The sequence below is a fragment of the Oenanthe melanoleuca genome, chromosome 6 (genome assembly GCF_029582105.1).
Source record: "Oenanthe melanoleuca isolate GR-GAL-2019-014 chromosome 6, OMel1.0, whole genome shotgun sequence".
Taxonomy (NCBI): Eukaryota; Metazoa; Chordata; class Aves; order Passeriformes; family Muscicapidae; genus Oenanthe; species Oenanthe melanoleuca.
The window spans coordinates 2,901,012-2,966,003 of NC_079340.1; the positions used below are offsets into that span (position 1 = coordinate 2,901,012).

Consider the following 64,992-nt stretch of genomic DNA (forward strand, 5'->3'; position numbering starts at 1 on the left):
GGCTGCAGCCCCAGCCCCACCAGCACCCAGCCCGGCCCAGGAGCACCCCCAGGCTCCCCTCAGCCACCCCACAGCGCCCGCAGCCCCTCACTCACCATTGCCTCATCCTTGACAATGGCCAGGGAGGCCCCGAGCTCCGAGCACCGCTCCTGAGCCTCATCCCAGGTGCTGTAATCCTTTGAGAAGTAGTAGCAGAGTCCATTGTATCCAACCCAGCGAGGGGGACAGCCCAAAATCAGCAGCGGAGTCGCAGGTAGAACTGGAGCCTGTGTTGCTGCAGGGGGAAGAGGAGAAGGTGTGAGGATTGCCCTGTGCAGGGAGCAGGGACCCCGCTCTGCCCCGAGGGGCTGGGCCCAGGCTGCTGCCCCTCCCTTACCTGACTGCACAGCCAAGGCCACCGCCAACGCCAGCACCAGCAACAGGAGCAGGATCAGCACCAAGATAACCCCAGGATGGCAGCTGAACCACTCGCCTGGAGCAGGAAAGAGCTGCTGGCTGCCAGAAGCACAGCCGGCCCTCGAAGCTGCTGCCCCAATGGCCGGGGAGCACAGGAGGAGCTCTCAGCCTGTTTGCTCCTCCCTCAGCTGGCAGCCAGAGAGCCAAGAGCCTGGCCACAGGCAGGGACACAGCTGTGGGGACAGCCAGGGACAGCGGGCTGGGGACAGGCTGCAGCAGGAGAGCTGCACAGCCTTGGGGGCAGCTGCGGCTGCCGCTTCCAGCCACTGCTGGGGCCGAGCGCAGCACGAGGCCTCTTCCAGACATCGGGAAACAGCCACACACCTGCCAGCCCTGTCCTTGCCAGTGACACTGGCCCTCCCTAGAGGCCACAGGCGTGGCCCTGCACTCACCCAGAAATCTTCTGAGGATGCTTCTGTGCCCATGGCCGGTTGCTGATGTGGCCTGGGGATCCAGGGGCTCCCTCACTCTGCCATCGCTGCTGCAGATTCCATTGTCCGCATCTTCACTCACTGCACGCTCACGAGTCGTTTCTTGCGTGCCAGGCAAGTGTGTCAGCCCGGCTGCTGGTCCCTCCTGGAGATGCAGGAGGTAATTTAGAAGCTCATCAAAGCGATTCAGAGACTGGAGAGAGTCGTCACAGCCGGAATCATACTGATTCAAAGAATCAGCCCTGTGCTCCCGATACATCGAAAGTGCTGAAAAAGCCTTTAGGAGATCGGCCTCGGGAACTGCTGAACACCCACGGGGATGGCCCACGGAAAGGGACATGATGAAAGGTCCCGGCTGGTCCCGGCTCTGCGGGACACCGAGGCTCAGGAAGGCGCTGCCAGCTCAGTCCCGCGCTGTCCCCGCTGCCCGGACGCTGCGGCAGCACCTGCGGAGACAAGCGCAGCCTGCGGGAGCTCTCCGGTGCCCGCAGCCCCGGCCCCTCGGGCTCTGCAGCCGCTGCAGCCCAGCTCCGTGCCGGGACAGGCGCTGACAACGCCTGCGAGCTGCCGCCTGCGGGGACAGGACAGCTGCGCCTCGGAGTCCGCCTGCCCGGGAGGAAGAACCAGCAGCCCCGGGCTGCTCAGCATTGTCCCCGCATTCCCTGCCCCGCTGCTCGCAGCCCGGGGACACCGAGCGCTGCCACAGCCGCTTTGGGTCCCTGCCCGGCAACGGGAAGCGGCTCCTGGCCGAGAAGGCAGCGCCAAGGAGCCTCCAGAGCCCGAAGCAGGCAGGATGCGGCGCTTTGTGCCTCCACTCGGCGCCTGCAGCGCTCTGGGCTCTGAGGCTCGTTCAAGTTCATGCCGTGCCAGCCCTGAGCCGGGCAGGGACACCTCCCGCCTGAGCAGCGGCGCCGAGCCCGGGGCGCCACGGCCGAACCTGTGGCGGGCACGGAGCAGCCACCTCCGGGCTACCGAGAGCCACCGGGATGAGCCATCGCTGCTGCGGCACCGGCTCGTCCCCAGCGATCCGCGGCAAGGAGGAGACCGCGGGCAGCCGCTCCCTGCCCAGCTCAGGCCAGGGGCACACGGGGGAAGCGGCGCAAGGAACTCGCCAGAACCGGCCCGTTCCCCTCAGCGCGGCCCCTCCGGCCGCAGCGAGCCCGGGCTGGGCACAACCGAGCGGGGTCGTACCTGTGCTGGAGCTGCTCTGAGCTTCGGGAGCCACCGCCTGACACCGCCGCTTCGGTCCAGGCCAGAGCCACGTGGCCCTTTCGCTGCCGCCGCTCTTTGAATCCGCGGTGGGGGCGGATTGGCTTTGACCCTTTTGACTATTCAGCCTGAGGGACTGGAGGCGAAGCAAAGCAATCTAAATAAAATTCCACTCTGATAAACCAAAGGTGATATTTCTTGTTGAGTTGAATGGTTCATTTTTGTTCCATACAACCAGAACAAAGTCAGCAAATCTCACGCTGTGGAGCATTCTAAATAATTGTTGCACTCCAACAAACCAAAGTCAATGAAACTTTTCGCTCTAACGAAGTTGCTTCTGGGCGTTCTCGACACGAGTGTCCGACGATCTGCTGGAGTCTGTCCGTCTTTAACCCTTAGGAGCTGTAAAATGGAGCACTTTCAATCAATTCACATCCATGGAATATCATCAATAAAGGGATTTTCCTTCCATTTAAACATGATATTAATGGAAAATGGTGGTTGCTTGCATAATGAGACACCAAAAATCATGAAAAAAATGTGTTTTCCTTCAATGGAGACCCTTCAAAACCTGTGTGAAGGGGGGGTCCTCCCCAGTTCAAACAGAATTACCGAAAAGTTTCTCTTTTTAATTTTAAATGCCTTTTCTCCCGTAACCCACCTTTCTTTCCTGTCTTTTTTTTTTTTTTTTTTTTTTTTTTGCTGCACGCTGGGGAGTTTCCTCCCAGTCCCCTCGCAGTTTCCCTCTGCCTGGCAAGCACCGGCACGGATGGGGAGAGCACTGCCAAGGAACTGCGAGCCCTGCACCTTCCCAGTGCTCCTCATCCCCCTCCCAGCGCTCCTTCTTGCTCACTGCCGCTGCTTCCACTCGCCCTCCCAGCTCCCTCATAGCATTCCCTGTGCTCCCAGTTCCCTCCCAGTGTTCCCAGGATCTCTTCCAGCGCTCCCACCGACTGCAAAACCCTGCGGGCACTGCCTGCTCCGTCTTGAAGAGGCAACATTTGAGATGTTAAGAGACAAAACCGGAATTGGGAAAAGCTTTCCCTGCAGAGAACTCCAGCAGGAAGGTGTCTTCCTTTCTTCTGACCACAGAGCGAGCTGAGTCTCCTGTGTTAACTCCAAAACGATCAAGCTCCAAGTCCCACTGCCAGAAATGTTATTGGCCCCAAAACCAGCACAAGAGTCAGACCTCACACGTCTGAGGGGAGCAGCACTGCAGATTCAATAATTAATGCTCCTGGATACTGTTTTCTCTCTAAACTATACACAATTGCAGAGGAACAAAATCCTTAATGAGGATGGGTTGTTCTTGCTGGCACAAGAAGAGAAGGAGAAATCTGACAGGAATATTCTTCATCATTCTGCCCAGGCTTTGTCAAACACTCCACCTGCTGCACTTCAGGAAATAATAACAAGTGGCTTGATAAGAAGTGACTCTGATGTCAATGAGCATGTTATTATGGATTAATCTCACACTGGAAAACAGTGTTCATAACCAACTGCTCTTTGCATCACCCAAAGAGTTCAGAGGCTGCTGCCTAGTGAGCTCCTGAGTTGTGTCTTCCTTATCAATCTTATCCGCCCCTTTTACAATTGTAAAATCGTCAATAAAATTGGGTGGACTTTGGTCCAGTGTCTCAGGATTTGCATGTCTCTTCCAAAGAAAGGAAAAAAAGAGCGTTTCTCCCAAACCACAGAGTTCAAAAATTCATGTTGCCTACATATATTTTTGGAAGAAAAAGAGGAACAGCAAAATATCAATTACTGTGCCAGTGATGCTCCAGTCTACTTCTATTATCTTCTTTCACTTCTCTAATATTCCCTAAGAATACTTAAAAAGCAAAACAAAAAAACAAAACAAAACCAAAACCAAAACAAAAACAAAAAACAAAAAAACAAAAACTTTGAGTTTAAGCCAAATGAGAAGCCATCTGGCTGCAGGCTTGTGGTACTCCACTGCTTAAATTCTGGTAACGGAGTTTCCCTAGGTCCTGAGCATAAGCTTTTAGCTTTTTTTCTCAATTGAACTGTAAGAAAAGCTGCTGGGGAGGGCCGTGCTCCTGTTATATCCATGGGATTTCATTTGTACAGCCCTCTAAGCTCACCTCGTGTCTTTTCCTCCAGCTCCTGGCTTTGGCTCCTACATTTCTTGGGGGGATGGCCCTGCACTGGTCAGAGCATGTATTGAGCATCACATAAACAGCTTCTGTCAGTGTGCATCTATCCTAAATGCACCCAAAATCTCCCAAAGTAATTCAAGTGCCTTAATTTCACTTACTCAGGCTTTTAGAGAAATCTGGTTTAATACACTACATTTGTAAACATCTGGTGGACAACGCTCCTTCACTCCCTGCCAGGCTTATTCTGTGACCCTTGGAGAAAGGATTTAAAGCAGCACAGAGCTTGTCAAGCACCAACAACTTAATCAAAACTTCCAATCCATAGCATGGGCAGAGTCTGAGTTTAAAATCTCTTTGAAAATTGAATTAAAAAGCAGTTGCATTGCCAATTGGCAATATGAGAAAGGTTTCCTTGGCAGTTGTTGAGATGACAAAGTAAGGGGAGAGGATGGAACATAGATTGGGGGAAAGAAGGGGGAAAGCTTCATTTGCACTCTGGGTTTTTAACCATCATGGTCAAATCTCAAGGACTTGTAGAAACCATTGTAATCTTCAGAAAGGAAAATCTTCCTGGATATTTTCCATTTCAGCAAGAGGCTCAAGGAAGCCCTCAGCAGCAGGAGATTGGGATAACTGCAACGCTGCTTTCTTGAGCAAAGGGAGCAGGGTGTGCTCCTCAAAGCCACCCCTTCACCCACAGCACCCAGAAGGTAGAAAAACAAGGACACAACAAAGGCTTAAGTGGGGAATGGGTTATCAGGGGTTTTAGAAGGAAAGAACAAAGTCTGGGAAACAGAACCTGGAAGGTGTGAGAGGAAGGATATAGGTAGGCAGCTGAGGCCTCTTCAAATTCAAAAAGAAAAGAGAGAAGAAGGGAGGAGGAACAAAAATGATTGGGACTAAATTCTAACTCGGCTGGGTTTACAGCTAATAGGGGGAAATTGCAAAGAGAGGAGACTTCTTTATAGCAGCAAGGTACTGGGGTATTTTCTGAGAATTTTCTATCAGCACCAGCTCTCTGTGTAGAGGTCAGGCATCCACTCCTCATGGCAAAGCCAGGCTCAGGGAATTGGGCCAGACAACCTCCCCAGGTTGATCCCAACCCTTTTTCCAAAAATTGGACTAAAATGTAATTGTGCATTAACACAGTAAAATCTTTTCTTCAGCTTATCAGTCTTTGAGATGCCTCAGATTGAGATGCAAACCCAGCTCCTTCCACTTTGCCATGCTCAGACTTTCTCCCTTTCCCCGAACCAATCTCTTGAGCAACCGGCCATAGGAGCCAGCCAAGCCAGGGACTTTTTCACAGCTTTTTTTCAGGCAGAGGGAAGGAGAAAAAATAATAGAAAGGAGGACAAAAAGGACACTGTTCTGGAAAGTGCAACCTGGCAACCTCCAGACAATAAAACAGACATCACACAGACAGCATCTTGTAAGGGGCTGACTCTCAAGCCTCTCCACAGGGCTGGTGGGGAGTAGCTCTTTTTATGCATCTCACAACAGCCTCATCCCTGATGTGGACTCTTTTCCTCCACAAAATCCATAGGTATGTGCTTGCACAGGAAATTCCTCACCAAGTGCCAAAAAAATCAGGTGGGGAAGGGGGTATTTCTGCCTTACAGACCCAGCTTAGGCGATATGGCTTAAATTTATATACACACACACATACACTCACATATTTATATGTCTGGTCCAAAACCAGACCTGTAAATATATGCTTATATAGTTCTGAGAGGAATGACAGATTTGTCTTTACAAACTAGCTTTGAGTCTGCTGGTTGATAAAACCAGCACTGAGAGAGATAAAAGAAACAATGGGAAGGATTCCACTGATTGATGGATTGAAAAATATATTTGCCTTTACAAACAAACTGTAGGTTTGCTGATAAATGAAATTTATATATTTATATTGAAAGATGAAAGAAGCAATGAGGAAAAAACATGAATTCTATAAGAATTAAAAATTAAAAGGGAGGGTTTTACATTAGAGGGGAATCTCAGGTATCAGGTGTTCTGGGAAGTCTGTACCTCTCAAGTACCTCAGCCAATGAGAAAAGAGAGAGGGAAATGCGGCTGGGAAAATAAGATAAAAATGAGGCTGTGTTCTCCAAAAATTGGAGAGATCCCAGGGGAATGCCCCATGGCCTCACCCTTTATTTGAATAAAGCAAAAAGGCCTCCTCTATCTCCTTTTTGGACATACATTTCTGGTGTTTGTGGATTAATTTTCCTTACAATTTGGGGGCTCATCCGGGATATTTCCACTGTCCAGGGCAGTTCACCCAGTTCCGGTGATCAACTCCCATTGGTGCTGGCTGGCTCCAGGCCATCGACTGGGTTCCCAACACTGTCCAGGAGACAGACGAGTGGCGGACCAGGGGGTCCATGAAGAGTCCACAGGGAAAGACCACTGAAAATCTCATTGGCGAGCAAAATGGGATCTTCGGGGAGCAAATCTTGGAGGGCACCCATGGAGGGTAGTTCAGGTAAAACAAGGCATCCATGGAGGGTTGCAAGTGTAAAATTGGGAATGGGCCCTGGCCAAAAGGATGACAATCCCAAAAATCTCTCTTTTGGAATCCCTTGGAATAATGTGGAGATGGTTTACACATTCTCCCAGAGGTAATTAAGGCCAGATGCCCAAAGGGGGCAATAAGGAAAAGTCAAGAAGGAGTCTCGACAATCCATGCTTGGGGGCACAATAAGGGGAGTCGAGAAGGGGTCTTGACAACTGTGGATGGATGGATAGTGTTTGTGTGTTGGAACAAAATTGGTTGAAAGGAAGTGTGGAGAGATATGGGTGAGGCAATGAGCCACAGGGCCGGGCACGGAGGTGCGGGACCAGGAGCACAGGCTGGGGACCTGTGAGAGCTGTGGGGCTGTCGGGGCTCAGCGCCGGGCTGACCCCTCCACCTCTGGGGAGGGCTAGTAGTGGCCACTGGCCTCTGCAATGCTCAGGATGCCCCAGCCCCATGAGGCTGCAGGATTCCTGGGCCCTGTGATGCTCGGGATGCCCAGCCACCTGTGATGCTGCCAGCTCTGCCCGCTGGGAGCACTGGCCAGGGGGGGAGAAGCTGTGTTTGGACTGTGACAGGACAGGGACCAGCTCTGGTATACGGTGTGTGATAAAGAGAGGGAGAACCAGGATGAAGGAATATCTGGGAAATGCAGATTGTACGTGAAATTTAGGATTCTTGTTTAATGATTTTGTAAATTTTGCTGGAAAATAAAAGTTACACAGGGACATCAGAGTTTGCTGAATGAGTGGGATGGGTTTGAAAAGCATAAGTTTCTGATTATTCCTAGTTGTGATAGTGGCTGCTGGGAGGGCATTTGATGGCTGGAGTTGGGAATTCGTGTTGGCGTTGTGGGGAGTAATGGGGAAGCTAACACTGTTATGAATGCTGGAGTGAAACCAGAGGTGCAGCCATTCCCAGGGGAATACGAAAAATTACGCATGGAACATCCCTACATTACTGTGAGGAGACCTGGACAACTGGTGTCTAAAAAGCAATACCCTGTGGCAGTGAATATTGCAGCATTTCTAAAACATGCAGTTTGAAACCTAGCCAGCCTGTTAAGCAGGCAGGTACCTGGGTGAAAATTCCAGCTCATCTGTTGGACCTTAAATGTTAATGTATCATTGGTCAAGAAAGTGAATGACAGAAATTGTAACCAACCACCTGTGTGAGCCTGGGAAAGATCAAGCACCCTATTTAAGTGTGGTCACAGACAATAAAGTTGCTTAAGTCTTGTTACAGTGAACCACAAGTATCATGTCTATGTCTCAGACCTGGCACCCCCTCCCACATCCACCCCCGCCACCCCCTCCGGAAGCCCAATGGATGAAACAACAAAAACTACTGTAACAACAGTAAAACTGGTGACCCCGATGTGATTCGAGTTTAGCCATAACCTGCAAAAAGAAGGGAGAGACAAAATCCATCCAGCAAGATGGGAAAGGAACTTCTAGGCACGAGCTAGGGAGAAACGCCCAGAAAAAAAGAGGCAGGTATTTATGGCTAAAAAGCCAGGGAAAGACATCCAAAAAGAGATGGGAAGAAAAATTTAGCCCAGAGCTAAGGAAAACATTGGAGGACACATCTCCAGGGAAAAACATTCAATCATCCAGGTATGGATCCAATTTTTATAAGAATTGGAGATACATTATGGAGAAAAATCACTCATGTTTGGACCACACCCTGGTGGGAGGTACCCCCAGTTTTGATCCAGCCTTGGTGGGTAGTTCCCCCAGGCACGGTCCAGCCTCAGAGGGGCGGGGTCCCGTCCCCAGGCCAGCCTTTGGAGGGTGTGTCTTTGCCACCTTGAGTCACCATGGAAACCCCTGCCAACAACTGCCCGAAGAAGGAAACTGATGATGACACACCTAGAAGGGCACTGGAATCAGGAAGTAAAAACACCAAAACTCCGAACTCAACTTCTGCTTCAAGCTTCAGCATTGATCCTGCTGCGATCTCCAAAACCAAGCCTTTGACCACACCTCCAAGCCCATCTACACCTCCAGCCGAAAACTGTAAGTTTGTAAGGGTAGAGGGAAGAGATTTTCAAGTCCCTAGTTTAATTATTACTCAGCATCCGTGGGAATAGGGAAATCTCTCCCCAGGAAATAAACACATACACACTAACCTTCCACTAAGCTATGGCGGGGAGAAACACATAGATATAAAAGAGGAATGTCTGCAACCATGTAGCATTTTCAAACAGCCCAAATCACACGAAAAGCCACCAACCCAGGTAGGGAGTGGGATCCAAACACCTATACGAGCATTAGAACCAGAAATAAGAGTGTGGGAAAAACCCCTGCAGAATGCCCACCCAGCAAAAAGCAGCAGGCAAAGAATTAGCAAAGTAAGGCTTCATAGAGACAGTAATAAACAAACCAAGCAACCTGAAAAGATATCACCAAACACATGGAAAAGCTAGGACACAGCAACAGAGAACAAACTATCTCCTCAAGAAACGTAACAACATGTTACTTGCCTCAAGACAGTGAAAATGAAACCACAAAATTTAGCAGCACCAACCAAGGCCATGTAAACAACATTTGCCTCCAGCAGAGCTCAACAGCTACTTCACCCATCTCTAATTTCACTTTGCTAAAGCCTTTATATTTTGCAAACTTTACTAAATTAGTATTTGCCTTGTTAACCTGTTTTTTTACAGTTGCAGTGAAAATGCCACCCCAATACTGAAAATACCAGTTGCAGTTTCCTAAATATGTCCTAAAGTTTGTACTTCAATGTTCGCTGGGATTTACAGATACTGAAATCAAAATTTCACTAATCAGTTCTTTTACAGTTGCTGAAAAGGTATTTTATCAGAGTTACAAATATAGCCTACACTTTTTAAAGTGTATGTTGAAGTTCACAGTAGAATGCTTGTTAACTTTATTCATATATGTTATGAATGCATGACATGCTGTTGGCTCTATGCAAGTATTGGATAAATGCTATATGTATAATGCTAAAATAGCATTTCTAAATGGATATAGTCTTGGTTAATAGTAAAAGTTAGACATAAGTTTTTTAGAGATAGTGTGCTTAAACTACCTGCTTAGTCAAATATAACAGCCCATGAACATGTGATGGGGACCCCTGCAGCTGACAAGACAATTATCAACACGCACCAACTGGACCACCACCCAAATTAAAAAGGATAAGGTGAAGAATAAAATCAAAAGCCAAGAAATACATATGCTCTAAAAAGGCGGACCCAAGAAGTGGCCATGCTAAACAGTTCCCAGAAACAGTTGACTATGCATGAAAGTCTATGAATATGTAAAAAATGGATGGATTGTAAAACGTATTTAAAGGGGTGTTCCCGAAGCAGCGGTGTGCTCTCGGCAGCATGCCAAACACCCGGCCGTTTTAACACTTTGCTTTATGTATGTCTCCTATTGTCTTTTTATTAAACCTTTTAATTCTCCCAAAACAATGAACTGCATTTTTCACACTCCAACAGCCCGAAGCAGGCAGGATGCGGCGCTTTGTGCCTCCACTCGGCGCCTGCAGCGCTCTGGGCTCTGAGGCTCGTTCAAGCTCATCCTGTGCCACCCCCTGAGCTGGGCAGGGACACCTCCCGCCTGAGCAGCGGCGCCGAGCCCGGGGCGCCACGGCCGAAAGTGTGCCGGGCATGGAGCAGCCACCTCCGGGCTACCGAGAGCCACCGGGATGAGCCATCGCTGCTGCGGCACCGGCTCGTCCCCAGCGATCCGCGGCAAGGAGGAGACCGCGGGCAGCCGCTCCCTGCCCAGCTCAGGCCAGGGGCACACGGGGGAAGCGGCGCAAGGAACTCGCCAGAACCGGCCCGTTCCCCTCAGCGCGGCCCCTCCGGCCGCAGCGAGCCCGGGCTGGGCACAACCGAGCGGGGTCGTACCTGTGCTGGAGCCGCTCCCAGCTCCGGGCCGTCGCTTACCCTGCAGCGCTGCTTTACTCGCGGAAATACGCATAGGGTGTGATGGCTGCAGTTTATATCCTGGACACAGCTGGGGAGTGGTGTTTGGCCCTTTGGACCCTTCAGCGTGGGGGCAGATATGGAGGTAATAGAGTAATAAAGTAATAGAGCAACAAATAGTCAAAGTAAATAAAGAACCCCAGCCCCTGGGAAGTTGCTTCTGGGGTTTCTCGACAGACAGGTGCAGCCAGGGCAGGGGCAGGGCAAGACACAGTGCAGCACTGGCTTTAAACATTTAAACATGAACTTCTATTTAAATGTGAACTGAAAACTTACACTCTTTCAAAGCAGTAAGGAAGGAATAGTATCAGTGTCCGGGATTTATTGAGAATTTCATCATGTTCACTACAGGTTCTATAGGTACAGAAGTGGGTAAGAAGCCACATTTTCCATGGAGAAGAAATAAAACAGGTTTCTAGACTTCCCACCTGCATGGGAAAGGTGAAAGACAGGAGAGCTGCAACCCAAAAGCTCTGAAATTGGAGAGAAAATTGATAAATTGTGCTGTGTCTTTCAAGGCATTTGGGGGGCTCTAAAATGTTCCTCCAAGTCTTACAGGGAAAGGAGAATTTGAATGTCACAGAGTAGGAGTTTAGAAGCAACTAAGAAGAAATCCACAAGCTGCCTTAGATTCTCAGACCTCTGAAAATCTCTTGCTGATAAAAATAACCAACTCCACAGAGAAAATTGGCTGGCATGACCAACACACTTTTGGAGAGAAAAATAAACCAAGCTATAATAATATGCTCTGGCCAAGGTCTAAATCCACAATGTTTATGGTCACATATATTACTGATTTCATCCTGAGTGTTAGCTTACCTTGTTGACTTTGAAACCAAAAGAAAACAACTCACAGATAAAAAAAAAAAAACACCTATTTCGAGAAGTGCCAGCCTCCTCTTAAAATGACTTTTGACCCTTACGATGAGTTAAATGGAGTGTTTTCCCTCAAGTCAAATGCAGAGAACAGCATCACAAAGGTATTGTCCTTCCATTTCAACAAATAAATAATATAAAATCGTGATTTCAGCCTAGTGAGACACCAAAATCATGAAAAGGGTGTGTTTTCCTTCGATTGAAACCCTTCAAATCATAGCTGAAGGGAGGTCTTCCCTAGTTCAAACACAATTACCAAAAAGAAGTTTTTCTCCTTCATTTTAAATCACTTTTCTTCTCGGGGCAGTGACTGGGGCCACTTCTCCCTCCTCACGGGTCACACCCGGGGCTGCTGCACGCTGCCGAGTGCTGGGGAGTTTCCTCCCAGTCCCCTCGCAGTTTCCCTCTGCCTGGCAAGCACCGGCACGGATGGGGAGAGCACTGCCAAGGAACTGCGAGCCCTGCACCTTCCCAGTGCTCCTCATCCTCCTCCCAGCGCTCCTTCTTGCTCACTGCCGCTGCTTCCACTCGCCCTCCCAGTTCCCTCATAGCATTCCCTGTGCTCCCAGTTCCCTCCCAGTGTTCCCAGGATCTCTTCCAGCGCTCCCACCGACGGCAAAATACTGCAGGGCACTGCGTGGTCTGGGCTTGAAGAGGCAACACTTGAGCTGTTCTGAGAGAAAACCCGAGTTGGGAAAAGCTTTCCCTGCAGAGAACTCCTGCAGGAAGGAGTCTCTCCCTCTTCTGACCGCAGAGGGAGCTGAGTCTCCTGTGTTAACTCCAAAACCTTGGAGCTCCAAGTCCCACTGCCAGAAATGTTATTGGCCCCACTCCCAGCACAAGACTCAGACCTCACACGTCTGAGGCTAGCAGCACTGCAGATTCAATAATTAATGCTCCTGGGTTCTGTTTTCTCTCTGAACTACACACAATCATAGAGGAACAAAACCTTCCATGAGGATGGGTTGCTCTTGCTGGCACAAGAAGAGAAGGAGGAATCTGACAGGAATATTCTTCATCATTCTGCCCAGCCTTTGTCAAACACTCCAGCTTCTGAACTTCAGGAAATAACAAGTGGCTTATAAGAAGTGACTTTTATGCCAGTGAGCATGTTATTATGGATCAATCTGACACTGGAAAACCATCTTCATCCCCTACTGCTCTTTGCATCACCTGAAGAGTTCAGGGGCTGCTGCCCAACGAGCTGCTGAGTTGTGTCTTCCTTGTCAACCTTATCAACCTCATTTGACTGTAAGAATGTATACAAAATTGAGTGAGCTTTGGCCCAACACATCAGGACTTGCTCGTCTCTTCCAAAGAAAAGAAAAAAAGAGTGTTTCTCCCAAACCACAGAGTTTAAAAGTTCGTGTTATCTACATATATTTTTTAAATTAAAAGAGGAACAGTAAAATCTCTATTAACTGTGCCAGTGGTGCTCCAGTCTACTTCTGTTCTCTTCTTCCACTTTTAGCATCTCTCAGAATGCTTAAGAGTACTGGCAGTGCCCCCACCAAGAGGGTCTCTCCAGAAGGATTTGAAGTTGGGTCCTTACAAAAATCTCCATAACACTCTCCAGAGCAAAGAGAAGCCTCAGGTCTATCCAGAACCAGCAGACACAGAACACAAACCAAGACTGTAACACAGCCTAAAAAGCCCACCCAAAATCAAGGCTGAGGCTCCCAGCCCATGGGTGTGGGTGGAGAGCACAGGTGAGGTTCATTAGGGTCATTAAAGTTCATTAGGACCCTCGGGGGCTAACTGAGCACACCTGAGCACTGTTGACTCACACAGCCCTAGAAAATCTAGGATTTTAGAGGGTTTTAAGTACCACCAGTAGAATCATGTGGGAATTCCTCATTCCCCTTCAGTCTTAGACAGAAGGATTGGTGGAACTTGTTGGTAACAATGGAAAAAGGGAGGTGACAAGGCAGGAAAAGAGTGGCAGGGGTATTTTTGGAGCTGAAGGTCATTTAGAAGAAAAGAAAGTTGAGATTTGCAGGGTTTGATGCTACAGCCCCTGTTGCTTCCATCCTGCTTCCATCCAGGCAATGCAGCTTGGGCACCCTTTGCCAAAGTCCACCTCGCTGTCACAGCTCTGGCAAGGTCCCCACGTGCCTCTCTGACCTGGGCATGGTGACCTGGTCACACTGACTGCCCCTGCTCTGCTCTGCCCGTGGGTTTCAGACCAGGCGCTGCAGCTGGAATCCACCAAGAATTTCTGGATAGAAATGGGAAATCACATTTCCCTTGGGTGATACATGACAGGCTGGTGGAGCACCCAAGGTTCCACCAGCACTGATTTTAAGGCCATGCATTTGTTCACAGAAGTCCAGAGTTCCATAAGGCACGTTTCCAAGAGCATGACAACCCCAGATGGATCTGAGAAGAACGCTTCACAAAGTTTTATAACTCCCCCTGGTTTCTTCTGCTTTATTCTTTGTCACAGATTCTCTCAGTGACAGGAGGAAGAACCAGGTTTTTTCCTGGTTTTCCACATCCTAGTCCTGGAAAACCATAGCAGCCAAGCCTAAAAAACCTGCCAAAGTTCAGTTTCACTCTGAGGCCTCCTTATCACAAGGCTTTTTTTTACAGGTTATTTCTGTTTGCCTTTCCTTTCCAGGTACTGTATTGCAGGCAGCAAACATTCTGGGACCTCACCTTCAGGGCTTAGCCTCTCCATAACCACTTCACTCTGAAATACTTTCTTTTTCCCCACCTTGGATAAAGAGCTAAAACTTTCTAGTTTTAGTTTTGACCTTTTTTTTTTTTTTTGGTTTTGCTTTTGCTTTTTTCAGCAGGACTTTCATCCATTGGTGTACTTTGCTCTCACATTGCACTGCAGAGCACAAATCTTCCAGAGGCATAAAATGGTTTGTGTTGGAAGGAACCATAAAAATCATCCAGTTCCAACCCCCCTGCCCTGGACAGGGATATCTTCCACAATCCCAGGGTGCTCCAAGCCCCATCCAGCCTGGTCTTGGACACTTCCAGGGATGGGGCAGCCACAGCTGCTCTGCTCATGACCAGAAACTGAAAGAAAATGGTCTTAAAGGACCCTTCCAACTCAAACCATTCTGTGATGCTATAAAAGTGGAATAAAAATACTAAATAGAATAATTTTCAAGCTAAATATGGGGTATTTTTCCATAAAGATCATCAGAAGAACAAGTGAAGACATCACATATGGAAAACCTATAACTGGTTTCCCCAGGCTGCTCTCAGCTGGTTCTGCTCTGATTTTCTGATCACAGCAGTGGCCCAAAAATCCAGTGGTGATGCAGTGCCCTTGAAAATGCCAAAACACCAAAGTCCTGAGGTTTTGATCCCACTGTAATATGCAGATTGCTTCCAGAATGAAGTGCCTCCCTCTTCCACTCCCCCATTTTTTTTAGCAAAAAGCCTTCCCAGGACCCCGAGCTGCATCACCACCACTTACTTTGGTGTCTTTGGAAAACAATTCAACTCAGCAACCAGAAAGTTCATGCATTAAAAAAATCAATACTGTATGGTTAGTGGGCTAAAGGATTTAAAGATGGATTTCAAGATGGATTTCCTAATCCCTTTCCTGTTTCTTTCTGGGGGTAGCAGTGCTCTCCCCACCCCTCCAGCCTGGCCCTTTAAGTAATTTGAGCCTCAGGGCTGCAAATCCCAGTCTCCAGCTAAAAGGATGGAAAAGCTTCTTTTCCCCCTTCCCCCCCTTCTGTGTCTTTTCTTTTGAAAGGACTGTCTTCTATCCCATGGTGGGAAGAGAGAGATCACCAAAAGACAGAGCAGCTTTCTGAGCATCCCCCTCCCCTGTCAGGACAAATGGGCGATTTCGCCACCCCGCAAAGCTTCTGGCAGCTCTTTTCTTCCAGCTCTCCTCCCCTCCCTCCGGCTTTTGGCAAACCTCAGCTGATTTCCAAACCCTCCGGGGCTGCTGGGGGCTGGTACAAAGGTTTAATTATTTGCCTTTTCTTGGGTAAGGCGGGGAGAGGGAGAAGGTCGGGCCCACTTTTGTTGCACGGTCCCTCTCTCCCACCCCCCTTCCTTCCCTGTCTCCCACCCGGAGCTCACCATGGAGCCAAAGGCGGTCTGGGGATGCTTTTGCCTGCTTTGCTTTTCCCTCCTGAGAGCAGCAGAAGGTAAGAGAGACTTTGGGCTGATTTAGGACTCGGCGGGGTCTGGATGCCCGGAGAGGTGGGATGCTCATCCCAGCATTTACCTTCCTGGTCTCCAAGCAGGGAACAGGGACTGGAAAACTGCAAACAGCATCTCCTGAGGCTGGGAAGTTTTAGAGATTGTGGAAATCCTTCCTGAGGGGGGTGAGGAAAACCAGAGAGCTGGAGCTTTTTAAACTGCACACAGTGCAGAGCTGTAAAAACTCTTCAGTCTGTCTCACAGAGCAAAGCTCCAGGGACTGAGCTGGATTTCCATTGATTCAGTTGTTGTTAAAAGCAGCAAAGCCATAAAACATTTCAGAAGCTCAGCAAGTGCATCAAATTTGCAAGAGAATTTCAAGTGACTTCAGAAAACAGATTTGACTGTTTTTGTCATGCAAAGGCAACCCTCCCCCTTCAATCACCATTGTATACGAGCAAGAGAAGGGACTCCAAATAAATCTAGAGAAATAAGATTAAAGCAGAGAGTTTTGATCTAAAGCTGTCTTCATTTTGCCTTAGAGCAGTGATTTATTTAGGAGTTAGAAGTTCTGATGGAAAACCCATAATATGAAGAATTCAGCTTCTTTTCTCCCCAAAAAATGTCCATTGTGCCCCAATTAATGCCCAGTGCTGAAAAGGCACTGGAGATATAATTCCTGTCTGTGGGCATGCTCAGGAAACTTTTCTTCAGGATTAAAGTGTGTTTATTTGGCATTTCTAAAAGTAAAGAAAGCATAGTCCATCATTTTTCAGGCAGGGATAGAAATATGAGCAGGGATCAGCTGCCAGCCTGGAGAACACCAAATATCCGCAAAATATCCAAACCAGAGGCACAAACAGCTCCCCACAAAACCCCTCCCATCAGCTAGACTTCCATCCCAGGAGGTGGAGTGATTCAGGACATCCCTGCAAGTCCAGGTGTTCTCTGGGTTGGAAGTTTCCAGGTATGGGAAGTGGAGGTGGTCCATGGTTCTCCAACATTTCCATCTTTCCACAGGGCATTTGCAGCTGCTTTCTTTCCAGCCCAGGACCCTGTATCAGTACCAGTACACCCTGGATGTCCAGCTGCACCACACATCCACACCATCCCCCTGGGGAGCCCGGCTGCAGGCTGAGACACTGATCCACCTGCACCGGCTCTGGAGGGACAGAGGAGGGGAGGAGCTGCTCCAGCTGCAGGTGTGTGGGGTGGGACAGCCATCACAGCCAGGAATTCCTGCTGGGAACACCCCAGGAGGTGCAACCCTCCCATTTCTAGCCCATGCCAGGAAATCCAAGTGATATTTTGGACTGTCTGACCAAATCCATTGCCTGCAGGTGAAATGCACACCAGCTTTAGAGCACTTGGTCACTGCTTTCTGCCATCTTCTGCTGTCATAGATCCATGGCCTGAAGGTCCAACACCAGCCAGAGCAGCAGAGGAGCCAGAACAGTGCTGGAGGTTCCTCTGCAGAGATTTCACTGAGCCCAGAGGCACAGGCAGAGCTCCAGCAGCCAGTGTTCATCTCCTGGAACAGTGGGAAGGTCAGCTGGATTAAAGCTCCTGGGCTTATTCATGCCCTCTGCAAAACACTCCCATCCTCATCCTAAATTTTCTCTGCTGTGAAGCCCATAGGAGCTGCTGCTCCACCTCTGGTTTCAGAGCAGAAGGGACAGGACAGAGTGGCCAATGTAGGAACCTACATGGAGACCCACCCTCCAAAAGGACTCAGCTGGAGCTGCAGAATCCCATGCTAAAACTCTTCAGTCCCAACCATGGGATATAAGCTCCTTTCTGACCTTCTCCTCTAAGGCTATGGAGCTCCAGGGTGGGAAGGAAAGGGAAATTTTGTGGGCTTGCATCCATAGACATCATGATATTGAGGGGTAAGGTCATCCTTGAGAGAATTCCTCAGGTGCCTTCAGGGTGTTGTCAGGCTCCCTTTTGTCAGGGAAGGCAGCAGAGAGCCTGCAGGGACCCCAGAGATGTTCCCTCACCCAGGCACCACCTCCTGCCCTCCCAGGTCAAAGCTTTCTATGGGAATGAAGCAGAAAACATCCTGATCTCCAACCTGAAACGAGGCATCATCAGCCTGTTCCAGCTTCAGCCCCATGCTGGCACCACAGTGGAGGTAGGTCCACATCTGCCCAAAATCCAGGGATGCACCAGGGGAGCTGGTCCAAGAGCCTAGCCAGCCCACAAGCTTCAGCAGAGGGGGGAAAAATTCAAGATAAACAACATTGGGTCTGCTGCTCCAACCGGGCTGTGAGCAAGGATGACTCTTGGAAAGGCAGAGGACTTGAAATAAAATAACAATTTTCAACAATAAGCACCCTTAGAAAATTATAGCCTTTCCTTGGACAGTAGGAACAGCAGAGAAAAAACTCCACAAGCATTCCTGCCAAGCAGGATTTGCTTTGCCAGGAACCAGCTAGAATGACCTGTGAGCAACATGAAATAACCTCAGAACCCCAAATGCAGCAGATGCTGCTGCTGGCATTAGTCTGAATTTGCAAAGATGCCCAGATGGACTTGGAGCTATCCAACCACCCCTTGATTTGCCCCACTTTCTAGATTTTAGAGTTGTTCTCTTCATTAGGTTGGCCTTTGTGTTTTTCTTCTTCCCACAGATCATTTAATACTCATGGTCACTCCTGTTTGTGTTTCAGGAAGATGCCTCTGGAAGCTGCCAGGTCACCTACACTGTGTCCAACCATTCCATCACCAAGACCAAAGATCTCCTCAGCTGCTCAAAGCCAAAGTCTGGATTCACCTCCCTAAACAAAGCAAGTCCATTGCTCTCACTGTGGGGGCTCAGCTCATGTTGAGTCCCTAAAATCTTTTTGCAGGTGGGCTTGGATTCCCGTTCCCAGCTGGCTTCAGCCTTCTGCAGCAGCTTGGGATGGGACTCTTAGACCCATCCTCAAAGTGGGATGCACCAGCATCCTCCAGGAGGATCTTGAGGTGTCCAGGATAATTCTTGTTATCACTTCTGACCTGTCAGCAGATCCTGCTTGGGAAGGTGGAGACGAGGGATGTTTCCTGGCTCTCAGACTCATTGGATTGGGGATTAGTTTGACAGGATTCCATTTTGCCTAAAGCAGCAGCCTGTGTTCAGCCCTGATATAAACAGATAAAATCCCATGGTTCTTAATGCAGTTATAACCAAAATTTAAGGGTTTTTTTTAATATAAAAATTCTACCAAATTCAATATAAAAATGGACATCACCACAGAGACCCCACAGGCCCTGGCAGGGGTGCCAACCCCACCTTGCTGTGCAAGTCCCTGTGGTTTCACCACTCTGCCTACCTGCATCAGTCACAGGTGAGAGCATCCCCTTGCTGGTCCTCACCTGGTGCTGCCTTCTCTGGGAAGAAGGCAGGATTTTATGGATTTTCCTTTCCTACATTTTGCAAGTGAAGTAGGTGACTTTGTGGACTGGAAAGTTCTTTTTCTGCTAATGTAAAGAGAGAAATCTCCTGAGGAGAGGGCAAGGGGAAAAAAAGTTGCATTTTTTTCTCCTTGCTTTTTCTTTTCCAAGATTTTTGGGGTCGAGTGGCAGCCCTCCAGCAGAAGCCAGTATGTGGTGAAAGACAACCTGCTCCAGTCAGTCCTGGTAGAGGAAAGCCATGAGGTGGCTCCAGCCCTGAGATCCCGCTCTGGCATCAAAGTCACTTCAAGGTGAGGGATGATCCCTGGCCATGGAGGGTGGAAATCACAAAACCTGCCAATGACTCTTTCTCCCTTCACAGGCAGCAGCTCCAGCTGGTGTCTCCTGCAATGCCTGGGCCAGCAGAGGTGTCTGGACAAAGCCTCAAGGATGTGCTGGCCAGCACAGAGGCATGGCCCCAGCCCCTGGGCATGGCCAGCCTGCCCTTCAGGAGGGTCTGCACCCACTGCCCCTCGGTCAGTGATGCTACCAACCCCCAAAACCCACCAGGGGCTCCCCCTCAAGCTGGACACTTGCAGGGTGTGGGGTTAAACCCCAGTGGTGCTTTTGGAGGGGCTGGTTACTGCTGCTTCGGTGTAAACATAATCCCATGATAACATGGGGAAAGAGGCTAAATCCCACCTAACAAACCTCACCTTTGCAGCTGAGAGCCTTCCTGAAGGCTTTTCACAGGCAGAGTATCCAAACAGACACCTCGAAGGTGGCGACCACCTGGCAGTTCCAGAGGTTCATCCAGATGCTGCGCAGCGCCAAGAAGAGGGACATCCTGCAGCTGCTGAGGAGAGCGCCCCAGGAGACACGGTGGGGATCCCTGGGACTCCTTCTCCAAAATTCCCAGAGCTGGACAAGGCAACCAGGGACAGCTGGTGCTGCTCCATGCAGCCATCCTGACTAGTGGCAGGCTTCTCTGGCTTTTCCTACATGGTTTTTGTGCCACTGATGATTTCCCTCTTCCCACTCCAGCCCCTTCCTCGTGGAGGCAGCAGTGGCCACACAGTCTGTGGCTTCCTTGGCAGCGCTCTCAGACTTCCTGGATTTCAGCAAGGAGCCCAAGTCCCTCCAGGAGACGTTTCTTTATGCAGCAGCTTTCTCTCCCAGGCCTTCAGGAGAGCTTCTCCACCTCGTCTTAGTGAGTATGGACACCTCGCTCTTCCTCCTCTTCTTTCCCTGGGATGGATCCACACACCGTGGAACAAGGAAAATGTTTCTGTAGAAATTGATTTTCCTGCTCACAGGATTGTTTTATGTGCATTTAACAGGACACTTGTGATGGGAGTAGATGCTCCTCAGAGGAAAAGAATTTAGCAGAAAATGCTTTGTATCAGTGCATTAGAGATAATAAAATCTTAATTTAGAGCCACAGCATTTTATCCAATTAGATCATACACAACCTTCTTCGAGAACTTTTCCTTACTTGATTAGGAAACACTTTGATAGAAGAGGTTGTAATGGTTTTGAAAGCAAAACCAGTAAGAGACTCCAAGTCAGAAATACAATTTAATAGGAAAAAAGAGAAAAAAAATACATGCAATAGTACAAAAGAAAAACCACTGACAGAGTCAGATACAACCTGACACCCCACTAGTCAGGGTGGTGGTAGCAGTCCAGGTGCAGTGGTCTTGTTGAACAGTGATCCTGTAGAAAGGTCTGGTAGCTCTTGTCCTCTGGAAACCAGTGGGTAAGGGCTGCTCTGGTGTTCCAAATCTCAGTTTTTATCTAGGTAGGAAATGCTTGGCTCCTCCCCCTGGCTGGAGCATCTCCCAGTGGAGCAGATGATATCTCCTGGAGGGAGGATGGGCTGTGGAAAAGATAAAGATGATTGCCCCAGCTGGTTTTTAACACTGGCCCATTAGCAGAGGATATATCTCACAGAGATAAGGATCACTGCCCCACCTGGTTTCAGCAGATGGTGACAGAATACAAAGTTTTGGGCACATCTTTACATTGTAACCTAGGACAGAGGTAAAGCATACTCCTCTTTTTCCCCCCCTCATTTCTTTTTTCTTGCTTCCTATTACCCCTTTCCTGATGCCCAGGACAAGCTGGATAGGAAGCAGCTGGCACCTGAGGTCTGGGAGACAGGGATAGTTGCTGTGGGCTCTCTGGTGGGCAAGCTGTGCCAGCAGAAGCTCTGTGGGCTACAGGTGGGTCCTCTGCAATCCCTTGGGACACCCCCAAATTCCAGGAGTGCCCAGAAAATCTCCTGGAATCTCTCCTCACCTCCTTCTCCTCCTGCAAATCCCAAGCAGGTGGTGGAGAGAGGGGTGGAAACCATCCTCAGGGGGCTCAGAGATGCCAAGGAGGAGCCTGAGGCTGTCATTTACCTGCTGGCCCTGGGGAATGCAAGGCTCCCTGAGACCATCCCCACCCTCCTGGGCCACGCTGAGGACGGTCCCACATCTGTCACAGCTGCAGCCACCTCTGCCCTGCAGCGATTCCCTGCTGCCCTCATCTCCAGCAAGGTAGGAGAGCAAACTGCTGAAGCTTGGTGCTCCCCTCCCCACTCAAAGCCAAGCTGCTGAGGTGCATCTGCACTCCTTTAATTTGCCCCTCCTCCTCAGGTGAAGAGAGTGATGAGGAGGATTTTCCACCAGAAGAGGAGGAGTTATGACAAAACCTGTCGCCTGGCTGCTGCAGAAATCCTCCTGGATAACCACCCCTCACCCATGGATGTCATCAACATCCTGCTGGCCACCAGTGAGATGGAGACTGAGATGGCCACGTTCCTGCTGCTGAAAGTCCAGAACAGCCTGAGTCACCACCACCTGGCAAAGTGGGGCTTGAGGGGATGGGTGCATTTTTCCCTCTCTTTCCAACACCTTTTTCTCTTCCTCCTCCACAATCCAGCTGTGGGGTTTGGACCAAATGTCTTTAAAACGTGCTAGCATCACTTCATGGGGGCTGCCTGGATGTTCCTGGAGTAACTAAAAGGATGCAGATGCCACAAAGCTGGGTGAAATTTGATGTTCCTTATCCTGCCCCATGGCAGCAGGACCCAGGCTTGTGGTTTTGGCAGAGCCCTTGGAAGCCAAAGCTCTGGCTCCCAGGGCAGTGCACAATTTGTACCTGCATTGCTCTTCCTGTTGCACAGAACAAATCAAGCACTCACATTTTTTCAGAGCTAAGCAAAAGCTGCACAAAATTATCTGCTTGGTTTATCCTAATAAGCCAGAGGAAAGGGAAATTCCAGGGTAGCCCAGGTCTAATGCTTCAATTTCTTACTCTGCTCTGGGCAGTCAGCAACCATGAGAAATATTCTGGCAAATTATATTTCCTTCTGTAGTGAGCACTGACCTTTTCTCTCCCTCCCAGTGCTGACATGTCCTTTGCCTCTCTTTTCCAGGAAGATAATGAAAGACATCATGGGAGATCCACGGATAAATAATTACAACTTCTTCTCTAAAGCTGGCATCTCCTCTTCTTTCTCAGGACCTCTGACAGGTGACAGGGCAGAGGACACTGACCCCACGGTTCCCTTGGAGGGTTAAAAGAGGGTTTGGTGGGAAAATGCAGCTTCCAGAGGAGGACTGAGGTCTATAGAATGCCCCAAAATCTTGGGGAGGCTTCTGAGAATGTCCCCCAGCACCAGCTGGCTGCCACCACCTGAGATATGAACATACCCTTCTCTAGCACAAACTTTGCCCAAATCCTGTTGGTTTGAAAGAGGAGCTTCAGCTGGAGATGAAACCAATAACAGATTGCTGGTGGGAGTTTCTGTGCTTTCCCTGACAAGTCAAGATATTTCACTCCATTCCTCAGTTTCTTTAGTATTTTTAAGAAAAATCTTCAAAGAGGAGGATTCTTGTACTGAGATTTAAAAGAAAGAATCAAACTTCAGAGACAGCAGAAAGCAGCACTTGCTAAACATCTGCTGAATTCTTCATCCCTCAGTTCTCATTTCTGTCCTCCTGAAATTAGCTCAGTCTGGCCTTGCAGAGGGTCAGTGAAGGTGGAAAGGAGGAAAAAAAAAATCCAACTTTGCAATGTTAAATAATTTGAGTATTGCAAGAATGAAAGGAGGAGATGCAGGATGGTACCACAGGTTTGGGTTGGAAGGGACCTCAAAGATCATCCTGTTACACCCCCCTTCCACCAGACACCATGCTCATGGGCATGTCTCTGCCTTCCAGTCACCCAGGACCTGACTTCCACTTTTGGGCTGGACCTGCTGTTTTTGGAGGGTGGATTCCTGAGGAAGAGCGTGTCTGACTTCTCCCTGCTCAGCCATGGCCAGCGGCTCCATGCAGCTCAGGTGGGAGAGGGGATGGTGACAACACCAACCCAGTGATGTCACTGCTGTCCCTGTGTCCCCTCTTGTGTGCTCTGCATGTCCTGTATCACAAACAGAGAAATTCCCAAATCCCCAGAATGAAACCAGACACTCCTGATACCCCAAAAAACAGAGGATGCAACGCTGATACCTCAGGGGTGGCTGGGATGCCTCATCCCAGTCACTCCATCACCAGTGTCCTGCTCCAAAGGATCCCTCCCCTTCTGTCTTCCAGGTCACCTTTGAAGCACAAGGGATGGAGTCAATGATGGGAGAAAACCTCTCAGAAGGGGAAGAGGAGCCAGAGCTCATGGCTGGGATGTCAGCCACCTTCTTTGACACCCAGCTGCGGCCAGTCATCTTCTTCCAGGGATACACTGACCTGATGGCCAAGGTCCTGCTGAGCAGTGCAGGGCCCACCAGTGTGGTCAGAGGGAACCTCCTGCTGATGGACCATCACCAGGTGCTGCAGTGAGATGAGCCTGTGGGTGTTATGCACCCCAGATACTGATATAAGATCCAAGAGTGAGCTGGCACTGCCAGATGTGTCTTGGGATTGGCAAAGCAATGGATGCAGAGCTGGGACTGACATTCCCAGCAGCCACAGTGCCTGGTTACAGGAAGCTCTGCCTTTTCCATCCCCCAGGTCATTCCTCTTCAGTCTGGCCTCCAAGTGACCGTCAAACTCCAGGGTGGGCTGGGGCTGGACATTTCAGCTGACATGGATGTGAGCATTTGGGAGCAGGAGCTGAAAACCAGCGTCAGTGCCAGGTCAGCGGGCAAGGAGAGAGCTTGGCTCTGGGAATGGGAATATCTGGGGGGTGAGGGTGGATTTCCACAGCTCTCTGCTCTTCTCCTGCTGGGTCCAGCCTTTCCTGGTGGCTGCACACATATTTTCCATGGCCAGTCATCTAATTTAGGGGTTTATGGAGTTGTTTAGTGCCCACTGCTCTGTGACCAGACCCTACGTGCTTCTCTCTCCCAGGGGAAGCCTTGCCATGGATTTCCAGGCAGAACTAGATTCCCCTTTCCTCCAAGCCACCCTGAGGAGCCAGACAGAGGCAGAGACCTCCATCCACTTTGACACCAAGCTGAGGTTTTCCAGCAGCCCTGTGCTGATGTGCCTGCAGCTGAGAGAGGAACAGGTTCCATACAGGTAATCCCTGGGTACAGCCAGATCCTGTTGAAAAATCCTGGTGGGCTTGAGGTAAGGGAGGACTTCTTGGGAAAAGGAGAGAACTAATGGTTGGTCAGAATTGGTAGGGATGAGACAAGGGAACTACAAGTGGTGGATGGGTGGATGCACTATCCATAATGACATCAGGAGGTGGTGACTGGGCTGGTCTGGGAGGAGAAAGATGAGATCCACCACCACCATCACAGCCTCCTGACCATCCTGCTGCCATTTGTCCCTCAGAGAAATCCTCACAGTTTCCCATTCTGCCGGGAGCCAGGGCGGCACTGCCCGGAAAGGTCGGCGTGGCTCCGTGCCTGGGAGGGAATTTGCCTTGCACCAAACCAACTCCCAGGTCTGCAACCTCCTGCTGAGTGCAGAAAATGAGTAAGGGATCAGCACTTTGGGATTCTCCTCCACAACCACCCGTGAATTGTAAAAATGCTGCAATAAGGACATCAGAAGGGAGAACAGACACATCCCTTGCCTCCAAACCTGCCCTCACATCCCAAAGGCTGAGATTTCCCCTCCTGGATTCCTCCCCTCCATGGGGAAGGACCTTGCTGGAAGCCAAGTTTTTCCTCATGAAAAACAGCCCTTATTTTTAAAGTCAGTTTCTGAGAGCCCAAGAAAACCTCCTGGAAGATTGCATCCCAAAATGCTGAGTTCTCTCCCCATTTATCAGAGCTGCCAGGAGGGGACACATCTGCACCCAGCTGAAAGTCCCCAGTGGAAGGAAAAAATGATCTTCCTTGCTTGGGAGGTTGAATTGTTATCATCCAACACCTCCAGCACTAGAGGGAGCCTGGTGAGGAAAAAAAGCAGCATTTCTCTGTTCTTTCCTGATAATAATGTGCCTTGGAAGTATTTTTAGCCTTTTTTTTTTTTTTTTTTTTTGGTGTGTGTGTTACAAAACAACCTTTTTAGGAAAGAAAAGAGAGATATGGAACATATTTTTCTTCATTATGAGCTTGAAATGTTAGCACTGAGTCTCCTGGTTCAGTGGAAGAAACTTGCCTGGTTTTCTATCAGGAGACACCAATTACAAGCACTTTATGTGCCAAAATAAATTCCATGTATTTTTACATTGTCTCTGACTTTTAACTTTCCTGCACACATGGATGGGAAGAAGGGAGAAGCATTTCCAGCAAGAACCTGCTTTCTAGGTTTGTATTTGGGGTGCTCCCTTTCCTCTTTCTCCTCCTCTAGAGATTGACAAAGGCAGATTTTCCATTCAGCTGATATTTACCCAAATCAGCTGAACTTCGAGTCCCAAAGGATACTTGTCCTGCCAGAGGGACCAGGTTGTGTAGCTGGGATTGGAGTTGGGAATGTGTTTCCAGGCCCTGTTCCCTGGCAGCACAGCCCGACCCCCCCTGGCTGTCCCCTCCTGTCAGGGAGTTGTGCAGAGCCACAAGGTCCCCCTGAGCCTCCTTTTCTCCAGGCTGAGCCCCTTTCCCAGTTCCCTCAGCCTCCCAAAGAGTAATTTCATCCAGCAGCAAGGGCAAGGGTCAGTCAGGCAGGGTTGGAGTGCCAGATGTGATTCCTGGTGAAGATCCCTCATTATCCATCTCCCAGGAATCTTGCAAGTGGAGCTGCAGATCAGCAGTGACCTCCAGCGGTTGCAGCCGAACCCGACAGAGATCTTGGGATCAAATCCCTCCTCTCCAGCTCTCCAGGGATGTCACACGAGCTGCACAAGAGGTCAAGGAACTTCTGCCATGGACCAGGGCTGACCCTTGGCAGCCCTTCACCCATTCCTATTCCAGCTGGCTGCAGAGACAAAGCTACCAAGAGAAAGAGTGCACAAAAGTGAAGGAATGTCTGAAAGAGTGGTGAGGGTCAGTTCTCCTTGGGAATTTAGTGGAGAAGCAGCTCTGAAGTGCTGGGACAGAGCTCTGATCAGCCACTGCTCTCTCCTTCCTTGGCAGCCTGCAATACAAAGAATTGCATTTCCTCAGCCCCAGAGACTCCCCAAACTCCCCAAAAATAATTAAAAAAAAAAAAAAAACCCAAATAATTTCTAACTCACCCAAGCAGCAGTGAAAATCCCAGCACTGAATTGTGCTAACAGCAAACCCCACATAAAGCTGCAGCTGCACATCCCAAACCTCCACTGCAGAGCTGACAGCTGCCTTGGGACATGCACATCACACCAGGATCCCTGCAAGGCTTTCCTGGACGTGCACACTCTCTTATCTGGGAGCCACAGTGCCCTGGAATAGGTCTGGAGCATCCAAGGAGCAGGGTTGCTGTTGTAAGCTGCCCAGCAATCAGGAATGCAGGAGAAAACTGGGAAGCTGCAATGGGACACAGCTGGGCAAACCACAGCAGGAAAAGCTGGGAGGGAAAGCTCAGGGCCAGGGCTGGTGAGTCAGGCTGGGCTGAGCCAACAAGGCTCCAGGGCTGAGATAAAATCCTTTGGCAAAAGCCACGGGAAAGAAATCCAAAGTTTTCCTAGAAAACTGTTCCACCCACTCCACCCTGGCCAAGAGTGTGAGTATTGAAGGAATGCAATACTTGTTAAGGGAAAATTAGCAGGGAAGAAGGTGTTTGGAGACACAGCCATAATCCCAGCTCCCATGGGGATGATGGGGACCAGCCCCTGCTCTGCCCCACCTCACAGGACCATAGAATTCCTGGCTGGCTTGGGTTGGAAGGGAGTTTAAAGCTCATCTCATTTTACCCCCTGCTATGGGCACAGCATCTTCCACCAAATCAAGTTGGTCCAAACTATTCTGGCCATCCCACCAAGAAAAGCCACAACCACACCAGCTGCAAGCCTTGAAGTCTCTCCTACCCCCTATAAACCCACAAACCCTTCCTTGACCAAATAATTTGGCTGCTGCAGCCTAAAAACCTGAAGGTGTGATGAGTGTAGTGATGCTGTGTGGAAGGGAAGAATCCAACAGGCAGGTGGAAGAGTTTTTCTGTGGTAAAATCCAAGCAGGGTTTTCAAAGCATTTGAAAAAGCAGTAGCAGTGCAAAGATCCAGTGTAGCTGGATTTTAATTAATGACCTGGTAGGGTTTGGGTTTAACCTTTTAAAAGGGTCCATTAAAAACACAAGGGGAGGGACTGAGTAACTTCCTGCCAAAAGAAGGAGAGGTTCCAGCATCACTCTGAGAACCAGAGGTGTGCAGGAGACTTTTTAAAGGGTGTAAAGCAGGGAAAAGGAAAATAAAGCCCTTTTTGAGGGACTACAGCATCTCTTGTATGATAGATTGCCTAAAAACCCCAGCAACAGGAACTGGCATCAAACAGGAAAAGAGAGGCTGCCAAAACACACCCTGACACTTCTTCTCTGGCCTCATCCCTACTCTGGTTTTACCACTTCACATTTTTTACCTGGCTATGGCACCAGGGGCTCTTTTTGGCCTGTACCAGTAATACATCAATATTTATTTTTGCATTGGGTTAACTATTTATGTGTGTGTATATACAGAGATTTTCTTCCTCCTTAAAACAGCAATGTGAGATTCTGGCTGATAAAGAGGAGGGACTGGGTTGAAACAACACAAAGTAAATCCATTTCAACAACCACACAGGGGTCACACTCATATTTCCCTCTCCACACAAACATCCCCAAAACAGATCAACAGCAAGAGATTTTTTTTGTGGATTTATTTTTATTTTTTTTTTTTACATTATGTTAGAGTTCAAAAAAAAAAAAAAAAAAAACCAACAGAATTAATAAATATTAAAAGTTAAAAAGCTCTGAATCTCGTATGTACAAAACTTTATACATCATGGTAACACTGGACAAGGTTACAGCACAGGAATGACTCCATGCATCCACCAGCTCAGGAGGGTGCAGGGGATCAGAGTCAGCTCTTCTCCTGGAGACAGAACAAAGCCAGCCAAGCTCAGCCTGCCTTCAGCTGGAATAAATTCCCCATCCCTGGAAGTATTCAAGGCCAGGATGGGGATTGAAGCAACCTGGTCTAGTGGAAAGTGTCCCTGCCCATGGCAGGAGGGCTGGAACCAGACCAGCTTTAGTCTTTTCCCACCAAAACCATTCCAGGATCCATGAAACACGCGGTGCTGGGTGCCAGCCCTGCAGCATCCCCACCCAGAGCACCCACAGCTGGTGGGGGGGTTATCACACCCTGCTTTAGATCTCAGCTTGAGGTCAGGATCAGCACCTGCAGTGCCCAAACACCCCCAGGGATCCCAGCTGTGAGTGCCAGGAGCTGGGTCAGCCCCCAGCCACAGCTCTGCCCCGAGGTGCAGCAGGAACCACTGCAAATATTCCTTAAGCTATAAAGCACCAAAGCCTAGGCCAGCATGGAAGGGAGGGGCACAGCTGGGAATTTCATGGGAAGGATGTCACAGCTCGTTTTTGAGGGGAAAAAAAAGGTCTTTTTGTTATGCTCCTTGGAGAGCAAACAAAGTGTTCTCTTTGGCACAATAAATAAATGCTGGTGCTCCCATGGAGGGGCTGGCAGGGGGCACGGTGGTGGTGGCAGCATTCCAAGGGGTGAATCCCACTCTGTGGGTGGCAATACCTGCATGTCCTGGATCTGGGCACTCCACAGGCACCCTCCACTCTCACAAGGTGTGCCAGCTGTGTGGCTCAGACAGACTGGGGGGCTTCCTTCCCAGTTTTGGGATGCAAAAAGGGCAGCACCCAGGAGCCCAGGGACCTCCAGCCTCAGGTGCTTTCAGAGCAGCTGGAAAAATGCTCATCCAGCTGTGACTCAGCAGCAGGAAGGTGTTGGGAAGCTCCAGGGGAGCAATGCAGAGTCCAATGCTTAAAACAGCAGGAATGCAGAGGGGTCTCCATCCATTTCAGTCACAGCAAGAACCTCAACCCTGTCACAATCCATGCCAGGCAGGGAAAATCACCCCAGCAAGCCCTGGACACCTGCAGAGCTTACAGACACTGTCCCTAGGGATGCCACATCCTACTCCTTGGATACTGGGGAAGCAGGGCCCTCAGGGCCAGTGGATGCACCCACACCATGCATGTGCTCCCAAGGGCATCCCACTTGGCAATGCCAAACTGGTCTATCCACCAAACCTTGCCTTCCTGGGACTCCTCTTCCCCTTTCCCAGAACTTCCTCCCCCACAGATTCCCACCTTCCCTTGCCACTGCACCCAGAGGTGCCCTAAGTGCCAAAACCATGGAAACCCCCTCAGGGACACCTTTGTCAGGAGGGTTTTGAGGAGTGAAACTTGTCAAGGCAAACCCTGTGCCCAGAGCTGGCCCAGCACCCAGCAAGGAGAGGGCAGCCCAAGGCTCCTAAAGTGCTGTGCAAACATTTAGTACTTGGCACAATAATTTGTAATGGCATTAATCACCCCCTTTCCACCCCTTCCCAAGCAATGAGAGATGCAGATGGATCTTTGTCTCTCTCCTCTCCTTTTAACTGCCCCTAAAATCCACTCCTGGCTTCCCAGTCACTCCCAGTTCCCCCTGGAAGCTGTTGCAGCCCCACAGGCACTGGGTCCAAGGGTGCAGGGATGAGGCTGGTGATCCTGGGGAGGCTGGGCATCAAGGCTGGCCAAGGGCACTACTGGCTAAAATAAAAGCCAGCCCCAGGTGACAGACATTTTTGACATCAATTTTTGGTCTTTGACCTGTGGTTCTGATTGCTCACTTTGGAATCTCCTGGACCATCTCCTGCCTCCAGGACAAAAGCAGCTCTATGTTTGTCACATTCCACCTTCCCCCGGACATGCTTCCCAAACTCCCTACCCCAACAGGGACAGCCCAGAGCAGCAGTTTGGGATTTTCCCACATTTCCCCTCTCCTCACCTCACCACCTCCCTCCAGTTTCCCCACCCAGCCCAGATTCTCAGGATCCTCCCATTGCTATTCCAAGCTCCAGGGCTGAACCACCAAGCCAGGACCCTCCTTGTGTTGCTGCTTGGAGCAGGGGGAAGGAAAATGCAGCATTAAAGCCACCCCCCTCCCACATCATTTTAGCACCTTGGGAGGAAGCAGCCTGTCTACCTGCAGCTTTTTTTTGCTCTTTTCCATCTTTTTGTTCATGGCACTGGCTGGGAGGGCAAGTGGGATCATGAGAAATGAGTGGTTTTCCCAGGAATTTTTGGGTGCTGAGCCAGGTTGTTCCCAAACCTGGCAGGGCTACCCATGAAAACCATCGCTGGAAGTTGGGGGAGAAGAAAAAGGTGAGGAGAAAGGGAGGGAAGAGGGAGAAAGGCTTTCCCTGCCTCAGAGTGAGGTGGTCCCAAGCAGGTTACCTGGCCCCCTGGCCCCTTCCTGGCTCCCTTGGGGCTGGCAGCTCCCCTGGGAAAACACCACTGCTGGATATCCCAGGTGCTGGAGTGGGGTCCCCACCTGGTTCCCTCTGAGCTGGGGTGGTGGGGTAGGGTAAAAGCACTGGAGCAGGGCTGGGAGTGGTGGTTCCTGGGGGAATGCCAGTGACAGGGGGTGAGCCCGTGGTGGAGGAGGCTTTCTTCCCACAGGATTCACAGCAGAGCTTGTTGTATCCAGGGATGGAGCAGTAGCGAGCCAGGACCTCCATCTGGCAGAAGATGGACTTGTCCCCGAGGCAAGGCTCCCCTGGAGAGGGACAGAGCAGCACAAAACAAGGTGGCATTAGGTTCCCATGGGATTTCCAATGGGATTTCCAGAGGGAACAAGGTGCTGCCCATCCACATAGGAAGAGGGCAAGAGACAGGACCTGGAAAATGAAGCCAAAATACTGAAGGATTCTGTGCATGGAGAAAAAACAGAGCAAGGGATGCTCCAAACAAAGGTGCACTGAGCCCCAGCTACGAAGGGTTTTAAGGGGGGAAAAAGCAAAAGCCATCTCCCTACTTTAAAAAACTCCAAGATTAAAAGGAAAAGGCCTAAAAACTGGGAGGGAGAAGGAAAGCAACAGGGAAACTGCAGGACCTGATCCACCACAAGGTGGCAATGGAGCCCCGGGCTTTGGAGCAGCAGCGGAGCGTGGAACTGCCCAGGAGCGCTGCTGGATGCGCTCCCACCTCGGCACTGCCCGCAGGGAGGTGCAGAACCCCTCGGGAGGGATCACACGAGCACGGGCACTTACTGGAGGAGATCTTGCTCACGGGGTTTTTGGCTCCGTCCTGGGGCAGCCGCTGCCCTTTGGTGGTGCCGCGGTCACCAGCGTCGGCGCTGGAGGTGATGCCGGAGAGCTTCCCTGCAGAGAGAGCACCACGATGCCCAGCAGCCACGGGCAGGCTGAGAGCACTCAAAATACCTCGGGAGGGTGGTCGTTTTGTTTTAAGGGATCTCCTTAAAAATTAAATCCCTTGAGCACCCAGCACTTAAGCCACACAAAACCCATCCAAGATGAACTCGAGGGTGCCCATCTCCATCAGCTCATCACACCTTCACACTGCTACAAAACCCAAAAGCAGACAGGGCTAAGAGCAGAGAAGGAAAATATTTTGGCTGGCTTTTAATTTTTTTTTTACTGCCAGCAGCATCAGAGATGTTCAACACAATATTGTCTGCTGGCATCCCCTGAAGCCACAACGGGCTGGAGGCATTCATGGGGGTTGATCCCCATCCCAGTGCCACCTCTTCCTCCTCCTCCTCCTCCTCCTCCTCTCACCTGGGCAGAGAGCCATGTGGCATCCCTGGATGGCCTCTGGCTTGTCACCCTCGCAGCGGGCGCCGCCGTCGCTGCCCTTGCACACCACCTGCCGCTGCTGGACGCCTTCCCCGCAGGTCACCGAGCACTGCACCCAGACAGACAGACAGACAGACAGTCAGTGACAGCGTGGGGACAGCCCCCACACCCCCCAGGATGTGCTGATGACTACTCCTCAGGTGGATATTGCTTTCTGTCTCCCAAACCCCCATGCTCTCTGCACAGGGTGCTCTCCTTTTCTTCTTCAAAGTATTCAAGCCAGGCTTAGAGCTACCTGGTCTAGGGGAAGGTGACCTGACCAAGGCAAGGAGTTGGAATGAGATAGGCTATAAGGTCTCTTCCAGCCCAAACTATTCCAGGATCCTGTGAAAACATCCCTGTCTCTTGTAGCCTTATCTCCACCAAGGCTGGATGGGACTCTGAGTAACCTGGTCTAATGGAAAGTTAGAAGAGGTTGGACTAGATTGTCACTGTCTGTGGGGTCTCCTGAGCCTGAGTTCCCCACAGCAGGACATGGAGGTGGTTTAAAGTTCAGGTTTTCCCAGCTGGCCACCGAAGAAGATTCAGGAGGCTATTTTCTGAGGTTTCCAAGGTTGTTTATTGTTTCTTATCTAAGAAATTCTTTCTCTAACTAACAGCAGTCTGTTCAGCTTGAGATCCGAGGCACACTGCCTGTCCTTGGGGTAGGACTTGACTTTTATACTATAAATTACATACCTAATATTTACAATTAATTTCCAATACATGACAATTTTATTACACTGTTCAGCTCTGTCCTAGACCAATCCAGTGATGCCATCCTGGCACTAACATGGATGGCACAAAGAAGAAGAAAGAAAAGCCATACCACACCCAAAATCCTCCATATTAGCTTCAAACCCCCTAATATAATTTCTAAAAATTCACTTTTCTATCTTCTAACAATCTAATTTATACTCTACGTATTTTTTGTGGCTTGTAATTCTTCCTGCAATGACAGTAATTTTTCCCAGGGGCTTAAATCCTGTCCCCAGGAGTCCTGGGCACCATGCCATGGCGGTCTAGAGGCATCCAAGGAAGCCAGGAGAACACTCTGGACTCCCACACCTTACAGCTCCCTCTTAACCAAGCCACTGCAGGATTTTATTCCACGACCCTGACCTTCACACCCCCTCCCAAGGTTTCCTCACCTCGGACCAGGCTCCTGTCCTCCACTGTGCGGGGCAGGGCAGGCGGCCGCAGGGCCGGCGCGTCTCGGGGCGCTGCCCGGGGCAGTACTTGGTGTGCAGGGTGCGGTTGGTGCCGTCCTGCAGGCGCTGCAGGCACTGCACAGCCCGTGCCTGCACCCCCAGCTTCCCGCAGGAGCGGCTGCAGGCGCCCCACTCCTCAGCCACCCACCTGCAGGGCGGGAACAGGGACATGGAGAAGGCGTTTGAGGTGACGGGAAGCGGCTGGGAATGCTCCCGGTGCAACCCCAAACCCCGAGAGGGGTGGGAGCACCTGGGGCCATAGAGAACACAGAGAGGGCTCACATGGGCTGGGAGCATTCCTGGAGGTTGCAGCGCCTCCGGATTGGTTTTGGCTTCTTGCTGTTGTCACAGAAGTTCCTGTGCACCATCCGGTTGTCGCTTTTCCGACGGCAGCCGTACTTGGTGTACTGGATGCCTGAGGGGGCAGAGTGTGGCTGGTGAGGTGGTGGGTGTGGGAGTCCCTCCAGATCCCTCCCCTGCATCCCTGCTGGGGTTTTGGCTCTCAGATGTCACCCAGGGTTTGCTGAGGATGCTGGTGTGGCTGCTGGATCTTCCCTTTCCTCCCAAAGTCACTCAGGATGCTGTGCAGTGCACACAGCTCATGGAAGGTGTCCCAGCCCATGGCAGGGGTTTGGACCAGGTGACCTCTAAAGGTTCCTTCCAACCCAAACCACTCTGATTCCCAAAGCACAAGGTGTTTGCCATGATCAGAGGCTCAGATCCCAGTGGCAGTATGGAAACCAGGCTTTCACCAGCAAACCTCACACCTCCTTCTGTGCAAACTTTAGTAGTGGTCATCTTCAAAATCACTGTTTCTTGGTCCAAATCCAGTTAAAAACAGCCAAGGAATGAAAAAGTCATAGCAGGTACACGGGTAGATAGACAAAGGTAAGCAAACACAATCCTGCAAGCCCTTTCCCGTAAGAAATCTGGCTAAAATGCTCACTCAAACTGCTTTGCAATAATTTCTCCTTGCCAGAGACACCCCAAGGGGCTCACACACCCTCTACCATATCCAAGCACTCCCCCAAACATGCCCTGTAGGCTGTTAGGAAGAGGAAGTTACCTCCTCCACAAGCCTTGGAGCACTGGGACCAGCTCTTGAGGGCCCACTCGTAGGAATCCATCTCCTCCAGCAGGACGTTGTTATTTCCAATCATGGGCAGCAGGTCTTCATGGATGATGTACCTGTACATGAGGCTGCTCCTCACCTCCTCCTCCTGAGGAATGACCTGCAGGCAGAGGGAGCAGTCAGAGAGGGGGATGAATGATGCCACTGGAAAAGGACCACATGGCAAGTGGTCTACACCCAAAACTGGGGACAAACATAGGGAGGGAAAGGAGCCAGACCTGCCATTCCCTGCATGTCCAGGCCCAAACTCTAATTCCCCACATACCAGCATAACTAAAATGGGATTTGGAGTCATAAGCAATTCCTGCAGAGCAAAATGCAGCTGGACTCAAAGGCAAGTGCCTGAGCAACACGTCCTTGTGCCATTCCCTCACGCAGCTTGTCACCCCTTGCTTTTGGCTGGCTCATTCCCTGGATTCAATGACATGCCCCACACTCTTCCTCTACCCACATCCTTCCATCACCTGCCACATCACACCTCAGACTACATCCCCTGTCTGTGACAGAGGTCCCCAAGCCCCCCAGAGCCAGTGCCAGCCAGGCTTACCAAAACACTGATGGCCTCATGCAGGGGACCGCTGGTTTTCAGGCTCTCCTTGCCCTGTTCCACAGTGTATTCCCACTCCAAGCCCATCTCAATGAACACTTGGCTTTTGGCTTCTTTGCCCTTGGCATTCAGGATGAAGTTCCCCGTGGCTTGATTCTTAACAGCTGGAGGAGAAAGGAGATATTTTCAATATCATTCCCTCTGGTCACTCACTTTGGAGGAGAGGAATAACCTAAACAAGACTCTCTTTGGTGGAAATTATGAGAAAAGGGTTGAGAAAGGGTGAAGGGAGAGGTGGACTAGTGCTGGAACCCAGAGGCCTGGGAGTTTTGAACTTCCTGTGCTTTCTGACACTGACCCCCAGGGGAACACTGCTTTTGACTTGAGGCCTTGGAGAAGGCTTCCAAATTTGAGTAATGGAGTTAAAATCATGGGTATGTAGCTAGAATAGAAGTGTGCAATTTGACATGGTAAAGGGTTTGGAATTTGGGATTTTTAGAATATAGTAATAGGTATGAGACAAGGTGGTTCTTGGGCATTGTCTCTTTCTGTCTTCTTTCTTCTTCTTCATGATTTCTGGTAGTAGCTTTTGGTTGGATAGTTAATTCTGCACTGCAGGTCACAAGAGTTTGGTTATTGGGTCAAAATGATAAATAATAAATGTGTTAGCTCTTTGTTGGACTGTTTAGGTTTAAAAGACCTTGTAACTAGCTAGATTCAGCTCCATTTTGCTCACTTTTAGCCGGTAACTAGAAGTGTTACAGAACTCTCTGTACTTTAGATAAGATTTAATAAACAACCAAGCCTGAACATGAGAAAATTCATCTCATTTGTGTTTTTAATCCTGACTCTGAGTGAAGACAGAAGAAAATGAAGACAAGCCAGTAATTAAGTGGTGCAGTTAACCCAGTTACAGACTAGGGCATGCTCACCAATGCTGTGGGATGCTGGCTCCATCTCTTCTATCTGAAGGTGCCTTGCTCCAGCTGGGATCTCAAACATCTTCAAAACACCTGAAAGGGAGAGATGAAGGATGGAGGGAAGAGAAAGTGCAGGTTTCTTCCAACTGGACACATGAATCCAGCTGCTTCCAAACCCAGCCAGCCCTCTCACCTGGCTGTTTGGGGGTCTTGGCCAGCGTGCCCTTCACCGTCCGGCAGTGGGAATTGTCCCCACCACAGACCCCACACTTGTCATCCTGCTTCAGGGAGCCAACCTCCTTGTCACAGCCGACGTGCTGGCACCCAGGGGAGGAGAGAACAAGTTACATGTGGTTACAGCCCTGCAGCCCAGCCCATCGCTCCACCACCCCCTTTGCTGTGCACAGGCTTGGTCCCCAGGGGCAGAAGGTGTGTCCCCAAGGGGCTGAGCTCTCTCCTGGCCAGGGAAAGGACAGGGACAGCCCCACAAGAGCTCCTCACCACGCACTCGCCGCGGACGCAGACGCTGTAGGGGTCCCGGTAGCTGCAGCGCGTCCCGTCGTGGACAACCTGGTTCATGAACACCACGTCTCCCGTGCCCTCAGACTGGCAGATCAGCTCACACTTCTGAGCATCTGCAGCAAAGGAAGAGGGGAAGGGGAGAAAAAGGGAGGTGGGGGGAAAAGGGGTTGTGGAAATTCATTAGGCTGAGTGTCTTAGGTTGCAATGTGACCAAAGGTATGTATGTCATCACCATCTGTTAAATGACCCACAGAGATGTGGGAGATATCCTCTGCTAATGGGCCATCTGTTAAAAAACAGGTGGGGCAATCATTTTTATCTTTTCCACAACCCATCCTTCCTCCAGGAAAATATCTTCTGTTAATGGGCCATTGAGTCCCACTGTATGACTGATAAAATTACATCATCCCACTGGGAGATGCTCCACCCAGGGGAGGAGCCAAGCATTTCTTACCCAGGTAAAATCTGAGATTTGGAACACCAGAGCAGCCTTTTTCCACTGGATTCCAGAGGAAAACCAGACCCTTCTACATCATCACTGGACCTTCAGAGGAAAACTGCACCTTCTCCAGGAGCACTGCTCCAGCTGAACCACATCTGCCACTGCAGGAGGATGCAGCCACCATTGAATGGGACTGCTGCCAACACCCTGACTGACTGACAGGGTGTCAGGTTGTATTCTGACTCTGTCAGCGTTTTGGGTTGTTTTTTTTGTAATACTGTATTTCTATTTTAATTTTTCCTAGTAAAGAACTCTTTATTTCCCATATCTTTGCCTGAGAGCCACTTAATTTCAAAATTATAATAATTTTGAGAGGGGATTTACATTCTCCATTTCAAAGAGAGGCTGCTGTATTTCCTACCAGACACCCGTCCTTCAAAGCAGGACAGGTGAGTGAAGACAGAAACCAGTCTCAGCTTGTACCCCTGAGCACAGCCACAATTCCAAAGCCCAGGATATTCATGTGGCTCATCTCCCAACTCCATTTGCTGCTCAAGAGCCTGCACTTTTGCCCAGTACACTCAGGAAATTAAGGGAAGGACAGGACATGCTACATGAGGCTGCAATACAATTAGGCAGCTCTGCTCTGGAAACAAGCTGGGAGTGCTGGGGGTGTTCAGGAGAACAAAAGGCTCCAGGAAGAACTTAGAGCGCCTTCCAGTGCCTAAAGGGGCTCCAAGAAAGCTGGAGAGGGACTTTGGACAAGGAGAAAGGCCCAGAATGACAGGACGAGGAGGAATGGCTTCAAACAGACAGAAGGCAGGGATAAATGGGGTTTTGGGAAGAAATTCTGTATTGTGAGGGTGGTGAGGCCCTGGCACAGGTTGCACAGAGAAGTTGTGGGTGCCCCTGGATCCCTGGAAGTGTTCTTCCAATTGTTAGTCTAGTGGAAGGTGTCCCTGCCCACAGGTGCAGGGTTGGAATGAGATCATCGTCAAGGCCCCTTCCAACCCAAACCATTCTGTGATTCCATGATTTTAAAAAGCTGGCTACTTGATGCTGGCTTATTGCACAACAGTTTCCAGCTCAGGAACTTCCCACCACCCAACATCTGTGCAGCTGGCACAGCGTCCATCCCAGGGTGAGGGCCACCAGGGCAGAGTCCTCTGGAGGAGTTTGGCCACTGCTCCTTTGCTAGCACCCGGCACCACTCACCGTCATGATGCTCGTAGGGAAGCCAGGAGTGCTTGCTGTTCTGGTGGGTGTAGTAGGAGTTGCGCTTGGAGCACTGCTGGGCACGGAAATCCTGGTATGGCCCCGGGCACTCCTCGGCATTGCACACCTGGTACTCGTAGGTGGCTCCCGGGCACTGCCGCCCTCCGTACGCCGGGCTGGAAAACAAACCCGGCGGGTGGTAAGAGAGCTGGAAGGGGGATGGCGAATTCCCAGCCCGAATACACAGCACAGCTCCCGCAGGAACAGATGTCCCCATCCCTGCCAGCGAGGGGAACAGCCAGGAGCCTCTGGCTGGCGGCCACTTCCAGCTGGGAGGAGGGAGGGAGGCAGAGCAAAGCGCAGACGTACGGCGGGTTGTCGCAGCTCCGGCTGCGGGACCGCACGCCTCCCCCGCAGGTCCTGGAGCACGAGCCGAACTTGGACCAGGAGCTCCAGCTGCCATCCTGGCTGTAAGGCTGCTCTGACGTCTTCCAGATGCAGTGGCCCTTGAAGCACCACTGGAAGGGAGGAGAAGGAATGAGTTGCAGACCTCTTCCAAAGCGCTCAGCACCACTGGAGAGCTCTCCTGCACCCACAGTGCTACAGAAACGGTAAAGCACGGGAGGAAGGGGCTCTTCATCGTGCCCTGGGACACATCCTTCCTACAGGAAGCAGGACCAGCCCCTACCTTGCCAGGAGAGCACTCAGTGCCATCCAAGGGCGGCCCCTTCTTGGTCTTGCAGAAGTAGGGGTTGTCCGGGTGGCTGCACCACAGCTGCTTGCAGGGGTCGAAGGTGCGGAACTGGGGAGCACAGAGGAGCTGGGCTGGGACAGCAGTGGCCAGTAGCAGCAGGCTGGTGGCAGCCAGGCTGGCTGGGGATCCCGGGGAGGGGGGACAGCGTGGCCATGCAGCCCCTACTCACCGCCGTGCACGTCTTGTACCCCACGCCGAAGTCGAAGCGGCACTGCTCGTCCATGGAATAATTGATTCCCGGCAGCTCAGGTAAGGTGGGCCACTGGTGCTCAAAGGGGTCATCCAGGAGGCAGTCGTAGGAGCTGCAGAGTCAGACAGAGGATTTCCTTCCATCAGCCCATCCCTCAGCTCCAGGCCACTCTCCAGATTCAGCTACTGAGAAATTTGACTTGTCACGGAATCCCAGAACCATTTGGGTCAGAATGGTCCTTTAAGGCCATAGGGTTCCAGCCCCTGCCACGGGTAAGGACACCTTCCACTGTCTCAGCCTGCTCCAAGCCCCATCCAACCTGCTCTGGACACTTCTAGGAACCCAGGGGCAGCCACAGCTTCTCTGGGCACTCTGTACCAGGGCCTTACCTCCCTCACAGGAAAGAACTTTTTCCCAATAAGCCATCTAATCCTGCTCTCTGTCAGTGGGAAGCCCCTCGTCCAAAGCTCTTCTCCAGCTCTGCTGGAGCCCCTTTAGGCACTGGAAGAGTCTCCAAGGTCTCCCTGGAGCCTTCTGCTCTCTAGGCCGAACACCCCCAGCTCTGCCAGCCTGTCTCCAGAGTCACTCCACCCCTGGGAGCATCTTTGGCTACCAGAAGCCAGCAGTCTGAAGGGAGAACATCCCCTCCCAGCTGTCAGGGGCCTACTGGATGTATCGGTTGAGCTCCTGCTTGCTGCAGCGGGACCAGTGGTAGCGGTGGAAGGCGGCCTGCACCAGCGGCGCCATGATGCTCCCCATGCTGGTCTCGTCGGCGCAGCGGTTCCCTTGGCCATCGTGCTCCATGCCCAGCCTGGAGGGAAGATCCCAAGGCACTCACACCTGCAGCAGCAGCAACAAACCCCCTCTGCAACCACACCTCTGCCCCCCGCGACTTACACGTGGCCGGTCTCATGGGCCACGACGAAGGCGGAGGAGAAGCCGTCCTCGTGGTTGAGGGTGCAGCTGCGGAGAGGGTGGCACATCCCCGTCACCGGAGCGTAGCCTGGGGCAAAGAGAGCAGGGAAGCACAGAGGGGAGGAGAGGAGAGAGAAAACCTTTGAGAGAGGAGGGGGGAAAATGAAAAATTAAGGAAAAAAAAAATCCACCCTGCAAATACTTAAGCTGGCTTCACTGTAACAGAAGAGAAAACAGAGAGGAAGGTGTGAAGAGGAGGTCACTTGGATGGCAGCCCAAGGACTTGCTCAGCAGTGTGACCACTGAAAGCCAGCAGAGGCTGCTCTGGGGCTTGCTGGCACCACTGTGCCCTTGTGCCATCACACCTGGGCAGAAACAGCACCCACAACACCCTGCCAGCGTGGGTGGCCATCGCCTCCCAGCCCAGGAATGGCATCCCCTGCATTCTTCTTCATTTAAAACAAATAAAGAAGGAAAAGGAGAGAGAAGGGAAGGCATGAGGTGCTCCCCAGAGCCCTGCCAAAACCACAGCCCTGCTCCCCAGGGGGCACACCCACTCATGCACCCATCCCAAGACCCCAGCCCTCGATCAAGTGCAGTGCAGTGGGGCAGCTGTGGGCAGAGGAATCTTCCCCTGCCCAGGCAGCAACACATCACCTCCATTTTGGTCACTTTTCCTTTCTTTTTCACCTTATTTCTGCCCAATTCAATCAACTTGTTGGCACACTCCAGAATTTACTCCCCGAAGTTTTTCACGTGTGTTGGGTTTTTTTAAGGCTGACCCTTTTTTGGCATCAAGGGAGTTAGTGAAGGAAGGACTTACAGGTCAGAGAGGCAAAAACAGGGCAGGACCATGCTGGATAAACATGCCCTGGGGACTGGGATGCTGGAAGAGAAGGCTCAGTGAGCCAAGAGAGGGCAGCAGCAATAGAAAGGTGCTGATGAGCCAAGGGAGATGAACATTCCTACACCCACCCTGGCCAAACCACGGGGTCCACAGAGCTCCCCATCCTTGTGGGATATTTGATCCCACTCCCGCTAAATCAAGCCCTGGATAAACCATTTGAAAATAGTTTTTTTTTTCCTCCTGTGAAACTTTCCACAAGAAAGAATAAAGCTGTGGGAAGCATTCTCTACAAGGGAAGGACAAATTTATTTTGTTTAGGATGAAAATGGGCTGAATTCCCAACCAAAGGAGCTGTGGATGGGAGATGGGACAAAGGAATTTGAAAAGATGGATGCTCACAAAAGCAGTTTTTTGTAATGAAGACTCCAATAAGAACTGGAAGGAGTATAAAAGGTTCTCCACAGTAGAACGATGGTGAGAAGCAACTACCTGGAAAATATTTAATTCTGAGCACAAGCATCATTCAGCCCAGGCCAGAAAATACCCTGTGCCACCCACTGCAGAGGGACACAGAAACTCTGGGTGTTGACAAGACCTCTACAGCAGCAATTAATAATTTACAACCCATCTGTCCACTGCTTTTCTGTTTCAAGGTTGAGGATAATTTGGTGCCACACTTTGATCTTTCATTCTACATGTCCCTGAGCTTAACAAGGGTGTCAGAGATCTGCAAGGACTTTGTTTTGGGGGAAGAGAAGCGAGAGCAAGCACAGTGTTATTACTCCAGCAGCCCAAGCAGAGGGAAGTTCCTGGTGGATGAGGAGCTCCTTGTGCCATGCAGCACAGCCAGGCAAGGACACAGCAACCACAGGGGCTCCTGCAGAAAGTCCTGTGACAAGCACAGGGAAAAGGGGAAGGAGCAGGACTACCCAATCAATCTCAACTCCTTCCCACCAAGGGGCAGCCTAGGGAGTCTCCCCCTTCTGCCAAAAAAGGTCCTCTCATAAATGAATGTCTTTGGACACAGTCACTTTGCCAGGAAGGGTCCAGAAAAACGAAACAAAAGTATTTCACCCGTGTGACTCTGGACAAGGAGACCAGGGCAGGTCATCAGCTTGGCACTAGCCAAAGTCTGCTGTTTGGTGGCCACAGCACACTCAGGAGGGTTTCCAGCTGGATATCTCCTAAGGCTCATCTCCTGCTGAGGGGGATCCCTTTCAGGGAGGTAATCCAAATTAGGACAGGTTTCCTTCTCCACCTTTCCTTCCTCCTGTGCACACCAGGAGGATTTAGGCTACAGATCAGGGTGATAATACCCACCCCATTCATGGCATCAAACAGAGCCTCCTGGTGGAATTCCAGACCTGGCCACCAGCATGGAAATGAGGAGATGGGAATTTGGAAGCAGCAGGCTCAGAACTGGGAAAAGTCACCTCTTGTGATAACACCAAAGCACCTGCTTTCCTAATGGAGCCATGAAACATCAGAAGGTTTTCTTGAAAATTTTTATTAGCAAGGCCTCCAACTTCTCAGACCACACTGGCACAATTTCTGCACCAAGAGGGTGAGAGATTGCTGCAGTAAAACTTCCTCTTTGGCCCAGGGTTTATTGAATGCTCCCGTGTCCAAGAAATAAATTCATATAAAAACAGGTTTTAAAAGTCCTCCAGAGGACAGAATAAATTGATGGTCCCCATGAGGCTTCCTGTGGTATTTCATCTTTTTTTATCTTATTTTTATGTTTTTAAGGCATTTTGGGCCAAGGGGACGACTGGTAAATGAAATCAAAGAGCTAAATAAATCAAGATATTTTATCCATTCGGATTGATGCTCTGGATTAATTCTCTGTCTCTCTCTTCTGCATCACGTGAAGGAAAAAAATGCCGATTTTTATAACCTTTTTCTGGACCTTGCTGGCCAAGAAACAGACTGTGCATACAGAAAATCCTCTCACCCCTGGCCGGTGTTTTCCACCCCACCCCAGCAAACTGCACATACCTGATCGAGACAAATACAGTACCTTGCATACCTGCTGGCCCAAAATCTTGCCTGGTGAGGAAGACGGCGTGGTCGTGGTGCTCGGCGTGCTGGGGGTCGGGGCGCTGCTGGGAGTGCGCCCAGCGGCACACCTGCTCCAGGCTGCGCGATGGATTGCCGCGCTCGATCAGGCTCACCGACTGCGGGAGGACGGGAAACGCTGCTGGGGGAAGGAAGAGGTGCTGCCCTCCCCCTGCCCTGGGTTGAAATGTAGGATGTGGGCAGAAATGTGTGTTCTGTCACCATCTGTCGGAGTGGGTGGGGCAGTGACCCTGATCTCCTGGCACATATTATCTGCTAATGGGCCATCTTTAAACCAGCTGGGCAATCATCTTTATCTTTCCCACAGCCCATCCTCCCTCCAGGAAGATATCATCTGCTGCTGGCCCATTCAGTCCCACTGCATGACTGATAAAATTCCATCATCCCACTGGAGATGCTCCAGCCAGGGGAGGAGCCAAGCCTTTCCTACCCAGATAAAAACTGAGATTTTGGACAGCAAGTTATCCATCTTTCCACTGGGTTCCAGAGGAAAGCCAGACCTTTCCACATCATCCCTGGAGCTTCAGAGGAAAACTGCACCTTCTCCAGGAGCACTGCTCCAGCTGAACCACATCTGCCCCTGCAGGAGGATGCAGCCACCATTGAATGGGACTGTGCCAACACCCTGACTGACTGACGGGTGTCAGCTTGGATTCTGATTCTGGCAGGGTTTGGGATTGTTCTTTGTAATACTGCATTTCTATTTTAATTTTCCTAGTAAAGAACTGTTATTCCTAATTCCCATATCTTTGCCTGAGAGCCCCTTAGTTTCAAAATCACAATAATTTGGAGGGAGGGGGTTTACAGTCCCCATTTCAAAGAGAAGCTCTCCCCTTTATTGGCAGATACCTGTCCTTCAAACCAGGACACCCCCCTGGAAGCCAAAGAGGTTTTATCCCAAGAAGCTGCAGAAGGACTCGCTTGGGAACAGTGGTGAGATGAGATCGCTCCTGGATCACTCCTTATTTCCTACATCATCCCCTGAACCTGAGAAGTGACATAGCTGGACAAAGCAGCTGCTTCCAGAGCTGGCTTTGGGGAGGATAAATCATCCCTAAAAGAGCCTGGCAGCTCCCATCCTGCCCTATCACCACAGCTCCAAATCCCTTCACTTCCACGGAACAACCTCCAGCCTGGAGCACAAACGCCACTGGGAGGAAGCCAGACAGATTTTTGGCTTTCTCAGCTAGAGATGATGTTCCTGGTCCCATGGAAGCCTCCAAAAATGGGCCAGCCTCCATCTTTATCCCAGCTCCTCAGGACCATGCCTGGATCTCCAGGATGTGCTGGGTTTCTGCCAGCCAAACGTTTTTCTATAATAAGGAGGTTTTTTTCCAAGACCTAACTGGTCTTATTTCTGGATCACACACACACACAGACATCACTGTGTTGAGTCATTAACACCCTTGCTAGAACACTTCCTGTGGGACAGGGGCATGCCCCAAAAAAGTACAGAAAATCACATTGTTTTAAAAATCTGGCTGCTGTGCTCGAACAAGCCTTAAAAAATAAGTGCAGCCTGAGAAACCACATGAAAACTCCTCAGGAAACCTTCCCACACTTTTCCTGGCCATGCCCAAGCCACACCAGGGCTACAGGACAGCCAGAGCTGAGTCAAGTAGATCCCAACTGTGGCTTCTCCTCACTAATGTGCAGCTCCACCTTTATCCCATCACCTACAGAACTCTGAGGAAGGCTCTGTGGTTTTCCTCACATCCCAGAGCAGGCACGTAACAGCACATCACACCCACCCACCACCTCCCTGAGGGCTTCCTAGGCTATCCAGGGGGCTATCCAGGCCCTTAGCTCCCAAAAACCAGGCTAAGGAGGGTTCAAACCTCCCCTTGCTCAGCATAGTTGTCCTTTGGCCTCTGACAACTGCCACGTTTTCCCAAGCCCGGGCTTATCTAAATAAATATTAAATTTTATTAATAAAATTATTAAATGTTTATTATTTAATATTTACCATATCCAAATTATTAAATTATTTTAAAATTATTAAGCAATATCCAATTATTAAATAAATACTATGGCACCTCCCACCTGCCACACTGGATTTACCTGACGATATCCCACCATGATCATCCTGACCAGCACGATGTTGATGTGAACGCCCAGAGACTCATCATGATAAATTTCATCCACCTGAAGGAGGGAGAGAAACCCAACAGGGAAGAAATTTAAGGCTATCCCAGCTCTCAAGCCCCTCCTGTCCTCCCCACTCACACATTCCACACCCTTCCAGGCTTTCCAAGACCAGGTGCAAAGATCTCATCCCCCTCCTCCCACCATTTTTTTTTCCATTTTTCCATGTGTAACAAGCACAAAGTTAAAAAACCAAGCTGGAAGAAGCCAAAATTTCCCCAGGAATGGCTCAGATGGTCAATGACATCACCCATCTCCATCAAGGGCTGCGTTTCCTCCACCACATTTCTCAACGAGCCATTGACCCTTTGGAATATGAACCCTCAGAGGGATGGAAATGCTCCAGACTCCAGCATCCAAAGGAAAAATGGCTTTTTGATCCAATCCTTTGCCTCTCCCCAAACCAGGGCTTTCCTCAGTCACATCAGTGAGTCAAACCTGACCTGTGGATTTAGAAATCCCAGGAGAAGGCAACACAATGAAGAGAACAGGGAGGGCTCATGAGTCAATGAGATTTGTACCATCCTTGCTTATTAAAATTGACCTTGAAAAGGAAAGAACAGGCTCCAACCTTTTCCTTCTGCGTTTCCAGGATGAATAAACAAATTCTGCTCCTAATTGCTACCAAGAGAGCAGGACATCCAGATGGGAAATGTGTCTGAGAGCTGAGCCCAGTGACATGGAGGGACACAGAGTGGGCAAGGACAGACCCACGTGAGACCTTGCACCTCTTCCAAAGCACGTGGGAAAACACAGCCCAGGGAAGGAAAACACCCTGATCTTTGAGAATGGGACTTTATTTTTCCCAAAAAGCCTCTCAAATTAGCAGCTCCACAAATGGGGGTTCACTGCACAAGTCAACGAGACTGAATTAAGACTATTTTTAGTATTGACTAGAATTCATGTTTTAATTAAAATCTACTTTTTCAGCTTTGCCCAAGGGGGCACTAATTTGCCTCAGCTCTATCACAGCTTTCCTGACTAGATCAAGGTTATAAAGCAAGATTTATGGATCTTTTCTATTTTTAACTCCATTCCTTTGGGGTTTTTCAATCTTACATCAAGGGTTGTTTGACAGCTACCTTTTTACTGCTGCCCAAGTCCAAGTCAGCCATTCCCCAGTGTTTTACAAGCCCCCCAGTTTCCAGCCTGGGATTCCATTTGAAATGCCCACAAGTTTTAAACACAAAAACCCAGTTTTAACCTTTTCCCCATGACAACCAGCACTCCCATGGGGTGCCTCCAAGCCATGCAGAGAGGCAATGCAGATCCTGAGCCTTGAATGCAGAAAAGTCGATTATAAAAAACTAAAATCAATCAATAAACTGCCAGCCCATCCCCATTAATGCATCCCTTTGGCTGCAGAAGCTGCAAGAGCCACAGGGTATTTTATTCATCAGTGTGGAAAAATAGCACAACCCAAGGCTGGTCAACCCATCCTCAGCTCATCCCTGCATTCTGTGGGTGGGATGCTCCTTCACCCTCCCCCTTTGGTAAGAACAATGAGAATATGATGGATTTTTTCTGAGCCCAGCCCTATTTTTTGGGGGGGGGTGTGCACAGAAGGATGGAAGGTCACATAGTGCTGCAGCTGCAAATATTACTCAGCCCTACAGACCCACTGAGGTATGAAGGATCCAGCCCAGCAAGGAGCTGCAACTCCCCAGGGATGTCAGGCTCAGCCCTGGGTTTTAGGATGTAGGACGCTTAGGCATCCCAGAGAAATCCCACATTACAAGTTTGACCCCTTACAAAAATATTGGTAATATGGAAGGGTGGGAATTTGGGGACAGAGGGAGAAATTAAAACTATGCTTGAAGAGATGCAGGACCTGGGGGTGCAGGGTTTGGGGAACAAGACAGGAAACATAACCACTTCCTTCACTTTCCCAAATCTTCACCCCCAGCACTCATCAGGATCTGGAGCTTCAAGCTGACAGAGAGTAGGGTTAGATGAGATATTGGGAAGGAACTGAGGGAAGTGAGGCCCTGGCAGAGGCTGCCCAGAGAAGCTGTGGCTGCTCTTGCATCCCTGGAAGTGTCCAAGGCCAGGTTTGATCCACCTGGGATAGTGGAAACCGCCCTGCCCATGGCAGGGGGCTGGAATGGGATGAGCTTCCATCTCCCTTCCAACCCATTCCATGATTTTAGGATTCTATAGTTGTCCACCAGCATTCTGCTGCTTGCTGCCTGCTCCTGAGGAGGCAGCTCCTCAATCCATCAGGATGAGCCACATTCCTGCCTCAGGGACCTCTCTACAAGCCATGACCTGACCTTGCAGTGACTGGGAGCATCAGCAGAGCAGCACAGACCTCTCCCTTCCCAGCTGCAAGGGATATTTTGGCAGGATGCTCAACATACCCTGCTGTATTGTTCCAAGATGGATTTAATTCCATAAATCTTCCTTATAAAGCAGTGCTAAATCCCAGTCTCCTCCAGCTCACAGGGACCTGGTGCTCCCTCTCTCCAGCCTTTGAAATTAAGACTTAAACTAAAGCCCAGCCTCTGTTTAGTCCAGGGTTTAGGCAGGGATCTGAACCTAACCCATACCAGCTCTGCAGTGACCTTTAGGGTTAATTCAAAAAGCAGATGTGGAACCAGACTGCCCAAGGCTACAGACTTCCCTTCACAGCCAAATGTCAATAATTGATAGAGGGGGAAAAATAATAATTTCAAAAGGGCTTGGTGCTGGCTGCTGTGAGGACTGCAACCCTGCAGACCCCAAGTTTTGGGGCAGGGAGGGAACATCAGCAGGGCCAGCTTCCCCCAAGTGCTCCAGTGCCTGTGGAAGAAGTGGGGATGGAGCTGGAGGGGCTGAGCATCACCCTGGAAATGGAAATTCACCTGGAGAGCAGCTTGCAGGCTTGGCACAACTCCCCCTGCCCTCTGCAGGTGCCATTAAGCAAGTCAGTGTCTTCAGAGAAACTTCATCCCCCAAAAATAGCTGTTCAGCAAAGGGCTCCAGTAAAGGGACCCACATCCCTGAAGCCATGGGATAAAGATCTTCCTATCCCTCTCATCCCTGCTCAGCCTGTTTCACAGCATCACCTGGCAAGAACTGCTCTCCTCTTCCATTTAAAATGGAATTTTCCCATCTATGAGCAGCCCAGCCCTTAAAGTTCACTGTGAGTTAAGGGCAAAGCAGCAGGAATCACCACCCCAAAGGACTCCCCCCAAACCCTGCAGCAGCAAGGAGACAGTGGCAGTGCTTTCCAATGAAAGGAACATTACAGGGCAGGCTGCCTCCCTAAATCCCTGCAAACCTCTGGCCAGCCCCCAGCCTGCAGCCCCAGACGTGAGATCCCGACAGCAAAACCGCACTGGCAGCGAGGTCTAGACCTCGCCGTTCTTCAGGGAAGGAAAACAAAGGGAGAGACACGAGAAGAATTTGCCAAAGCAGCAGAATAGCTGACATTTCAAAACGCTGGGATGGCTTACTCAGAACAGCCAAGTCATCTTTAAACTCCTTTCTTTTATTCCCCCGCTCGGTTTTCGTGCTGGTGGATTCACCTTGAGCCTCTCTGCTGGGGCTGGGGGGTTGGGAAGGGAGGGGGAATCCCCCTTACCACATTTTTGGGCTTGCATAAAGCAGAATGTCACCCCTGTGGGGAGGAACAGAGGAAGGGGAGAATTGTTCTGCAGGGCAGGATTAGATTTGATCAGAGCTCTCTACAGAATGAGGCATGTTGTCCCAAAAAAATAGCAACAAACATATACAGAGGGGGGGGAAAAGTGCATGGACACATGGCAGACATCAGAGGAATTTTTGTTACTATCAGTTAGCAAGGAAGTGGCTCATAAACCTCTCACCTAAGAAAAAAAAAATACACAGGTTAAAATTAAAGCTGAAGGTTTAATTTTTTTCCCCAAACCTTCTCTTCTGTGGGGTCTCAGTAGCACTCTGTTGCTCTGCCCTTGGGAACAATAATTTCAGCTGGAGCCAGGCATGTCCCAGCCTGGAGAGGGCTCTGACTCATGGGGTTTCCCTAGTAACCCAAAACAATGGGAAAACACCAAGTACCTTTGCATCCTTAACCAAATCATGGGCAATATCCCACAAAAGCCCAGGAAACCAGCTGAGGCCAGGGCCAGGTTTAGCACAGCCAGAGCTTGGCCTCTCCCCTCCAAGTGGAGCCATCCCCAGACTTGAAAGGATCAGGAATGAGCAGTGGGAAGTCTGGAGAATTAAACCAAGAAGCCCAACTCCCTGAATAAGTCTGGAAAGCAGAGCAAAGCACTGAACATTGAGAAATATTCAGAGAAAAGCACTGAGTATTTTCTCTCTTCTTCCTTTTCCAGGGTGCTGGATCCCCTCCTGCTTCCCAGCCCTTGATCTCAGCAGTCACCATGGCTGGGGGATCCTAATTTTCCTTCTGTAAGATCACAATCCCTGCCACAAGCAGCAAGCAAGAGAGGGGAATGGCTTTCCAGAGCCACCACAGAGCCCAGCAGATCAGTTTTGGTTAGGTGGGCACAGCAAAGCTCAGCTCAGAGAAGGGATAAGCTCAGAGACTGATAGCAGAGGGGGAGTTGTGCTTTTCCCAAGCTGACCCCAAATTCCTGGGCAGCATCTGAGGCAGGAAGGGAAGGGAAGGGCAGGCTGGGAATGCAGGCTGGGAGCTAGGGAAGGCAGCCTGCCTGCAGGGAAGCTCTTAGGTGCACAAAAGGAGCAGTCATCCTCATGTCAGCTTCCTGGGATGGACACAGCTCCCTTCACTGAAAAGCATCCACATTTCTGGCAGTGAAATAAGGGCTGAGAGGTTTGTTTCTTTAAAAAAAAAAAAAAAAACCTTCTCCGTGACAAATCATTTATCACCAAGCTTCAGCTGACACAGAGTTCCTAATAAAGGGTTTTGTGTCTTGGGAAGAGCCCCAGGATCCTACCTACAGCAGCGCTGGGAAGGGATCTGTGTCCTCAGAAAAAACCAGGAAAGTTTATCTCTGCTTCCAAAGTTGCTCCCTTTCCTTGGGATTGAGAGGAATGATGGATTTGTCTTTACAAACAAGCTGTGGGTCTGCTGGTAGATAAAACCAGCACAGAGAGATAAAAGAAACAGTGGGAAGGATTCCACTGATTGATGAATGGAAAAAAAGATATTTGCCTTTACAAACAAACTGTAGGCTTGCTGATAAATTAAACTGGATATTGAAAGATGAAAGACAAAATGGAGGAAAATCATTAATTCCATAAGAATTAAAAATTCAAAGGGAAAGTTATAAATTAGAGGGGAATCTCAGGTATCAGGTGTTCTGGGAAGTCTGTGCCTCTCAAGTTCCTCAGCCAGTGGGGAAAGAGAGAGGGAAATACAGATGGGAAATTGGGATAAAAAGGAGGCTGCATCCTCCAAAAATTTGATATATCCCAGGGGAATGCCCCACGGCCTCTCCCTTTATTCAAACAAAATAAAAGGACTCCTCTGTCTCTTTTTTTTGGACGTAAACCTCTGGCGTTTGTGGATTAATTCTCCTGACAGGATATACCTTGCAAGGCGAGCTCCTAGGCAGGAGAAATTTCCCAGTTGGCTCCCTGACGAACTCCAGCCCAGCTCGTTAAGTCCTTTCCTCGTTAGAGGGCTGGCCAAGCTTCTCATCCCTCTTCCCTTCGCCTCCAACTAATGGGATTAATGCTCAGCTGTGTGGTCCCAGCAGGCTCCTCCCCGCCAGCCCCCCGGCATCCTCCTCTCTCCCTCCCTCTGCCACCCAGGCCAGAAAGCACAACTCTTTTTTTTTTTTTTTTTTTTTTTTTTTTTCCTGCTGAATCGGGTGTTTTAAGGCAATCCGAGCCGGTAAGGAAACGAGGCGGCGCCGAGGGAAGAGGAGGCGGGCGGAGGTCACGGCAAAGCTGGAAAGAAAACGCACTAAAAACCAGAAAGAAAGAAGGGGAAGGGGGTGGTGGGGAGAATATATATAGAAGGAAATAATACTTGCGGGGAAGTATTTGTTGCCTGTATTATGCTGGGGTTTTTCCCTCTCTCATTAAAGTCGCCGCCTTTAATTGAATAGGCAGCGGGTCCTCCCTTCTCCCAGCGCAGCATCCCGCGCATTCACTCCCTGAAAAGTGCTGCCCGCGGGGTAGGAACCATGAAATGCGCCTGAAAACCGACCTTTTGATTAGAGCTGACAATCCCCGGGCCATCCCCCCTCCCCCGGGATCGGAAAGCAAAAATGACATCATCTCCGACCCCCGTAACGTGGGAAGAGCCAGAGGGCTTCTGTGGCTTCCCTCTGGCAGGAGGATTTAATAAAACGCTCAGAGAGTGAATTTAAGTGATGCTGAGAGCATGGGACCGCAGGTATTGGGATAACACAGCAGAGAATAAAACTCTGTGATGAAGATGTTTACTTCCTCAATATTTTCCCTACTCGGGACCAGCCACTTCACTCATCCTTCACCCCATCCACCCTCTCATTCCACAAATCCTCCCCACCATTTGACAATTCCCCCTTCGTTTCTGGCAATATTGTAGAAATAATGCCCAAAGCAACAACCAAGCACCCAAAAGCATCTTTAAAGCTTGGCCATTCCAGAGCTGGTTGAGCCTTTTGAACATTTTCCACCACCGTGTAAAAGAACACTTCAAAAAATTAATAAATAGAGGCAAGGATAAAGCATGGAAAACAAAACAAAACTGGGAGAGAGAAAGAGATCCTTGAGCATAGACCATATTTGCAGACATTCAGGTGCTGGAGGAGCAAACCTCCCTCAAGATGACTGGATGAATAAATACTGATACTTCCACATCTCCCAGGACTCGGGGAATATGGATGTTTTTATCTTAAAAAGGAATGAAAAGGGGCGTAGGGAACCAGCACAGGCTGCCCTGTGACTCTGAATGAGGAGAGGTGCAGGAACTGTAAAGCTGCTCTAAACTCCTTTTCAAACATATCCTGAATGATTATCCAGGTGCACAGGTTTCCAAAAAGCTTCTGAAAAGCTCTAAAAATATTTTCTCTAGCAATAGTATTCAGAATAAGTCATGAACATCAATTTTGTAACACAAATTACAAATATGGTCATTTCTAGCTAAGAAGCCACGGCCATTCTCTTTTCCAGCATTTGCTGAGACTTCAGTGACGAGGAGGAAATGGTCTCAGCCAGGAGAAATTTTTGGGTTCAGGTGACAGAGAGTGACAGCACCACCAGCCTTGTCATTGGCAAGGGGAAGATGATGGAGGTGAACATCAAAGAGTTCTGCTTTCCATCCCCCCAATTCCCACAGCTATTAAACGCCAGAACTGCAGCACTGCTCCCCCTCCCTCCACTTCTTTTCCCAGGATAACAGATTTGCAGCATCAGACGAGCACCAAACCCTGGGAAAGGTGGGATCCACACCCTCCACCTCAGTAAACCGAGCCTTACTATGTTCATGAGGGTGAGGACGTAGTTCTGGACGTGCTCCTTGCCATGGAAGCGCACCACAGAGTCATCCACAGCCAGCAGCACCTCGATGTTGTAGTCGTCCTTCCTGGCGTGGCGCCGCTTGCGCTCCGCGTCCCGCAGCCGCTCCGCCATCAGCTCCAGGGAATTGGGGAGCTCCCCCACCTGCACCCCGGGTGCTGGGCAGGAAAAGAAAGAGCCTTTGAGGTGATCTCACACTCCACAAAAAGTAGGAATTCAGTAGGGGAAATAGGGAAGGGATTTAAGTCTAACGGGATATTGAGGTCTGGCTGGTTGTTGGTCCGGCTCGCTCTGTGGTGGGGGAATTGCTCTGAGTTGTGAAGACCAATCCAAATTATTGGACTCGAGAACCTTAAAGATTTTTCCATACTCAATGACACTATGATCTGTTAAAAAGTCAAATCAAGGCCACGTTTCTTAGAATCATCACAGAATGGTTTGGGTTGAAGGGATCTTAGAGCTCATCCTGTTCCACCCTCTGCCATGGGCAGGGGCACCTTCCACTATCCCAGGTTGCTGTAAACTTCATCCAGCCCAGCCTTGGACACTTCCAGGGATGGAGCAGCTTCTCTGGACAACAACTTCCAGAGCCTCACCACTCTCACAACACAGAGCCGATCAAAGCAGCACCTCCAGCCCACTTCCCTTCCCTTCTCCTTGATTTTAGCAGTTAAACTGAGCCTGAAGCCACAGGGTGAGACATACACAGGCTCACGGAAGGAGAAATCCTCTCCCCACGTGAAATACTTATTGCCAGTGCTGGGAAAGGCTGGATGCCAGCAGCCCTACCTTGGGGATGGAGGTCGTGGCGTGGCTCAGCACCATCCTGCCGGATGGCCGAGCGCCGATAGACCACGTGGGCCCTGCCGTGCTCCTCCGTGTCCTGCTGGCCCCTCTCCAGGGGCTCGATGAAGAACTCGCTGCTGTCTGTCCGAATCAGGCCAGCCTGGACTCCACAAAGACATAAGGAAAAGAAGGGGAGAAAAAACAATGTGGTTTTATAAAAGTGTAGGGGGATATAGACACTCAATATACTCGTTAAAGATTGATGCAGAGCACGCACAAAAGGGAAAGGCATCCCAAAATGATCTTGCCTTGATCCTACTCCATCACACCAAGATGGTTTTAATACCATGCTCATCTATGACAACCCTTAATTTCTCCTGTAGATGGGGGAAAAAAAGTAAAAAAGGAAGGAGAAACCAACCAAAAAAAAAAAAAAACCGAAAAAAAAAAAAACCAGCCTGGCTGCAAATCAAGTTGTGTCTTTATATGGCTGCAAAACTCTGTTCTGTCACATCCATGAGTTGTGCTAGATCCTGAACTCAGGGATACAAGGCTGAAGGGGCTCCCAAGACACTCCTGAGCCTCCCTGAACCGTCCCCACTCCATTCCCGTGGTGCTGTTAGCATATCTGCCATTTCACCGACACTACGAGCTGCAACAAGAAGAAGGAAAGACAAACCATTCTCTCTGCCCCATGAAGTACTTGGGAATTAACACAGGGGAATCCCATTGGAGCAGAAGCTGGAAAGCATTACAACTCCACCTCCCCAACACAGGGAAGATGAATGACAGGGCAAACATGGCTGGAAATGTTGTCCTGGCTACCGACCTGTTCCTAATTAACACCAAGCTCCCATCAAATCCCCCTTACATCAGCCTGAGCGCTCACACCCCGCAGCGCCGGCCGGCTCAGACCTCAGGCAAGGAAAAGGATCACCAGGATTTGGCTCCTATCCCACAGGCAGCCCCCCCCAGCTGGGCATTTTTCCCAGCTCCCTCCACGGAGCACGCCTGCGTTCCTTCCTCCGGCGCTGCCCGCTGTTGAAGAGCTGCCTGGAAAGCACCAGCAGAACTCATGGATCTGCTCTTGGAGCAAAGCCTGGAGCAGCATGGACCTGCTGGAGTCCTCATAAGGCTGTTGGGATGGTTCTCATCAAATAAAAGATAATAAAAGTAAAATATACACAGAGGGGTGTTTTGGACAGAGGCTGGGGCTCTTCCAAACCCGCCTGGCTCTTTGGGTGCCCTCCGTGTTCACGTCCCTTTGGATTCATGAGGCAATGGCCAACCTGACTCTGTTGGATTCCACCAAATTTCCTGCTCCACTTGGGTTTTATTAAGTGCTTAACTCCACTGCAAGGCGAGGTTTTGGCTTTGCTTTGGTTTTGTTTTACCTCTTCCCTGAGGAATCCAAGTCCCTGCCTGACACACGTATCTCATGTTCTTCCCACAGGACACATCCAGGTCAAACAGGGCAGCCCCTACTCTCAGCCAAGGAGATGAAGAACACAGCCAGGTTTAACCTGGCAGGGTGGTGGTGATGAGGCAGAGAACAAGCCAGGGAGTCAAACCACAAGTCAGGTTCAGTGAGGGCTGGGCAAGGCCATGATGATGGGGCAGGGCATAGAATCATGGAATCATTTTGGTTGGAAAAGCTCTCCAAGATCATCAGGTCCAACCATCAACCCAGCACTGCCAAGACCACCACTAAACCACATCCCCAAGTGCCACATTTATACATCTTTTCAATCCCTCCAAGGACAACAACTTCCACGAAGAAATTCTCCTAATTTCCACTTCCAAAACGTTGCTCTTCATTATTCAACAAGAGATGGAGCACAAGAAGGAGCCCTTCTGGGACACCACTACCCCCTCCCAGCCCTGCCATGGGGTGTTTCATTCGGGACCAGGCACCCCAAAGCCGGTTTAAGGGTTTAGGGCCAAAGCTGGGACTTGCTGAGTCAGGCGGCCGGAGGAAAGCTGTGCCGCCACGCCGGGGCAAGGCTGGATTAAAATGTGAAAGAGCCTGGTCCCAAGCCACAGCCCACTTGGGTTTGAGCTGCTCTGCAGCTCGTGACTAATTATATCAAGCTCAAGGAATAAAGCAGCCCAGACTTTCTCCCAAAGGCGCCGCTGGCTCCGGGGATGACCGACAGCAAAGGGGATGGATAATGCAGGGATTTCTGTGTCCATCAGAGCAGAGCAGCCCAAGAAATGAAACAGAAGCTACAGCAGTCACCCTGGCATTCATAAAAATAAATCTAAAAACCAAAACGACCCAAAAAACACCATTGCAAGAGGCACGCTCCAACCTGCTCTCTGGCAAAGAGGAGCAGCTCAGGTTGTGTTTCAGCATTTTGGGAGGGTTGTAACAGTAAAATGGCAGCAGATGCCACCCAGAAAGTCCCACTCAGCTTTTCTTGGGCTTTTTCCAAGAGTTCAGTTCCACCCTCAGCAATCAATTAGCCACGTGCTTCCCACCCTTGATTTTAATTTGGTTTAATAATACCAGATCGAATTAAATCAATTATCACTGCTTTTTCTAACATGAGAGATGCAGTCTGCAGCTCTCAGGGAAGGTATTCCCAAACTAGGAAATGGCCATTTAAAGACAATTCCACTGGAAAGAGGGAACACATACATCAAACTCACTCACAGAGGGTGAAGTCTCTTCTCCAGCTCTCCTGTGCCTCTCCAAGCTAAGGGAGAAATGAACGCCAGCTTCACTAAGGGGAACACCCCAGGACCCTGAGTAAGAAACTCTTCCTCCATTGCTGGATGAAATGCTCCAACTCCCACAGGAATTCAGGAAATTCTGACACTGAACACAGCTGAGATGTGGAAAAATTAATAAAGTGCTGCACTCGGCCAGGGAAGCTAACAGGAGGGGGGACTCCAGCTGCGTGCATAGTATGTATTTTTCCTATAAGATTCACAGATAATTTGGACAAGAAGTCCTAGAAAACCAGGCAGTGTGAACACAGACACCACGGATAACAGTGCTCCCCTTCCATCCAGAGGGCATCAGGCATGGTCCAAAGCTGCTCCATCACTGTTTTCATTCCTCTCTGCTACACAGGCTTTGCAGCCCATCAAACACAACACTTTACCTTCCTTGACTCCTTTTCCCTGCCCTTTGTGCCTAGGAGAGAGGTTTTTGGGGTGGCTATAGTCCAGGCTATGCCAGGTGACCCAAGCCAGGCCTCAAATGTAGCTCCTGGTGGAGTGAGGATATGGAGACACGCTCAGCACTAATTAATTAATTGGGTTTTCAGCCCAAACAGGGCTTGGTTTGCATCTCACTGCCAAAACTTGGGATTATCACCTGGGAGAAAAGCCCTCATACCCATGTAACACCCACACCAGCTGAGGTCAGTGGGATCTACATGACCAAAGGGACATCTCACACCCTTTTTCTCCCCAAAACTAACCCTACAGCTCAGGAACTGCAAGGAAAATCCTGGAAGACCAAGCCATGCTTTTTTCAGTGGGTCATCCTTTTGGGGGGCTGTTTCTCCCCCCATTCCCTATTAATTGCTGTCCCTGAGGGCTTTTATGTTCTGCTTATCTGCTGCCACCCATCTGAAGCAAAGCAGGGCCACGGGGATGGAAAACGCTGGCTCTACAGTTTGCAGCTCTAGGGAAAAGCTCACCCCAGGGAAAAGCCAGGCACACAAACATGGTGTCTGTGGATGATAATCCTTCACCCATCTCTGAAAGCAGGAAGGAAGCAAGGTTGGCCACACACTGCTAAAAGCCAGAGGGGGAAAATCTGGGATGCCTCCACTGCAGCGAGACGTGTCCGCCGGCGGAGATTTCTGCCTAACGCTGCTTTACCAGTCAGGAATTTGGTGGCTTAGATCAGCTTTGAAATTATGTTATGGGCGACAGCATCTTCCCACCCTGGTACGAGACACCCTTGCAAAAAAAAAAAAAAAAAATGAAAGGCCAGAGATTCTCACACGTGGATGCCCTCAGCGAATGGCCGCAGGAAAAAGGGAAAAGCGCTGCCTTGCCTACATGGCTAAATATGGATTTAGGAAAGACTTTGGGTGGACTTTTTCAAGAGCTGGGTTCTGGTTTTGTTGGGTTTTGGTTTTTTCTTTTTTCTCTTTTTTATTCTTCCTCCCCTCTGCTCCTCCCCACCCTGTTATTTATAATCTCCTAATCTCCTTGTGTACACAGCCCTCATCCGCAGCATCCCGGAGCGCTTCCTCTGGCCAGGATCCGGCGGCCCAGCGCCTCCCACGCGCGCCAGCCCGGGATGCCAAAGCCACAATCCCCTGCCCAAGCTCCTGGGCAGCTTCCAGCAAAGGAATTCTCTTATGGAAGAGTTACCTCCAGACCATTAGCAGCGTTCCTGACCATGTAGATCCCTCCCAGATGCTCTGCTGCTTCTCCAACCTCATAACCTCATCCTCCCATCCCATCCACACCTAGAACCAGGTTTTGGTTCCATTTAGCTCCATTTCCAAAATCAACCTCTTTTCACTGCTTTTTGGGAATCTTCTTAATCCCCCCATTCCTCCAAAGGATCCTGAGCAGACTGAAAATGTCAGACTCACTTAAGCCAGAGGGTCATACAGCCAGAAAAGTGAAACCAGCTGTGATGTTGGATGTATCACAAGCACCTGCTTGCCCCCTCAGCCTCATGTCCTTCACCACACCATGGGAAATTCCTGGTTGAAGCCAGGATATTGATCTGTTGGCCACTGAGCAACAATTTATTGTGGGAAATAGGAAAAAAAAAATCCTTATCCTGGGGGAAAAGCTGCTTCTTCATTTACATGGGGTTAAAAGGGTGGGCTTGGGGTACCACGAGTGGCAGGATAGAGCTGTATAAATCCACATGGAAAAGCATCCTGTGGTACAAGGTACATCCTAACCCAGCAGGAACAAGGGCAAAAAGAATGACAACCAACAAGATGTGCTGCGACGGGAAAACTTGGGGTTAAACCTGAGGAAAGTGTGGAAAAGTTAAATTAAAGCCTGCTTGGGATTGACACTAACAACAGAGTGGGCTCTGAGGAAGAGAATTCCCCAAAGCTGTGCCACAGCAGGACATGGATCAGCTGCTGATTTCCTCCAGCACCCTTTTGCTGGGATGAGATCTGCCACGGAACCTGCACACTTCAAACCCTGGTCTCTGCTCCAGACTCAGCACTATTGGCTGGAAATATACGAAATGCCTTTAAAGCTTCCAAGCCTGCCCACATTTGCCAGCTCCAGTGCAATCTGTGCCCCAGAGAAATGTCTGCAACTCCCAAAAAGATGCTTCAAAAGGTGTGGATTATGTGCTAAAAAAATTTAATTTCTATATGTAGGCGAAATATGTATTTCCAGCTGTGCTGCCCTATCATTTCTGCCTGTACAGTAGCACCAGGCCCTGTATAAAAAGAAAGGAATGCCAAATTGTTTGTGCTGGTGGCCAAAATTGGCTTAAGGAACTCCCAGAATAAAGCAACTAAAAAAAAAAATACATTTAATTTTTTTTTAAAAAAAGACACAAAATAAGACATTTCTTCCAACCCTGCAGTAACTTTAAGTGGTACCAGGAGAAAACAGCAAACTCTGGCACCTAAAACAAGATTTAATTGGCTCAAAGGAAATCTGAAGGGCAGCAGGCCAAGGGTATTAAAAAATAAATGCTTCCCCAAGCATATCAAAGGTAGGGAACCCACAGGCAGAGCAGATGCCAGGGATAAGGAGGTAACAGAGCCATTTAAAGGAATTAAAGCACTGTGGCAGCAAGTTACTGATGCTGAACTGTGCTCAGAAAGCCAAGAGCCTCTGAGCCCTTGAGTGATTAGGGAAAAAAAAAAAAAAAAGAAAAATATGCAAAAAGATGCTTGGTGGGAGCCAGACTGCAGCTAACAGTGATTTCAGGGTGTGCTTGAACTCACACAGCATCATTTAAGAGGTGGGAAAGGCAGAGGAAAAGTTCCCAGAGGTAAAACACGGGTGGAGCAAGGATGGGACAGCATCACCATGAGTGTGGGTCACCGTCCCAAAGGCTCAGATGTAACAGCATCTGGGCAGGAGGCAGACCAGGTGCAGCACTGAGCCTTTTAAATAAATATTGGTGCACAAACCATCCTGATGGAGCAGGTACTGACGCCCAGGGAACTGCTGCTCTCAAGGGCTAAAGGGCATCACACACAAAGTACCACCAAAAAATTGGGTTTCAGGACACCACGATTCACCAAAACAACACACACAAAGCACCCCAGCAGCCCCCAGCTTACCAGCCCATCGCAGTTGCTGATGGCCACGGCAGCTCCGGGCATCCCGGAGATGTCACCGGTGAAAAGGCAGCGCTGCTGGAGCGGCTCCCGGAAAAGCACCTCGAAATCCTCCTGCCACTCCGCCACGGCTCCCGGCGGCAGCAGCCGGTGGTTGGGCCTCAGCCGGAGGTGCAGCTCCTTCCCAAAAACCGTGACGTTGAAGTAGAGCAGGCGGCGCTGGGGGGGCTCATCCGGGGGGCTGCGGGGGACGCGGCGGGAGCGGGAGCGGGAGCGGGAGCGGGAGCGGGAGCGGGAGCGGGACGGGTCCGGGGCACAGGCGGGCTGGCCGAGCCCCGCCGCCGCCTCGCCGGACACCACGTGCGACAGGAAGCGGCCCCGGCAGTCGGTGCTGAACGGGACGATCACTCCATACTCGCTGAGCTTGCCGGACAGCAGGAGCTCTGCGGAGACAGCACCGAGCGCAAGGGGACCGTGGGCGCGGAGCATCCCGCCGGGACCGCGGGGGCCGAGCCGAGCGGGGGAGCCTTCGGCCAGCTCCATGAGCCCGACAGCTGCTTTTCCCGTCCGCTTTGTAGTTTTAAGCGGGTGCGTCCAACGTAGCAGAAGGAACTCGGGCTGACGTCCCCTCGCACGCCAAGCACGCCAACTATTTCTCGCCCAGCCTCCATCTCCCCCAATTCCCATTGAAACCTACGCCCCCCCACCGGCGGATTCCTTCTCTCCCTTCTCCCCATCCTCCGAGGTGCAGCCACCTGTCAGCCCCCACACCCCCCTCCACCCCGGCCCCCCGTACCTGGGGCGCTGCCGGCGGCCAGGCAGCCGTGCAGGGGGACGAGGCAGGAGAGCACCAGCCGCAGATAATCCATTTGGGGCCGGCGGCGGGATGCGGGATGCGGGATGCGGGATGCGGGATGCGGGATGCGGGATGCGGGATGCGGGGCGGGCGGCGCCCGGCGACCGCCTCCCCCCCGCCGCCGCCGCCGGGGCCGCCGGCGCTCCCGCCGCCGCCGCCGCCGCTTCTGCCGCCTCCCGGGCGGCGTGGGGCGGGCAGGGGGCCGGGTCTGGGCCGGGGGGTGGGAGGTCTGGCTCGTTTTAATTAAATTTCTTTGAATTTTTTTTTTTTTTTTTTTTTTTGTTTAATAAATTTTTAAACGTAGTTTTCTTATTAAAGGCGCGCGGGGAGGGAGAAAAAAAAAAAAAAAAAAAAAAAAAGTTCTCGCGTTGCCTGTGGGTCGTTCTTTTCTTGGAGATTTAAAAAAAAAAAAAAAAAAAAAAAAAAAAAAAAGAAGGCTTTTCGGGCAGCCCTCCCTCCTTCCTTTCCTCCCTCCCACCATCCCGCCTCTCCATCCCTCCCCGCCCCGCGGCCGCCCCGGCTCCAGCGCTGCCCGAACAAAGGCGAGACGCGCCGGGAGCCGGGGAGCTCCCCCAGCTCTGCCCCTCTCCCCAAATCCCATCTCCCTCCCGGCCCCTCGCTGATGGAGATGCTCCACGGAGAAAGCCAAATCGTCTCCCGGCTCAGAGCGCTGCCGCCGAGGTAAACATCCTGTTTGGAAACATCTGGGATGTTTTCCAGATGTGGAATTGAAGATGCCCCATCCCTGGCAGTGCCCAAGGCCAGGTTGGATGGGGCTTGGAGCAGCCTGGGATAGTGGAAGATGCTCCTGCCCACGGCAGGAGGCTGGAAAAAAAAGGAGTTTTAAGGTCCCTTCCAACCCAAACCATTCCATGATTCCATTTAAGTTTTATTTCTTCCCTCTTGTCCTGTTTTTAGGGGGAAATAGACAGAAGGAGGCACTGGCCTTGCTCCTGGATGCCTGGCTCACATGTCTTGGGTTTTCCAAAGGGCATCACCACTGGGACCCACAGTTCAACACGTGCTGTGCTTCCTCAGGCTCCTCCTCCTCACCACCCTGACAAGGGGCAAATAAATCCAGTAACTCCCCTAAAAATCTCAACAGAACTCGACAAATCCAACGCTGTGGTAAAAGGGCTTCCCACATCACGGAATGGTTGGGGTTGGAAGTGATTTTCAGTATCATCCTGTTCCATCCCTTTGCCATGGACAGGGACATCTTCCACTATCCCAGACTGCTCCAAACCCCATCCAACCTGGCCCTGGACACTTCCAGGGATGAGACATCCACCAGCACAGAGGAACAAACCTCCTGGCACTGTTTCCATTTGCTGTGTCTGGCTATTTTTTAATTCTGGCCAGTTCCAGGGAGGGGGCTGTGCTGCAACACCAGTAACACCAGTTGTGTTGGTTGTGCTTGGATTTTCCTGCCATGGGGCCCAGAGACTCTGGGTCACACTGAACAACCCAAAACCTTTCCCAAGAGGTAATTCTGCCTTGAGGCACTTGTCATCCAAGCTGCCACAGAGGCCAGAGCAAGATGGAAAAGGCAAGCAGGGAAAACAACTCTTGCCAGCCTGCAAGCTTCCCGTCAGGAATTAGGATTTTGGGGCAAAGAGGAGAAGCTGAGGCAGTGGTGATCAAAACCCAATCCAAAATTCCCTGCAGCTGAAGTCGCAGGATGCCTCCAAAATGAGAGAGGAATACACTTACTTCAAGTAGAGAATTTCAAGCTGGAAGAGAAACAGATTTTAATTCCCAATTTAAGCCTTTTCATGCTTCTGTTGCTTTGTGCAATCTATAATTAAAGAGGAGAAATGATCTGCAAGAGATTCTTTGCAGAAGAGATGGAAAAAGAATTTGTGCTCCGAGCATTTTGGATGATTTCAGAAGATATGCACCCACTGGAGCATCAAAGCTGGGAAAAGCCCTTTTTTCAACTGAATAGATTTATGAGGAAACATGTAATAAAGGGCATACTTTACTTGTGAAGAACAGCTCTGGAAAACATCATTTAATTACTGTTTTTCAGAGGCAAAATCTATTTCTTCACCCACAAGATCTGTGAATTTGTCCACTCCCTCTGGACCTTTATGCTTCCCTTGATGTTAACAGATCTCTGGCTTTGGCAGCATAAATTTGGCTGACTGACAATGGCAATGACCTGACACACATCTTGCCTCATTTATTACCTTCTAAAGGTAATAATTAAACATGTTTGGGCACATGTGATGTGCTGGACATGGTGAGAAGACAACTTCCAAGAGGATCTCCCATGTGATGAGACGTTCATTCGTCACCCACACAGTGACACCAGCCCTGCCTGTTGGTCTTACCTGCTTGAAATGTTAAATAATCAGTGTGGATTTTGGTGTTATCTCTATCAAGGCACCATTATTTAAGTCAGAAAAATGTGTTCATTCCATCCTTTTTCTTCTTGTCATAGAGGAGGCAAAGAGAAGCAGAAAGGCAACTTCCCCTTGTCCTTTCCCTCCTGTACTTTCCCTCTGCTTTGGCCCCTCCATTCTCCTCTTTGTCTCCTGGCTTTGCCTTTCCCAGCCTTTAACTGTCCCACCCTTCTCCTTGACTTTAGGCTTAACCTTTTCCTTTCTATTTTGGAGTCCAAGTGGATCTTTTTCCTGTTTTTTCCCCTCCTCGGGTATTAGTTTATCTCATGTCCCCATTTCCTCCATGGATAATTCACTCTGGAATTCTTCATGATTCAAGGCTTTCCTCTGCAGCCTGGAGATTTACCAGTGACATGGGTTTGGGGACTTTCCCATTTATTGGGTGACCTCTAGGCCTGGGGAGGAGCAGGTTTCCTTTCCAGCTTCCAGAGAAGAAAGCTGACAAACAGCTGCTGCTTTTAAAACCCCAAATCAGACTCCAGCCTGATTTTCATCTGACAGTGCCAATTTCTGGCCATCCTGGAGTGCTGCAGTGTCCAAACCCTGCCCTATCCCACCGGGTACCACTCAAATTCAGAGCCCAGGTGACATGTTCCAAATCCCCTCCACCAGCAGTAGGTGCAGCTGTTGGCCCCCAAATACAATTAATCTTGATGTTTTTGAGGGCTGGAAAAACCCTCACATAAGGCTGGAAGTATTTCTTGCAAGAAAAAAAGCCAAAAAACCAAAAAACAAACCCACTTAATTGGGTCTATTTTTGTGCCTTTTTACACTGATTGCTTTGCTCAGCCATGCAAACCTCCTGGGGGGGAGGGTATTAGGGCTAATAAAATTGCAGCAATCTCCACCAATTACCTAAACTGGCTTTTCTGTCCATAATATCATGAGTGTGGGAGCCAGGAGCTCGGGATCTACCAGAGCAAGAGGGCAGGGCTGTATTTCCAGCCCTAGCTCACCACATTTCTTCTTCCCAGAGATGTGAACCTTCTGTTTGTTAATCCCAAAGGCTCTGAAACAGCTGCCCCTGCACTCAGGTTGCGTAACCACCTCCTGGCCACGGGCTGATTTCTGGCAAGAAGTGGTCAAAATCGCAAAAAAATAAAAAAAATAATGAAGGGGAAGAAGGAGGGGAAAGTGTTTTGCAGCTGTTTGGGTTAGTCTGAGGTTTAAAAAAAAAGCTGGAAGATGGATGAAGAGCTGGGAGGGATGGCTCAGCATCTTCAGCACAGGTAGGATGGGCAGGGATTTTTTTTACCTGGTGCTTATCCAGGTGCAGTGCTCAGGAGAAGGCAGAGCTTGGTTCGGGAAGCATCCCAAACCCACCTGAGCGGGCTCCAATCGCACCCTGCTCTCCAGAGGGAGGGATGGGAGCAGACACAGGGCTGTGACCTCATCCCTCAGCCACGCGGGATTAAACCGGGGAGCAGCCGCTGCTGGAGCACCGGGGCAGGAGGGGAGGGAAAACCCCCTGAGCATCTTCCCGTCCCTCTCCACAGCAGCCCCCGGCCGAAAACCACCCCTTTTTCCAGGATTTCGGCTCTTTTCGGGGGGATTTTTAGGCGCCCTGCTGGAAGACCACGAAGATGGGCTCGTCCAGGAGAGGAGCAGGAGGAGCTCGAGCCCGGTTTTTGGAGTTTTTGGAGTTTTTGGAGGCAGGCAGGGAGGGAGGGAGATGACAGACACATCATCTGGTCTCCGGCTGCCCCGGGGAACGATCATTCCTGGCAGATCTCTCCCTAATCCCTACTTTAAGACCTCCAAGGATGGAAGGAGCCTCCACAAGCCCCCAGGAGATTTTTTTTTTTTTTTATGTCTCGCTTTTCTTATCCATGAAAGTTTTTTTCCCTCCTGTTTAATCTGTGCATCTGCAAGTTTGGCCTGGGTAAAACACTAATCCTGATAAATCCTGCCACCAAACTCTTCCTGCCAGCTTCCCAAAGGTTCTGGATGCTGCCACAAAACCAAGTGACGATGGCAGCCACTGGCAAAATTCTTCCACGAGATCCCAAACACACAGCACAGCGTTTTAAAGGTGAGGCTTCTCTGGAGCTGGAAAATGAAGGGTTTTGTATGGATTTAGGACACAGTGCTGTGAATTTCTGAGAGGATCCAAGATCCCAATGCCTTTTTCCAGGACCCAAAAGTGACAGCTGAGTGTGCCAAGGGGCTGATCCAGCCAGGGTGGGAAA

General features: G+C 50.2%; 3 protein-coding genes across 3 annotated transcripts in view; 1 reads left to right on the forward strand and 2 right to left on the reverse strand.

Annotated features, from left to right (window-relative positions):
- LOC130255175 (C-type lectin domain family 2 member D-like) overlaps window positions 1–1,227 on the reverse strand; it is a 2,782-nt gene extending 1,555 nt beyond the window's left edge. The window contains exons 1-3 of the mRNA XM_056495579.1: window positions 849–1,227; window positions 377–472; window positions 96–274 (exon numbers count right to left, since the gene is read on the reverse strand). Of these exons, the coding sequence (XP_056351554.1) occupies window positions 96–274; window positions 377–472; window positions 849–1,227 (654 nt within the window). The remainder of the gene's footprint in view (window positions 1–95; window positions 275–376; window positions 473–848) is intronic.
- Window positions 1,228–15,564: 14,337 nt separating this feature from the next.
- Window positions 15,565–25,658, forward strand: LOC130255182 (microsomal triglyceride transfer protein-like). Its single transcript, XM_056495585.1, has 18 exons — window positions 15,565–15,689; window positions 16,705–16,886; window positions 17,088–17,231; window positions 17,711–17,818; window positions 18,357–18,473; window positions 19,231–19,370; window positions 19,442–19,595; window positions 19,784–19,941; window positions 20,104–20,269; window positions 21,177–21,284; window positions 21,390–21,602; window positions 21,702–21,913; window positions 22,484–22,581; window positions 23,271–23,392; window positions 23,646–23,873; window positions 24,057–24,181; window positions 24,396–24,566; window positions 24,828–25,658. The coding sequence occupies exons 1-18, from the start codon at window positions 15,623–15,625 to the stop codon at window positions 24,973–24,975; spliced, it is 2,661 nt and encodes an 886-aa protein (XP_056351560.1). The 5' UTR covers window positions 15,565–15,622; the 3' UTR covers window positions 24,976–25,658.
- Window positions 25,659–28,206: 2,548 nt separating this feature from the next.
- On the reverse strand, window positions 28,207–60,500 carry ADAMTS14 (ADAM metallopeptidase with thrombospondin type 1 motif 14). The gene is made up of 22 exons (XM_056495586.1): window positions 60,336–60,500; window positions 59,543–59,982; window positions 53,301–53,457; window positions 52,473–52,669; window positions 45,030–45,113; window positions 42,910–43,066; window positions 40,025–40,130; window positions 39,795–39,938; window positions 39,107–39,239; window positions 38,872–38,985; window positions 38,553–38,701; window positions 38,184–38,359; window positions 36,506–36,639; window positions 36,198–36,321; window positions 36,017–36,097; window positions 35,085–35,248; window positions 34,472–34,637; window positions 33,688–33,820; window positions 33,346–33,553; window positions 32,138–32,264; window positions 31,610–31,720; window positions 28,207–31,116 (listed from the first exon to the last, which is right to left on the reverse strand). The coding sequence occupies exons 1-22, from the start codon at window positions 60,406–60,408 to the stop codon at window positions 30,791–30,793; spliced, it is 3,504 nt and encodes a 1,167-aa protein (XP_056351561.1). The 5' UTR covers window positions 60,409–60,500; the 3' UTR covers window positions 28,207–30,790.
- Between the last annotated feature and the right edge of the window lie 4,492 nt (window positions 60,501–64,992).

Coding starts and splice junctions, on each gene's coding strand:
- LOC130255182 (XM_056495585.1), top strand. CDS start 15,623: ATGGAGCCAAAGGCGGTCTGGGGATGCTTTTGCCTGCTTTGCTTTTCC. Junction 16,887..17,087: donor AGGAGCTGCTCCAGCTGCAG/GTGTGTGGGGTG, acceptor CTGCTGTCATAG/ATCCATGGCCTGAAGGTCCA. Junction 20,270..21,176: donor AGCTTCTCCACCTCGTCTTA/GTGAGTATGGAC, acceptor CCTGATGCCCAG/GACAAGCTGGATAGGAAGCA.
- ADAMTS14 (XM_056495586.1), bottom strand. CDS start 60,408: ATGGATTATCTGCGGCTGGTGCTCTCCTGCCTCGTCCCCCTGCACGGC. Junction 38,360..38,552: donor CGGAGCTGCGACAACCCGCC/GTACGTCTGCGC, acceptor TTTGTTTTCCAG/CCCGGCGTACGGAGGGCGGC. Junction 31,721..32,137: donor CCACATGGCTCTCTGCCCAG/GTGAGAGGAGGA, acceptor CTCTCTCTGCAG/GGAAGCTCTCCGGCATCACC.